General features: G+C 39.6%; 1 protein-coding gene across 5 annotated transcripts; it reads left to right on the top strand.

Annotated features, from left to right (window-relative positions):
* Positions 1-25769: 25769 nt before the first annotated feature.
* ABCB5 (ATP binding cassette subfamily B member 5) lies at positions 25770-63535 on the top strand. Of its 5 annotated transcripts, none has more exons than XM_066196057.1 (29): positions 25770-25843; positions 26584-26678; positions 27838-27925; positions 28059-28107; positions 28943-29087; positions 29533-29599; positions 29817-30008; positions 31137-31308; positions 32311-32435; positions 34774-34948; positions 35245-35358; positions 36224-36334; positions 38662-38787; positions 40063-40266; positions 41488-41658; positions 44508-44669; positions 45141-45374; positions 46897-47043; positions 47580-47684; positions 48540-48617; positions 49125-49208; positions 51130-51333; positions 52050-52150; positions 53431-53571; positions 54064-54220; positions 56663-56860; positions 57775-57981; positions 58979-59125; positions 59649-63534. In XM_066196057.1, the coding sequence occupies exons 2-29, from the start codon at positions 26630-26632 to the stop codon at positions 59844-59846; spliced, it is 3951 nt and encodes a 1316-aa protein (XP_066052154.1). In that variant the 5' UTR covers positions 25770-25843; positions 26584-26629; the 3' UTR covers positions 59847-63534. The 5 variants fall into 5 exon arrangements, with proteins under 5 accessions (XP_066052154.1, XP_066052189.1, XP_066052174.1 ...); XM_066196077.1 differs by having other exon boundaries at positions 25790-25843; positions 26612-26678; XM_066196084.1 differs by having other exon boundaries at positions 25807-25891; positions 26612-26678; positions 59649-63535.
* The last annotated feature ends 8554 nt before the right edge of the window (positions 63536-72089 follow it).

The raw sequence follows: 72089 nt of genomic DNA, 5'->3' as shown, positions 1-72089 counted from the left end.
TCGGCTGGAGGGAAAACCCGGAGCGGATTCCGGCCGGAGCCCGGAATGGACTCGGCTGGAGGGAAAACCCGGGCCGGATTCCGGCCGGAGCCCGGAATGGACTCGGCTGGAGGGAAAACCCGGAGCGGATTCCGGCCGGAGCCCGGAATGGACTCGGCTGGAGGGAAAACCCGGGCCGGATTCCGGCCGGAGCCCGGAATGGACTCGGCTGGAGGGAAAACCCGGGCCGGATTCCGGCCGGAGCCCGGAATGGACTCGGCTGGAGGGAAAACCCGGGCCGGATTCCGGCCGGAGCCCGGAATGGACTCGGCTGGAGGGAAAACCCGGAGCGGATTCCGGCCGGAGCCCGGAATGGACTCGGCTGGAGGGAAAACCCGGGCCGGATTCCGGCCGGAGCCCGGAATGGACTCGGCTGGAGGGAAAACCCGGAGCGGATTCCGGCCGGAGCCCGGAACGGACTCGGCTGGAGGGAAAACCCGGAGCGGATTCCGGCCGGAGGCCGGAACGGACTCGGCTGGGGGGAAAACCCGGACCGGATTCCGGCCGGAGTCCGGAATGGACTCGGCTGGAGGGAAAACCCGGACTGTGTTTGTCCCAGAGTCCGGAATGGACTGGGCTGGAGGGAAAACCCGGACCGGATTTCGGCCGGAGTCCGGAATGGACTCGGCTGGAGGGAAAACCCGGACCGGATTTCGGCCGGAGTCCGGAATGGACTCGGCTTGAGGGAAAACCCGGGCTGGATTTCGGCCGGAGTCCGGAATGGACTCGGCTGGAGGGATTACCCGGTGCGGATTTGGGCCGGAGGATGGAATGGACTCGGCTGGAGGGAAAACCCGGACCGGATTTCGGCCGGAGTCCGGAATGGTCTCGGCTGGAGGGAAAACCCGGACCGGATTCCGGCCGGAGTCCGGAATGGTCTCGGCTGGAGGGCAAACCCGGACCGTGTTTGGCCCGGAGTCCGGAATGGACTCGGCTGGAGGGAAAACCCGGACCGTGTTTGGCCCGGAGTCCGGAATGGACTCGGCTGGAGGGAAAACCCGGACCGTGTTTGGCCCGGAGTCCGGAATGGACTCGGCTAGAGGGCAAACCCGGACCGTGTTTGTCCCGGAGTCCGGAATGGACTCGGCTGGATGGAAAAAATGAAAGCTTTTCCTTTCAGGAAAGGGAATGAAATCTTGCCATTTCAATGAGGATTAACTGAGCAAACTTCAGTGCATTTCCCTGTAGTTCTTGTCATCCCATTCACTTTTACGGTTTTCACTTGCTTTTGCAATTTTTCCTGTTTTCATTTTTAAGATTTCATGTCTTTAAATTCTTCTCCTCTCTTGCTGTAGTCTAGATGGCCACTGCACTCGAGGTGCTTCATCAAAAATTTCAGGGGACTCTAAGTATCTTCACCATGTTATCTAAAAGTCTTTTTCTATGAAGCAATCCTATGGGCAGCTCCACACAGCTCTGGCTCTTTCTCTCCTTTGCTCTCCCCTCCGCAGTCCCAGCTCTCTGCTTTCTGTCCCTAGCACAGGCACCTGACCCTGTCTGTCCCTGGTACAGCAGCTTATCTTATCCGTCCCTCACATGACTTCCTGTCCCTTCATCCTCACAGCATAGCCAGCAGACTTCAGCTGACTCTCTACCAACTCTCTCTTTTATCACATCCAGCTGTGGGGGCAAGGTGATTCCTACTCACTGATAATTAACACAGCTGCAATATATCAGAAGCAGGATTGCCTTTTGCACTTTATCTGTCTTACCACACTCTCTCTTGATTTGCATTTCTTCCCTGATTTGAGGATTTCCATTGGGGTAGTTTTGCCAAGTTTGGGTCCTTTTCACTGCTCCTCATTTCGTCTCCAGTCATTTGCTGCTAATCCCTCTATTTCCCAAGCATTTGTTCCACTTTGTTCTCCCATTTCAAGATTTTGTTCCCTTTCTTGAAAAAGCCAATATTTATTCAGGAAAGTGAATGAAATCTTGCTATTTCAATGAGGATCATTTGGGCAAGTCATGGTGCATTTCCCTGCACTTCTTGTCATCTCGTTCACTGGTTTTGGTTTTCCCTCTCAGCATTCACTACCTTGCCGATAATGCCAAATCTCTTTTTGTTCTGTCTCTTTAGTCACGGGTAGTGAACATGTGTGTGAGTTTCAACTCTTATTCCTAAAACTTCAGGAAGGTAGGCAGCATCAAGAATGAACTACTAGGATTCAGCCATAATTTTATTTTTGTCCATGCTATTTCATGCTGCTATCTAGATCTACAGCTACTTGTAATCTGTGCTCACTCGTTATTTCTCACCATCTACAGTTAAAGTAAACAGACTTTCCCCCATTCGTAGTACTGTCATTCCACATGGCAATTTTCTCTTCTGGTTTCCAATTGACTTTTTTAAGATTCATTTTCACTTTGAGAGATATTAAGGCCTTACTTTAAAACTTTTCAATAATATTTTGGCTTAAAGACGAGGACTCAATCAGCAGTTACTCCCTGCTTTCTGTACTGATACATTCAGTGTCTTGGAGAAGCAACAGTTCACCGAATTCTTTCTAGTACTCTTGTTCTTCCAGGAATATTTCTGTTGCTGTGATTGCTGATGAATAGAATAGAATAGAATAGAATAGAATAGAACATACTGTGAAGAGAAACAGACTACATTAAGGATAGTTGTAGCTTTGAAGATGTTTGCTGCCCTTCATCTTCTATGAAGCTGGTTCTAGAGATTCACATTCACTTGGTGCCTTCTTGCACATCTGCAGCATCACAAAAATTTTTGGAAAGGGAGGAGAACGATTAAGTAGACAAGTGAGGACTGTTAAAATACTGGTTGCTGTTGAAATGTAGAAGCTTTTGACCACCACATCTGCTGCTGGCCATCTTATGGCAAGGAAAGGAGATTTTGAAGTGATTTCCTAACAATCATTCTTCTGATCCTGGCAACCTCTGGTTCAAGGTCTGGTTTTTGTACATGATTATTCTTAATCATGATGGGTCATAAATGCACATTGTGTGGTTGTCGGTAGAGCTACTAATAGGGTGAATTACTATAAATAATTATAAATGACATAAAATCTGATTGAAAGAAATAATCCTCAGTCAATGTTGATAGCAACAAGACATGGTGTAAATTACAGACCAAAGTAGCTCTAGCACTGCTGTAACTTTCATGGCTTCTAAGACAGTTTCTCCTGTTGAAAGCTCCCAGTCTTCATTTCTGTCCAATTTTGGCTGATTTGATGAAAAGCTCTTGACTTTGCTGGGTTTTAATTTTCTTCTGCTTTTCAGGAGTTTGATACCATTTCTCCTGGTTCTGCCAAGACAGGATAAATTTTTTGCCAAAGCCAGGAGCGGCATAACCAGGACCAAGAGGTTATTCTATAACACCTTATGTCACTGTGGGTGTGAGGGAAGGGGTCACTTTCAGGCCAGGTAGCATTGTGCAGTCGTTGTGGGGGGGTTGCATGTGGTGAGCATTCGCATGTGAGTCATTCGCCTCTTGTGCTCTCTGGTATCACTATTCTCACTCCTAATTTTTTTTCTTTCATTGTTGCTTCCAGTAAATTGTTCATATCTCAACCATTAATCTTTACTTTTGGTGCCTCCAATTCTCCTCTCTATCCCACTGCAGGGGAGGGAGAGGGGAGACAGGGGCACATAGTGTTTCGGTGGGAACACTAAATTGGGGAATACCATCCCTAGACCAGAATGGCATTCCATATAGCTTTTATGGCAAGGGTTTATGGAAATATCTCTGTTCTGTTTGGGCATGACTCATGACAAGGTGCCCACACTCAAACGAGTAATGTGAGGGTAGGGCTGCTATGGTCCTCCAAGAGCAGCCCAGCTGTGGGGCAGACATGTGTCAGCACATGCAGCTGTGTGAGCCAGCAGGGATGAGAGACCCTGCACACTACAAACTGTGTCATACCACATACAGAATACTAAGGCTCTGTCAAGGCAGTGGCAGAGCAATTTGCAAACTGGCCTTTTTGTACTGTAGGTATGCTTAAAGACATCAGAGTGCTTTACTTTGGATTACCTCAAAACACTGAGTGTCATACAATTATACAGTGTGAAGGTGAAGGGCAAAAAGATGAAGCTTTTCTCATGAGATCTACAGAATAGAAGGGGAAACAGGGCACAAAGAAGCAAAGTTAACAAAAAAATTAGCACACCTCATTGTAGGAATGACTAAGTGAATTATTTTTTACCAAGAATCAAGTGAATTTAAAAAATGTATTGAATAATGGTATGCATACAGTTTTGAATAAATGTCTTAAAAAAGATAAGCTATTGAATGAAAGACAGACATTGCCATCACACAGCTATGCAGTCCTCTCTCTTGCAATTCCCTTACAAATGATTGGGAGCTCCTCTGCCCAGATAGATATTTCACCCTGATGCTGTAAACTCTGACTGGTGTCAGTAAATTTCCTATACCAGGGCATCATAACATCAGTGCAGAGCAGAGCTTGAGGGCAGAGTAGCATTATGGGCTCAGTTTGTCTATGGTCCCTTGGACCTGCTGTCATGTCAATAGCACATAATGCATGTGAAGAAACAGGCTGAACAAAACTTTGCTCCCTGTAAATTTTGACTGTGCATGTTCTGAGGGAGGTTTTAATTCAAAATTCCTTTTGTAAAATAAAATAGGCATAGAACCCTTGCCAGATTTTTCTGAGATAAAACTAAAGACTTGGGAACCTGTGGTGACTTAATTGGCTATTCATTTACTTTTTTATTATCTTTTAAGGTGTGGTGTTAATTTCTTTCTAAAAAGTAGAGCAAAGGTTTTTGCTGAGTGTTTGTTGGCAGGATCTGGGAACCAGCACCATTCCTCTGCTGGGAACCAGTTTTCTTTTGCTGGGAACAATGGAATAGTGTCACTAAATTTTCTTCTGTTAAAGAGGCACAAAGATGCTCTGACCAACATGCAGGCTTTTCATGTTAGATGCAATATGTGAAGCTGTATAAAATAAATCTGTTAACACAGGGTAGAAAAAGAAAGTGATTAATTGCAGGGAGAGAAAATAAGGCAATTAGGGCAAGACAGTGATGGAGTTGTGAGAGGCAATGCCCAGGAACAAGCACTTGTCTAAGGGCAGCTGTGGGGACTTGGCTGTGCTGGCAGTGAGTAGATATGAGCCTGCCTCAGGATGGATTAAATACTGAGAGCAAGCAGATGTGCAGCGTATCCTCACACCATTTTTGCTTCTTATTGCAGATATTTCCACAGTTGAAGGTAGGTTGCTTTGTAGAAGGACTGGAAGACCTGATCTGCAAGAAGCTTTCCTTCCCTGCTGTTACTGAATTTATGAGCACTAAAGGGAAATCCAGGCATTCATACCAGTACAGTCTGCTGTGCCTGTACAAAATGCACTTGAAGGTGTCAGAGACAATGTTTAAAATGTGTCTGCTCCCAAGTACAAGGTGACATTTTAAAATGTTCATCACTTAGAAGCCATTAGTCAATGGGCATATGGGAAAAAAATCCAAACCACAACAATCTGTTTTCATTAAGAGTTCTTCTTACTTACCAGGTGCCTTAGTCAACAACAAATTGACACCCAGCCTTGCTCTCCAGAATGAGTGAACAGGTTTTTGAAAAGCTATTCTAGACTGAATGCCAGTGACGGGACTTCTTCTTTCCATTTGAACATCTTTGATCAGAAGTAGGTGTAAGATTTGCTAAAAGCTTACAGACCGGTTTGGTCAGCGGGAAGCTGCATTTTACCATGCAAGAGAATGATTGTTTTCAACCTGGAAACCCACTCCCACTTGTGGGAGCTGCCCTAGCCTCCCTTGCAAGTAAGGGGAGCGTGTGAACTACACCTCATTGCTCCTGTCCAGTACCTCTATCTCCAGCTGTGCCCTGCAAGTAGAGAAAGACACAGTCCTACAGGCTATCCTTTGCTTCCAAGGTCTGCACTTGTATTATAAATTCAACCAGCAGAGAAGAGTCCAGAGCAACAATCAGGCTCCAAGATCACCTCAGTGATCAACAGCAAGAGTCCAAACCTCAGAGAAACAACACAAGGCTTGGTCCTCTGGCTCCTCAGCTAAACAATTTGCTTTCCATCCAGCTTCATCAAAGAGAACAAGTTTTTCATGGTTGGAGGAGCTGGAAGGCTTTGGCAAAACTGCAGGCTTCAAATACAGATCAGAGATATTTATTTGAGACAGAAGCATAAGTCATCAGGATGAGTGATAAATTTGAGTTTGTAATCCCATTAATATTTTCACTTCACAGTTTCTATCTATTGCAATGGGCTTACCCATACAGCACTAGAAATTCTGATTGAAAATGTGTTTGTTTTCTATACTTTCCCCAATATTTGGACAATTTTCCCCTCTTAGAACTTCCATTTTTTTTCCATTTTATTTATCCAATAAAAGCTAGGCTATTTCTGTATATACTCTGTACTCTTTTTCATTTAATTACTTTATCAATTTTATAGGCCAGAATTCAATCAATGTGAAAAACTAGGTACTTCTGGGCTTTACTTAATACTTCATCTGCCCATCTGGAGTTGTTAACTCGATATGGAAAAATAAAGCTTCTATTTTTGCAGACCTTCTTTCTCCCTTTATGTTTCCGGGGTTCCCCTGTGAGCCTTTGAGTATTAGACAGACTACTTTGACCAAATGATTGCTTCTTTATTTACATACTTTCATACTGTAATGACAAATTAAAAGCAGGCTGTACCCCTCATTTAGTGCTGATCAGAACAGATATCATGAAGTAAATATTATCTCAAGCTAAGCAAGGTATGAGAGCCATCAGATATTTGTTTTGGTGGAGATTTTTTTGTCATTTTTATGGACTTTCAAAAGTGCTACAAAAAATCTATGAAGCGTGTACTTGGAACTGCTCAAGTTACACAAATATGAAGTGAAGCATCCCAAGCACTCTTTGCCTGCAATAGGAAATGCAAAACCTGACAAAACTACTCATTTGAAAAGGCAGCCCCAGCGGAGCTGCCACACTGACCACCAGCCATCACCCTTGACTCTCTGCAGCTCTTCTCTCTGCACGCCAGCAGTGCTCCACTCCTCTTTCCTTCAGCTCTAATGCCCACCTCTTCCTACTACTAGCTTTTTAGAGGGTTTCTGCATTATGTGGTTTGCTTTTTTGAAAACACCCTCCCCCCCAAAAAAAATCATTTACAGAGGTGTCAGTCCAAATATGAAATATGACAAAGTACTTATGAAATTTTCATGTATGCTCATTACCTAATAGAATGTTTTCCACTGGATTAATAACTTCTGCCTCATTAATTAATCACATAGAACACAGTATCCCCTAATACCTCAACTTCTGTCAGCTGGACCGCTCTGCAGGTGCACATAGGTTCAAGTAGGTTCAGTGCAGTTTTTTCTCCAGTATTGTAGGAGACATTAAGATTTGGCTGAAATGTACTATTCAATGGACTTCAGAATCTTGGATTGTTTAAATTATGAAGGAAGACCTTCTTTTTCCTAAGAATATTCTGTATTTTTCTGTTCCACTTCAATTAATATTGCCATAAGGAAAAATGTCTCTGAAATAATATTATTACTGAAATTTACCCTGAGCTGTAGTGAAAGCTGGAAACACTCATAAATGGACATCATCAGGTTGAAAACAGAGGCTACACTTCTCCAAAACAATCTTCCTTTAGAGAGTTAACTCTGCTCAGTGATTTAGAAATACTAAAAGCAAAATTTTTCCAACAGTATTTTGGCTTTTCTACTTGCAGCCCCTGCTGGGTCCTTCAGATTTGAGATAAGCAGATACGAAAAATAAACTTTGCTCAAAACAGAGCCAGCTTGAGCAAACCTCCAAAAATACTGGATACTAAGTTTGGGGTAAACCCAAACTTTTTTTTTTTTTTCATCCAGTTCCATTATCTAACATTTGATTGGTGAATCAGAAGGAAAACACCACTTCAGTAAAGGTAACGGCAGTCAATAGCTTACTTTCAGGAAAAACACTATCTGCTTTAACATTTCTTGGCCATTGGTTTTGATTTGTTTGGGGTTGGGTTCTTTCCCATTCCTTGGATATGAACATTTTTAATTAGTTTCCTGAAAAAGTGCAGTGTGTCTGCAAGTTCTCTAAATTGGCCATCTTCCCATCACATGACTTACACCCTGGAGTCTGTTTTCCACATCTTTTATCTTCTTTCAGGTATTAAACTTATAAAAAATAGAAAGTTTGAGAACTTTAAGATTTTTGCAGTGCCAGTGAGGTCTCATGTGATTAACCTGCCGAGTAGAGCATGAAATACTAAGAAACAAATTTTCCACAGGAACTGCACACAGTAAATGAAGCAAATCATGGCTTAATGCTTTGGATGAATGTTTGTTTTTGCTTTGTTTCCCTGAAGCTAAATGAGTATTTTATTCTTTTTCATTGATATCTTGAAACAGATAAATACACTGATGCTGATTACTGATAACAGCTAATAGACAAAAATTAAGTAAACTAAATATGTGGGAAAGAAAAAGGCACACAGTCCTGCTCTTCTTGAAGTCAACGACATCAGTTTCAAGCTTACCTAAAAAGCTGTGCCATTCTGTTTTATTTACATATTAAGGCCACCTCCATTAATGGAGTAAACTGGATCAGGAGGTGATTGAATTTCTAAGTAGCACTTATGTTCAGATCTGTCACGGTGCATCCAGTAACTACTGCTACAAGTTACAGCTAAAGTCACAGTTATCTGTAAGAATTTTGCTTTGCAGCATAAGATCCACCTGGAAATGGATCTTGAAGCATAACTTTCTGACCAGCAGGGAAACATTTATTCAAACTTCGTGTGATGTAAAGTCAGACTTGTGTTGTCAGTTTGCAAACCTGCTCTGTTTAGGGCAGGATAACAGTTTTGGGGAACAGCCTCTTCCACAAAGCAAAACAGATCCTGAAGAAAATTTTCACTTCAGATTAGCCTCTTTCCTTTGGACAAAGATCCATACTGATCCCTTATGCTTGGCCAGTGTTTGCTTTATAATATTTCTGCAAACTTGCTTCAGTTTTATTTGCATTTCTCCATGTAGTAAGCAAATGCACTAAGGAATGGCAGGTACACTGGAATTAATACATCTCCCTCACAGAAGATACCAATGGTCTGATCAATAAAAGTCATTCATTTTAGAAAGATCTCATTGTATTTTTTCTGCTTTCCTTTTGCCAAGGTATTTGTTGTATTCAAAGTTCATGTAACCCCAAAGTTCATGTAAAATCTAGTTCTAACAAACATTTTTCTGTGAGATTTGTGAAAACTCCTTCACAGTCTTCAGCCGTCTTCCTCTTCTTTATGCCTTTCATCATTACATGTTCAATAAAAAAGCAAATATTAAAGGACTGGTTCTTGAATGCCTCTGAAGAAAGACCTGAAATACATGTAATAAATTATTGAAATAATATGTTTTATATATATATATATATATATATATATATATATATATATATATATATATATATATATATATAAATTTGAAATGCAATAAAGAATATATCTATGGCTCATAGATGTTTTTTGAAAACATCAAAATTCTATCATGTGAAAATAATAAACTTACCCTTGTTGATATTAAATGTTTTCAGGAAGTTGCTCGCATTTCAAAAATCCTATGTCTAGAAGCCCTGTCATTTTAAAGTTGTTTTGAAACTAAAGTAAACCTTACTGCCTTAGAGATAAGATCTTGCCAACCCAGACATTGGAAATATCGAGGAAATTAGCCATGAGGATAATTTGAGATGGGAATTTAAAAAGTATAAACGTCTTTTGGAAAATTACAGATAAAGTGCCACTCTGATAGGAAAAAATGTCTCAAGTGCTATAAAGCAGATGTCAAATTTGACTGAAATCTTGTTCAGAGAAGGACAGAAGGACAAGTGGGAACTGGGTATTTTTTGTGGGTTTTTTGTTTGTTTGTTTTTTTAAGCATGAAAGACACTGACTTATGGATCTCTTCTAGAGAAACATGAAGCAATTCCTGTTTTCCTGGGCATAGTTTTCCCAGGTGCTGAGGGAAGTGATAGAAAATTCATTTTTATTATATGTTTGAGACTTTGATTTCTTAAACATAGACATGTCAGAAAATCAGTAAGGCTTGATCATAAAGTACACAATAATTCTTTTCCTCACAGATAGTAAATTGTACAACAAAAACTTTAATTCTGTGGCAGGTCTTTTTATAAGAAATTAATTTACAATCTTCATGATATTTCTGCCCAAAACAACACTCACAAACTATTAATAAAGCTGGAAATATTCCCTATTGTACAGAAATGTTTTGTTTCTGCTTTTTTTTGAAATGGGTGGCAACTTTCCAGTATGACCTTCCTGAAAAAAACATGATTTTGTTAAGAAAAAAGCTCATTCTTATTCACTGATAGTTTTAGAGTTTTTGGGTTTTTCGACAAGTTATACCACTTTCCATTTCTGTTAAAACTGAAATGCTGATCTCCCCACTCCTGAAGCATGTCCCTTTGCCTGCTGCTGGACAAGACTGTGTCTGTGACAGCTAAAACTTTGGGCTCTGATGGGCAAAAATTTAGAAAAGTGTCTAAAAGTGTCTAAAAATTCTTGGAAAGAAAACAACCGAGAGAATAGAAAAACATACACCTGTAAAATGCTCATATCCATCCATCTCCTTCTGCATCCTTACATGACCCTGTTGTGAGGTTACAGACTCCCTTCTGCTCACAGGGTGGTAACTGGACTTTCCCCAGGCTAATTTACCATACAAAAAAAATCCAACACAATGTGAAGATTGTTCTTGGAGCTCTCTGCCTGCTGGCATACATTAACCCGCTACAATAAAAGTTCTACTGAGCTGTACCCAGCAATGATTGGTTTCTAAATATTGATCTTTTGCACCAGGGCAACTCTTACCTTCTGCACAGCAAAGCAGCTGAGCAGATCTCCTTCTGCCAGTGATGTTTGTTGGAATTAACTAGCTAACAGGAGGAAGAGGTGTGTCCTACTCATCAGGGTGATGTGCATGGCGAGAGGCGGCTTTTTGATACTGAAAGGTAAGCTGAAATGAACCTCACTCCCTTTCTGTCACCTTGCATGAACATCAGGGCCGGGTTCCTGGTTCGTAACCTTTTATCTCCTTGAAAATATTAAACATAAACCACCCTCTGATAAGCCATGATAGTGCATTTTGTAAAGGAGTTGTAGAACAGATAAGGCAGTTAAGAAACTTAAATATTCCCCTCTGGCTCAAGGGAATTTCCTGCTCCCTGCATACAAAATCAGTCTGTGGGGGAGAGAACAGCAGTGACCAACTGCAGGTGTGAAGGGTACTACAGCTCTTAAATAATTACGAGTCATAAGTGATAAGAAGTAATTGGAACTGGTGTTTTTATTTCAACATTTTCTGACCCATCCAATAAATCAGTAGTGCTTTCTGTCTATTTATGGACCCTCTGGTGACTTAAGGCATTTTATCTCTCTCTGATTGTGGTTATATTCACTTTCCTACTTTCCACTGCATAAATCTCTAGTCTATTTGCTAGTCATTTGTTACCAAAAATTTTAAGTGCAATTCAATTCTGATAACATTCACATTAAATGGAGACCAGATTTAGTAGCAAAGTTCAAATTAAAATTGGTTGAATGGATCACTGATTATGACTCTTCTATTACACTCACAAGGGCCTTCCGGTGGGAGGGACATCACGTCAACGTTTCACTTGTCTTTTGGAAATTATGTAATTACCACAACATTTCAGATTTTAATACCTGGTTTTGCAGCTGGAGCTCAGTGCAAGCAGCCTGTCTTGGCTAGGTTTACTTTAGTATGATTAACTGTATTGATCGTTTACTCAAATGTGGGGTTTCTTTCTTTCTTTTTCTTTCTTTCTTGGTAGATAAAAGGTGTTGGTGTTTCACTAGGAAGTTGAAATCCAGCCAATACTGTAATATTGTTGCAAAGTATCCTTAGTCTCAGATGGCAGTCACTCTCAAACTCAAGATATTACTAATTTAGGGGGGTGTTAAGTAATATCTGCTCCAAGAATAAAACTGTTCCTGCTGTGAGGTGGTAATGGGTGAATTCTAAGCATGACGAGATATAGGAGGGAAACATCTGGATTTCGCTTTGATGCCCAGGGATTCTTCAATTTGTTCTGCAAGTTCTTACAGAGCCAGGACTGGGACTTTCTCGCCTGTACTCACTGCCAGCACGCAGAGCAGCAGCAGCAGCAGAGCACCTGTCCTTGGTGACCTTTGGGAGGCATGTGGCAGGGACGAGCACAACTGAGCCTAGCCAGGAGTGCCCAGGAGGGCTGGTGAGGCCAGTGCTGGAGGAATGCAGGAGTTATTTAAGGTCGAGGACAGAGGGGAAAAGGAACAGCCCTGGGAACTAGAACAGGAGGAATCCTGTTTGTCACATTGCTTTTCTATAGGGTTGTTTATTACCATGTAGCTTGCAACAGAGGGCACACGTGGGAGGTAAACAGGAATAGCCTCAGCACAGCATTTCAAGTTTATAATTAGATTGCCCTTCGCTTTTTTATCACGTGCTTCAGCAAGTGCCCAGCCTGCGAACGTTGGTTGAGCAGGCTTGTGCATGTGCATGACCCTGCATACTGATAATTCACCAGCTTCTTCAGCTTTTTCTCACAATCTTCCCACTGGTGTGTCCTTACTGTTTGGGTGGTTACTGACCTAAGAAACAGCTTCAGCTAATGCGATATTTTTCCTCTCTTTTAAATAAATCATGTGGGGGAGTAAATGAAAGATACAAGGTAATGTTTTCATAAAATGCAGTAGTAGATCTTCTGCAGTTTACAGCCCACACAATGCTTTACAAAACATCCAAGTTTTAAATAGAAGTTATGCCCTGCTGTGGCCTTCCAGATTTGCCAAGATTTCCTGACCAGCCTGGTACAGTTCTGTTCTTCCTTAAGAAAGGTCAACAGTTTCTTTCATGAACCATAACATTAAGCAAAATCTGAACAAGTGTGACTCATGTCAGTAAGCTCTTCCATAGAATTGAAACCTTGGCTTTAACATGTCTGCTAACGCCACAGAAATTCCTGCTCCTCTTTTGTGGGCAAATGCCATTCCCAATTGAAAACTTGTATTTCTGAGCTCTAGCCCACACAGTTCATCCTCTCAGAAGAAATAAAAGTTTATTGGATTTTGTTTTTTATCTGCTGACTGATATTTAGCACTATGTACATATCTGACTTTTCTGTCTGTAGAATTTGGGCATTTCACCCTCTCTTTGTATTCTCAGAGCACTTCTGTGGATCAGGAAAGGTCTATTTCAGAAATTCCATTTCATAAACATATAAATAATTGAAAACAAATCACCCCTATCTCATTTCTAACAATTATTTTCCTAAATGTTTAGAGCAATTTTCTCATTGCTAGAAGCCCAGGGGTGTTATATCATTACAGGAGTAAGGCACATAAAATAAGGAAAGTTTTGTGTGGAGTTCCAGTTTAATCTCCCAAATTAGTATTCTTGAATCAAGGCTCAATCAACCACTTCAATGTCTGATTTGCCTCACTTGTGAACCTTCTGGCTTCATGGTGAAAGAATCTTAATTTAATTCAGGATATACACATAAAAGAAGATGGCTGGTAATAAAATAACACTTTATAATTTACATGTTCATATATCCTCAGTACCCAAAGTACATTTTACAATGCAATCTTAAGGAAGATAGTTTGAACCTTCGTTTTGCAGTATTTTTAGGATTTTGGGATGGGGTAACTTGAATAGCACAAGAATAATCTAGCTGCTTGGAGAATATTATATTTTTTAAGAATATTGCCTTTTGTACCTATATCAAAAAATTAATTTGCCAAGAAAATAATTTTAAATACATTTTGAAAATTTCCCTGAATTCTGCATTTAGTGCAAGGTGTTCTTCTGACCGAAATTCACAGGAAGAGATTCCTTCTCCAAAAAGTGACAACCATCAGGAAATAACCTGAACACTATTCAACGCCAGAGAAATAATGAGTTCGTCATCACAGCTCCATTTTAGAAATGCTTCATGGATTCTCACTCCTACAATTCACTTGCATGGAATTTTAGAGTTACATCATGCTTTCTACTGTCCCTGTGATACTTCGAAATAAAGCAAAGAAAAGCAGGATATACCACACTCTCTGACTCTCCACTCAGCTAGTAACTCTTGCTTGACAGTAACAGTGGAAATATTATGCTATATAGGTGTAGATAAATTTCATTATTTTATTTCTTGTAGTAAATCTACCTTAATGGGTAGGATAAGTTTTGACTGTAATAGTGCAGTCTTCCTTTTTCAATGAGGATATTTTATTGAAGAGAGCAAATCTCATCCAAAACAGTAATATTTCTGGCTTCTTACAAAAGAGATCATCAAAGCAGGCAATTTAATATGTTTTTTATAAACTGTGGACTTAGGTAGCCTCTTTTTATGTCTATGACCATTCTCACAACAAGCCATGTGATTTTTCTGCATATAAATACTCAAATCACTAAATGCAAGTCCATAATATTTACCAATGCCACAAGACTTTTTTCATGTTGTTGGCTACTTTAAACTGACATTATTTTCAAAACACATGCTGGTACATGAAGTGAAAATCATCTGAAGGAAACACCCATAAGCACAGATTTTTATAATGGAAGGTTTAGCCAAGTCAGATGTTCTTTTTTTTCTGAAAGAGTGAGGTTTATGTACTGAGTCTCAGCCAGCAAGAGACAATTATCTTACGGTCAACTTAATTTTTCGCTCTCCAAGAGCACGACAGTTAAGACTACTGTGATTTCTCCAGAGTAACATTTCAAGGGGATAGTAGAGCAGGATGGATTATGGACTTGGTTTATTTGAACCAAAAAAACCCCTGCTTACTGAAAGTTTTGACCATCCTGAACCATCATCTTTCCAGGCTTTCCCCTGGGGAAAAACGCATTAACATTTGCAAAAAGAGTGATGTTCACTTACATTTAACATGGGACACCATTCCCACCTTCAGACACATCATTTTAGATGTCTACTTGTAGAGATGTCCTGCTCCCAGAGCCACACTGGTGACCCACATCCAGCAGAGCAGCAATTTAAATGCTGTGCATCCCACAGGATGCTGAGCTGCTGGTGGATAAGAGCTTCTTGCCCTCACTCTCGATTGTTTTTAGCAATTCAGTAATTTTTGGCTTTGTCTTCTTCCATGGATGAACTTTATGTGCTTTATGCCAGAGAAGGATTGTTCCCTGTTGGATTCTGGTTATGGATATGATAGGTTATTCTGGGATCTTTGGATGGAAAAGGCACAATAATAGTTTTCTTATTTAAAAAATACATAAATCTCCAAGTTCTCAGGAGAAATAGCTGGGTTCTGAGCTCATTCATTTTTGTCAAGTGTATAGCTAAGACAACATTGCAGAATGTTGTATTCCATGGCACTGGCATGGAAATCCTCTACATGCCTTGGAGGTGTAAAAGTTATGAATGTTCAGATTGTGTCTTCTTACTGGTAATAGGATAGCATCCCATATAAACAGTAAAAAAAAATCGAATGCTTTTACAGTGTTACTGGCTGAAAGTTCCTCCTCCTGTCCAAGGATTGCTCTCTTGGACATATGGTAAGAATTTACTTGTAATTCATTAAAAGCATTTGTGAATGACATTAAAAAGGGAAACACAGTGCATATTGACTTTGAGGATATTTGGTAATGGGTAGTGGGTACTGCTGGGATCTTCTAAATATTTCCATGAGTCTCAGTTCATCAGAATAGTACAACTGGGTCACAGTGAATGACACAGATTGTTATAAGGAGGAACAAGAGGAAAAAGTTTGTGGGGTTTTTTGTTTGTTTGGTTGGTTTTTTTTGTTTACTGAAACAAATTTGTATCCCTCAATAAAAAAAAGCAATATTTGAGTAGCAACCATATTAAAACTGAACTTCTTACTGTATTTCAAGTTTACTTTTGATGACACTGATGGCAAATAGTTACTTTTTAGAATGTCTATTTTACTATCATTATGCAATGCAACTAAAGATCCCTTAAAATGAGCTATTATTCCTCTGAATGTAGTTATTTTATGAGTCAATTAATTAAGTGATGTACAACCTGAATTTATACCTGTACTAAGACATTTATTAGGCAATGGTGAGACCACTTAGGATCTTCAAATAGCTTTTGGTAGTATTGCAGAGACAATTTGACATCCTTTTGAAAAGAATAAAGAGGAATTAAAACCAGTTACCATTATTTTTCAGTGTTCCTATCCTTTCTTTTATAATCATAGGCACACAAAGGAAGATCTATGTATTTCTAAACCTAGTCTTCGGTAGCCTAGTCTTTTTTGGGAGGCTGTTGCTAATTTGAAAACCATTTCCTGAATCTTTAAGAGTTATTCAGGCATGTTTTTGTGCATACCTTGGAAACATCAAATTCTGCTTGAAAGGAAATCTCTTTCATCAGACCTTTTTGTCAGCCATGTTAATTTTGGTCAAACCAGTGGTTCTTTAGAGTTCTCCTAGTCTGTTTAGAAATTGGTACAACAGAAGGAAAGTTTGGTGAGAGCCCAGACATGACTGTGCAGTGATGCATACAAAAATGTACACTCACATAACTAGTTTAATATTGCAGACACATTTAGAGCTAAAGGTTCAGTGCTGCATGAATACAGTGCAGAGTCCTAATCTAGAGTTTACATCCCAACAAAAACCAGAGTCTGTATCTCACTAGCCCCTTTAGTCACCTGAGGACTCCTCAGTCCATGTAAAGGGCTTCCTTCACTCTTGGGAGTGAAAATTGTTAAAGATACCACTGGACAAAGCATGCTCCTAAACCCTGTTCACCTGTCAGCTGAAGAACTGGGTCAGGAACTAGTGGGAAAGCGATGTAGTTTTAGATCCCAGCCTGCAGAGTATGCAGATAACCAAGGACAGTGAACACTGTCACTTCTCAAAGTGGAAGGGGGAAAAAGTAGGAAAGGGAGGTTGAAATGATAACTGAGAGCTTACCTACTCAGAAGGAAAGGAAATTTAGAAGATGCACTTTTAAGCACTGGAGTCTGACTAAGGCAACTTTGAGACACGGAGTTCCCACTCTGCCTCTCATCACAATTTATCTACCTATGTGACAGACAGGTGTGATGCATTGTTCCTCCCTTCAGCCCTGTCAGGCTTGTTACCTCTGAACCAGAACTCAGTGCCATTATAGCCAGCATCAAGATTAACCACCAGACACCACAGTCTGAAATGCAGGAACCACCAGCTGGCAGGAATCCCACTGCTTTTTTTCTGAAATGCCAAAATATTTTTCCTCAGAAGAGAATGTGGCCAAGTACATGTGTCATGGAAAAAACCTAACTACCTCAAGGCAAGATGGTATTTTGACCACATAACACAACTTTATGGGCAGAAGCAACAACTTCTCTAATCTGATTTAAGCTGTCTATAATTAGGGTTATTTATTCTGGCGATCAATTGTAATTTGCATGCAAGAAGTACAAGGCAGCTGCCTTCAGAAATTTTCACCATCTACTCTGTTCTGAGAAGATTTCTTATTAATTGTAGGATGCTCTTCCCATTCATGTTCTCAGGGACCATATACCTTGGAGGTGACTATGAGACATAATGCTAGGGAATAGCCCAGATTTTCAACACCTTAAGCATGCCAAAAGAAATGGGAACTTCTAAACAAAGGAAAAATGTGGGTTTGAAATGAGGGAAGAGGTAATACCAGCTGCACAGGCAGGTTCTGTGTCTCTCAGAAGAGGGGACAGCTAGGGTGCAAAGCTGGCTGGGGGAGCAGACAGGAAAGGTTATGATTCAGGAAAAACTGTGATCCTGAACATCACCACCAGCTCAATCCACAGAGAGTCACTCTCTCCATCTGTCAAGATTTGTCCATATATGTTATTTAAAAGCAAAATCCACTGGTATTTGCCTTAAGAGTTTTATTTTTGGTAGGGTAAAATGTTTTATGTGTGACTTCATCCCTTTTTTTCTGCCTCTGCATTTTTACTTTCTTTTTCCTAGACTAAATAGTATCAGTGGAAGGTCACTCTCTGTACATATCTTTTAATATTTTTAAAAACCTTAATTTTTATCATGGCGCTTCCTGACAAGGGAAAGATTCAGTGACATGCTCATGTGTCACAGGCACGACACGAAAGAACGACACTGTCAGGTTGAGAAGTGAGGAGCAAAAGAGGAAGTTTATTATGATTTCGGGTTTAAATAGGGTTTGGAGTTTGACCAAGGATTGGGGGGTGAAAGGACCACCTCTCTGTCCCCAGTGGTCAACTCAGAAGTCCATCACAGAGAGAAATAGGAAAACAATCTATTTTGTTTATGTTAAATGCTTGAGAAACTCCAGTCCAAGAATGCAAACAATTAGAAAACTGAAAATCAAGGTGACACTCATGAGCCATGAAGAGCATGCTCAGAGAGAAGAGATGTTTATACTGATTCCTTTAGATGAAAATTACCACATTTGCTGACCCTTGGGAGCATATAAACATTTAATCAGAACATCTTCCAGTAGTAAACTTATGCTACGTGCATGAATAACACCCATTTGATTCAGACATGTTATTTATATTATATAGATGTACAAAATGCTCTATTACTGGAGGGTAAAGTAAAAGAGAGGTCTTTGCCTTCAAGATTTGACAATTTGTTGAGAAATACAAATATTTAAAGGGAAGTAATTGTCACTTGGTAATTCCCTTTGAGGAACTTTCTCTGTGCTGCTCACATCCTGTCCAGCACTGTGCAGCACATTCAAAATGTTCTTAAGTTCAAAGAGGGGAGCTCGGCTTGTGCCATCCTTGTAGTAAAGACATCTGATATTCTCTCCACATTTTTGCATTGTGAACTGTTGATAATTCACTAACACCTAACTCTTTGATGTGAGATGAACTAGAGTGCTTGAATAACGTCTTTCAAACACAGAAAGGTTTTATTTCACACAGCTTTGTTCACCCCAGGGTTATATTCATGAAACACTATGAAATTGTGAATAAACTGTATCAGGAGTTATTTCTACATTGCTGAAAATATATCTGTTACCTGAGTTTCCTCGGCATCTTGGCAGTGATGTTATACGGAAAGAAAAAACACAGAGAAACATTTTTGTAGGCCAGAGCTAAGGATGTGCATTGCATTCTCTGGAATGTATCATGTCCATGCAGAAACAAAGTCACAAGGACGATGTTCCAGGATGGCAAGAGATGGAAAGAACCAAAAGCGTTCTACAGAAATAAGCTCTTGGGACTAAACTCAGAAATAAACTATTCCCAAAACCAAATCCCACTTTCACCTGAAAGTGAAATAACTGATGCACTCTAAAAAGAAGCCTGAAAAATTGTATTAATTTCAGTGGGCCATGACAATGACCCACCCCAGGGTACAGACTGAGTTGTGAAGTCACTGCCATTTGTCCACTTTTCCATCTTTCACCAGTGGAAACCTTCACCAAAACTGTCCCCAGCTGTTCCACAGACTCAGTTTACTGCTAAACTCGTGTCTTTAATCACAATACAAATTGTTTATGATTAAACCACTCTAGTTTCATTTTACTCTTCATTATGTTTAACAGCACAACCAAGAAAACAGAGCTCACAAAGATCTCAGAAGACAATTTCATCTTTTCCCAATCTTCAAGGAAAAATCATCTATACTAATATTTTCATTGTAGACAAAATTGCTTCACTTTAAAAGAAAAAAGAAAATAAATCAAAAGTCTAGACACCAAGAGTTTCTTCAGTTATTTGGCCCAGTGCATTCTGGTTTTTCTCTTTCTTATTGTAATTCAGTACCACAGTAAATATTGAAGAAACTGGATTATACTGGTTTTGCAACAGTCTCTCAGATTTTTCTGGAATGGATTGCATATTTTCACGATACCAAACCCAGTTCCATCTGTCTTTCCTCAAGGGTCGTATCTTTTATATGCCTTCAGTTTCACTTTCTTCCATAGCTCCTGTCACCCACATCTGTCTTGAAACAACCAAAATTAGACACAGAACTCCAGCTCAGGACTTGACAGTGCTACACAGAGAAGAGACTACTCCATATGTTCCCCGTATGACTCTTCTGTGCTTTTGTGAATTTTGCTTTTTTTCATCCCAGTTGGACAGCATTGGGTTCTATTCAGTTTTCCTTCCAGTATATCTCCCAGATGCTATTTTGCAGAAAAGCTGCCTGTAAAGTCCTTCCTAGCTTCTGCTTATTGATATATTATTCCTACAAAAGAACCTCATGCTTCTTAATGAAATATTCTTATTAGTGCTTCATGTTCATAACCAATTTCTATTAACTATGAACTCTTTTTATCCCTTTTGCCCTTACACTGCCTTTCCACGAGTAACAATATTCCTGTTGAGTAAAAAAATCCTATATTCAAACTTTCCTTTATTCTGTTATCATTCCTCTCTTTTTCTCTAAATATTCATGAACTACAGAATATCACCTTCTCTTTTATGCAAATCTCCTTCCTTGATCTCATTCCATTTCTCAGAATGAAATGTAGAAAAGTCCATCTCCAGCTACTTCTTTTGACTCCGGAAAGAAAATTCTGTTCCTGGCACTTTCCAAGAATTTAAGGGGCATTTTTTACCTCTCATCTCTTTTGCTCACTTAATACTCCTGAACTGATAGCTTAAAACTCACTGCTCTCTTTCTCCCAATGCAGGACAGAAGGCCCAAGAATTAATAACTTTCTTACATAAGGCATTTCCTCCTCCCTTTCCCTTTCTTTCCTACCTGTCTTTCTGAAATATGTGTACAACAGCATCCAGTCCCTTGAACTATCTCTATTGATCTTTACTGGTTTAAGTCGCCATTTCCATTATGTATGACATTTCCTTGTTCAAGGCATACAAAGTTTTCAGCAGAATGACTGCCTTCTTTGCTTAATATGATCTTTCTACTTAACACACTCTATTACTTAGAGGAGGAAAAAAGAATTTAAAAATTCTCTATTTTATAAAAAGCAATGAATCACATTGGCTTGACTTCTTTTTTTTTTTTTTTTTAAGGCAAGAAGATTCTTGCCTTATTGCCAAATTCTTCATGCTTAAGTGTCTCTTAAAAACAGACCTGCAAACTTCACAGGCAACAATAAAATGCATTTCCTTGTTTTCATTTGTTGAGAAAATGTGTACTAGAGAGAACCTGTAAAACTACTTCAGTGTTAATGAATTCTTGCAAGTTGTTCTGTTTAGAAACTCTTATAAATAAACAGCTATCTTTGATGTTACTGTTTAGTTAAAAGAATCAGATGTGTTCCTACTCCCCAGTTTCTGGGAAACCACAAATAATGGTTTTGCTTGCTTACAGCATTAGGACTTTTGGACAACATAGCTCAGTCTTTCTCAGGAAGTTCAAGTCTTGGGACATATTTCTTTATCTGATTTTTTCATTCTTCCAACATTCACCTCTACCCAGACCTTCTCCCTTCACTTCATCAAACCTCCAATAGCTGTGCAGTTGCCAATGTTATAGCAGAATAACTGTGAGATTGCTTCAGTTTGGAGAATTAACAACGTTTAGTTGGCCGCTTCCTTTATTAAGCCGCTCCATTCATGCCCACCAAAATCCAGTCTCCTAATTCCAGGTACTGTGCCGTGACTACAGCTACTCCCAGTGACTACCAATAGTTTTACTGTTGAGCTTCAGTACAGTACATATGTCACTGTACTGCTGTGGATATGTGGGAGGGAATTATAACTAATGCCCCCCAAACCCTACAATAGCAATTTTCAATTTTTATCCTGATTGCCAAGAAATAAATGAGAAACCAGGACACCTTAAACTGATTCTGTCAAGCCCTTTCTGGCTGAATCTCAGGTCGCATAAGCAAAAGTCACAAAGCAACCAAAACCAAAGTGCAACACGGTCTTTTACAGGTCCTCCCTGTGAATTACAAGCCAGCGTGAAATATGAAGGTAATGGAGGTAGTGGGTCAAATACAAGCCCTGACTTCCCACATGTGGTTTCTGAGTGCAGGGAGGTGTCTTGCTGGCATTCTTCTGGTCTGTTGGAGAAATCAAAAAGTCGTAAGGACCAATAATACCTGTATAATACAGTACACCTTCTTTGTATTTGACTGTCATTCTGAGGAAATGTTTCAGTAAAGCCGGGCGTCACCTGGTTTTGCATACCATGTGTTGAATTCTTTTCAAGGTTAAGTTTTCTTTGGGAAAACAAGTCTTCATTTTCAGCTCGTGTAACAGGGTGTTTCTGGTAGGATGTTTCATTTGCTTGTTTTTAAAAATGTGATAATTGATAAGGGTATTTTAAAGGAGATACATTTTCTAGTCTGTTCTGGTATATGTTAATTAATGACACTTGATTGTGTTTAATGTTGCTCTTCCTGTCAGTGACAACATCCAGACAGATGAACCAAACACATGGAGACATGGGTGTATATTGGCTCTTTGGAATAGAATAGTTTTTAGATCCATACAGTATTTTCCAAAGATAGATATTATTTTTGGATAAAGGAAGAATAGTATTTCTTCTTCAAATTGCATGATGATATTTTTATCATAATGTGCTCATCCCAAAATTACAAAGGCAAAATTGTAAACTACAATTTTTTGTGTTGTTCCTCTCCCTTATATTGATGCAAGTCTTCTCTGTTACACGTGTATTTTAGTCCATAAATTTTTGCTTCTGCAAAAATATCAGAATACACTGATTTTTTTTTTTTTACTTAAGCATAGAGTGGTTAGCTGTAACTAGACTACAAGCCCATGTTTCTCAGTAGGTTTGGTGGGGAATATTTTTACGAAAGACCATTTCTTATTCCTTCTTTTGTTCATTTTCTATTTAATCTCTTTGTTTATTGCTTGGGTGGGTTTTTTCCCCCTTTGAAGATGCCCATTAACTTGCATGGAGCATAGCATCCCTTCTAAGGGAGGGAATGGGGAGAGGAGGGAGAGAGAAGGAAACAAATTCCGGCTCAACACCCTGTGATTATTTTTTTCTGCATGAGCGGTTCTTTGCCCTGCTCTTGTCTCACACCTATTTTGGACCAACTTTTCTATGCAGGGGAACTCAGTCTCCTTCTTGCCAGGCCTGTGGAGTGTAGGGCAATGGATCTGAATTGTGATTGACACTTTGCTGTTACTGTGTGTGAATTACTGATAATGAAGCTTTGAAAAGTGAAAGTGTCTGTGTTTTGGAGGTATTAAACACTCCCTAGCTGCCAGTGATGCTGAGTATGATGTATGAGTATTTCATAGCTCTGAAATAGAGTCCTAGTGATTTTTTGGGGTTCATGCTACCTACATTCTTCTGCTTTGTTATCTATGGGCTCTTAATCCCACACCAGGAGCTTGCTTTCCAGGTGGGATGTCCCTCTGTCTAAAATTTTATATGCAAAGAGAGTTTCTTCTGAAAATAATAGTTTATGATTGGTTTAAACAAAAACCTGAGATGTGGTAACGAGACGTTCTCACTCTCATTGAGATTAGTAAGAAGAAAACCTGTTACTTTTGGTGAAGGAAATACTCCATAAAATTGTGAAGCCTGAGGCTGGGACAGAGAAGTAATTCCACCCTGCTGTTCTGTCTCTTCCAAAAATCTGTAACTTCATATTCTTCATGGCAGCAGAAACCAAAGCCCTTCTTAATTTTTTGAAACAGAGAACAGATGTGTATGCACGTAATGCAGGCTTGACACTGAGCCATAGAATCATTGAACCATTTAGGTTTGAAAAGGCCTAAAGGCTTCTATGATCATTGAGACAGACAACTAACCCAGCACTGTCAAGTCCGCCACTCAGCCATGTCCCTACGTGTCACAGCCGTGCGCGTCTTAAATGCCTTCAGGGGTGGTGATAAAACAACTTCCCTGGGCAATCTATTCCAATGCTTGACAACATTGGTGAAGATATTTGTTCATAATGCCCAAACTAAACCTCCTCTGGCACAACTGAAGGCCACTTCCTCATCCTCTCAGTTGTTATTTGGGAAAAGAAGCAGATGCACACCTTTCCACAACATCCTTTCAGGTAGTTGTAGAGAAAGACAAGGCTCCCCTGCTCTTCCTTTACTCCAGGCTAGTACAAATTACATATATGTACATATAAGTAATATAAAATATAAGTAAGTAATATAAATCCTAGGTAATACTGAGGTAAGAAAGTACTAAAAAAGTCACAGGTGTGACAAGCAGGAGTTTGATTCTACCTGAACACACAGGGTTCCAATGGGCAGGAGACAATAATGCCCAATAATGCATTTTCTTCTGAGGTTCTTTCAGAGCATCATGACCAATGAATGTACCATAAACATTATCTGAATACTGAGTGGGATGTGGACAAAGGAAGCTTAAATTAGGCCAGCTCTTGAATTTGTTACTCGGGAAAAACTTCAGCTGAGTTACTAGTTTAAATATCTGGGAGTCTTCTTTGGGGTACAGGCATTTGAGTGGATGGAAGAACAACTAGGAGTTTATATGTCACAAACCCTAGAGGCATTACTGAAAGCAAATTATATAGATTATAATACGTACCAGTGAGGGAGCTGAAAACCTGTTATTTTTAAGCTTGTGCAGAAAACCTCATTTGTTTACCTGATTTCTTCAGACAGGGGAGAAAAAACACACATCAACAAAAACAACCATCACTCTCTCAACTAACCCAAAACAAGAATGAAACAGCCTTATTTCTGGGGAAGAAAAAACAAACAAACAAACAAACAAAAAAGTATACAGATTTTGGGGAAGAGGTGAGAACGAAATGAGCAAAACATGCTGCTTAGCTTCTCTGAAAACAATTTTGAACTTAGGTGGCTTCAGTTGCCATGTCATTTAGAAGTGGAACACAAAAGCCTTTCTTTAATACCATTTCTTAGTTGAAATTCACCAGTCTTATTTGAAATTCCCCAAGTGCAATGATGCAATTTCCCAAATGTGACAGGACCTTGCAGATAACTTTCCCAAATCTGAATGTTTCCCTGGACAAGGGACTCTTCAAATACCCCTTCATCTCTGCTTAGCAGCTGAGTTTTCTAGATTTAAATTCATCTAGTTTTAGTCATGGTGAGACTGTGTCCAGTTCTGGGCTTCTCACTATAACAGAGGCATCGAGCTTCTGCAGCAGGTCCAGTGTGAGGCTATGAGGATGATGAGGGTACTGGAGCACCTCACTTATGATGGAAGGCTGGGGGAGCTGGTGCTGTTTAACCTGAGAGGGATCTCATAAATGCCTGTGAGTGTATTTGGTGTCAAGAGGACGGAACATCTCCTGTCAGTGATGCCAGGCAATAGGGCAAGGCACGATAAGCAGAAACTGGAAGGTGGAAAGTTCCACCTGAACCTGTGGAATAATTTCTGTGTTGTGCAGGTGGCCAAGCACTGCAACAGGTTTTCCAGAGGGGCTGTGGAGTCTTCCTTCGCTGGAATATTCAAAATACGTCTGTACCGATCAGCCCTAAATTACGGGCTCTAGATGACTCTGCTGGAGCAGGGAGGCCCGGCCAGATGACATCCAGTGGTCCTCTTCTAATATTAACCATTCTGTGAGACTCGGGACGGAAGCGATGCTCCGGCAAGGGGCTGATGGGCTCTCCGTGCGCGCTTTGCGGGCTCGGAAACCCTCGGGCGGCTTCCAAAGGGCGGCAGAGGGCAGGAGCCGGCCGGCATCCCGCCGCAGGCCCCTCATCCTGGGCGGCCCTGCCCGGCTGCAGCACCGACCATCATCGGCAACCCAAGCCGAAGGTGGCTCCGCCCGGCTGCGGCGCTGACCTTCATCAGGAACCCGGGCCGAGGGCGGGCGGTGCCGCCGCTATAAAGCCCGGGGCGGGCGCGGAGAGCGCCGCAGGCATCGCGGCGTGGGGGCCGCGGTAGCCCACGCGTGCGGGAGTCAGCCCGGGCTGTGAAGGTGAGCTGAAACAACGACAGGGGAAAAGCACAGCCAGCAATCGAACAGGTTGTTCGTTCTTTTTTTGGTTTCTGGGGGTGTTTGTTTGTTTTGGATTTTTTTTTTCTTTTTTTTTTTCTTTATCTGAGGTTGGTTAGGCATTTTCTTGTCTGGGTTGTTTTGGGCTTCATCAGATTCATGCGTGGCTTTTTGCTTGGGATTTTGTTGTTGCTCTTGTTTGTTGTTTTGTTTTTTGGGTTTTTTTTTTTTTTTTAACCAGTATATTTGATAGATCAAGAAGAAAAGCCTCAGGAGACTTAGAGCATCAGTCGTTTACTGCTGCTGAATGCATCCTAGAACTACGTGACATAATGAGTGCATGTCTTTATCATTGTACTCATGACATGTTATGGCTGTTCATTTAATTTTAATCAAACGTAAGGTAATGAGGGAAATCCTCAATTCTGTAATAGATTGTTTACAATAACTTTTATACAAATGATTTCAGGATTCAACATAAAAGACTACTAAAACAGGCTACTGACTGAAGTTGTCTAGTAATAGTGTGCACTGCTCTTAATAGCTCATTAATAGTAGCTCCTTTTTAATGCTCTTACCTGCTTTATTTTCTTTTTAGTCTTTCTTTTGAAGTAGAATAATATTGAGACCAAAATGTGATTGAGTCATAGATAAACTCACAGATGTGAACTCTTTAAATATTTACTAAATCAAAGTGGTTTTTTGGGGGGTGGTTATTGCAGGTTCTAATTAATGTGACTCTCTCACAAGCACACAACAAAAAGAACAATGAAGAACTATTCTGCAAATTCCATGGAACAGGACCTCTCTGATCCTGGTAAGAAGGAGCAACACATGTGTGTTTGAAGAATATGTTCCACAGGTTTGAATCTAAAGAACATTACAGAGCTCTCCTGATTGCCATAGTGGTTTTGTAGGAGATAACATGATGAGTTTCCTACACTTGAGTGAATTAAAGCCACACCTATAAAACATTTTCTGATTGAATCATTCCATCAAGTTTAGCAAAATTAATTTACATTGGTAAAACTGTTCAGGAGGATCCTAACCTGGGCATGAAAATTCTCCTGAGGTAAGCTGAGTAAGCTGGGATAACCTTATTGCTTTCAAATGGTTGTCTAAAAGGGCCGTTGTAGGCCAACCAGTATTAAAACAGTGTGTAGAAAATTCTACTGATCATGAGTCAGCAGCTAAAGTTAAGGTAAATGTAGATTGGGAGTGGCTGGTATGAGGAGCGCCTTTTCTCCTTTTGTTTTAGAGCTGGTTCCCCACTGTGGTTACTCATCTGTTTCTTTGTATATTTGTTACATCCTATTCTATGCATTTTGAACTATAAGCTTGCTGGGTAGGTTTATGCTTTCAAATATCTTCCTAAAGCCCCTGGCACAAAGGAAGTGGGACATGCAACAACTACTGCAATAGAGTAGTGAAGATGGTTATGAGAGTTAAAGACTCTTCAGTTAACTGCCATCTATTCTGTGTTACCTGCAGCAATTATAAGCTTCACTCTAAGCAATTCCACTCATTTTGTTAGGACTTCTCCTAATTTGCATTCAGTTGCACAGGTGTTTCAGGGAAGAATTAACTCTTTCTTTTAGTCTTTGATAGTCTTTCTGTATAAATATATTTGCATTATAAAAATGAAGTTGTTTCTGTCTCAGAAATGGATGTGGAAGCTTGTAGCCTTGGTTTGTGCTTGAGATGTTTGGTTTTCTGAACTTCCTTTCCCAGGAAAATATGTAAACAATTTTGCCATTACCAAAACATGTCTCTTGTTCCCTGTTCTCAAAAACAAACCAAAACTACAGAAGCTTTTTCTGGGAATAAAATAAACGGAAGAGGAAGAGCCTGATGAATTTTTCTTGGAATTTCCCCCCAAGAACATGAGAAAAAACTAGTCTTTAAATGCAAAAGAATCAGCAGTAAAAGACACAATAGATGGATTATTATGCTAAAAAAATCTTTTTATTTCACAGAATCTGGAAGCAAGGCGTGTGAGGATCCTTCTTTCCAGCATGAGGAAAATGTAGAACAAATTGACCAGTTAAAGCCCAAGAAGAAAATGTAGGTGTTTTTTTAACTTAAAGTGAACTAGGTGTATGGGGAAGTCAAATGAGCAGAGGAAGGAGAAGAAGAGATTAATGCAGGTTTGCTAAAAAAACCCTCATCGTAATCAGTCTTTCGTACTTTGCTCTAGGAAGAAAGATGAGAAGCCAGAGAGACGAACGGTTGGCTTTCTTGAATTGGTTAGTGTCCTGTTTGATGATCTGTTTTATACTTTCTTTTTTTTTGGCATTGTGAGTTGTTTATGAATTACAGTTCATAGGCAATCAAAAACCGGAAAGAAGCCTGAGGACTACTGATTCTAGACCTGCTCTCTGAGATAACCAAATCAAAACCAGTGGTACTGTTTTGTGTCAGTTTTCTATAGGATAGCTATTCCCAAACAAAGATAGCTCTTGCATGTGGACTGACTTACTCTGAAACAAGAAAAGTTTTATTCTTCTCTGGTTTATTCCATGTGTATTTACACTTGATGAGATGGTTAGGCCACTCAGGAATAAAATGCTCCAATTTCAGATGAACGACATCCCAAGATATCTACAGCAGTTTAAATTCACATCCTTCTTTAAACAAAAAGCTTCAGGGATAGACAAATCTTAAGATACAGTCTGTCTCTGCTGAAAACATTTTCTACTGGTAGGTATAAGCCAGGTGCTGGTCAATAACTCACTCTTGTTTACACTGTTGGGGCATTATCTTAGTAAATATGTAACTCAATGGAACACAAAATACAATCTATTCTACAAAGGTCATCATCACTTGCAGACATGTAGTTTTTTCCAGATTGAGAATCTGTCCTGCCAGTATTTTCTTAGCAGCCTGAGTACTGATTTAAAGATGTGTTGGACTATTACAAAATCTTTATGTACTGAGTTTACCTTCTGTTGGAGTGTTGCTGCTTAGATTATGTGGATGAAGCATGTTTTGCAAGTCTTCTGCAGTGTAGCAAATGCATGAACTGTCAGGTGTAATGTCACTTTTTTTCTTTTTTCTTCTTTCTTTTTAATGCTTACACAGTTTTGCTATGCTGATGGGGTGGATGTCCTATTGATGATAGTTGGTTTGGTTGCCGCGGCTGCAAATGGCACTGGAATGCCGCTTTTGATCATTTTCTTTGGAGAGATGACAAACAGCTTTGTGCTAAGTGGCATGCAACCCAATGGTAAAAAGTTTAAATTAAATTTCTCTACATATTGGCCGTGCTTTGTTGCTGAGGCTAAGATTCCTTTTTTGCCCCCTGACCATACACTGGTACGTAGCTAAGAAAGTATATTATGAGCTACCCACATTCTGCTGGAAATACCCCAGTCATTTCGATCCATTTTTAATGACTAGACCAGGACAAAACCAAAGCATTTCATGTGCACTTTATGAATGAATTTTGACTTTGTTGTAATAGTAGGGAGTACAAGCAACCTCAGTTACCAGGCACTATTTGCTTAAAAATAAGTATCTATTTTCCACACCATTTTGTATTTAAGTTTATATTGCAGACCCCACTCACAAAATTCAAAACATTCCCCGACTGTCAACCCCATATTGCCATTAATCAGTCGCTCTATATAACACTTCCTCAAATCTTCCTACTTTCTATTTCCCCTTCACAGATACTTCAGTAAACAGTTCTACCTGCACATCAGCTCCAGGTGTGGATATAGAAGCTGATATGACAAAGTAAGGATCTGTAGTTTTTCTCTTAATAATGTTTTGGAGGATTTTCTTTTACTGTGTTACCTGTTTGAGCAGAAGTCATGTTTGCCTTTCCAATAATGCATCACAGGCTTCAGTATTTGCTTTGGTGTGATTAAAAAAGACTTGTCGCTGCTCTGTGTGTCTAACTTCTCTCATGAGATAAAGTGGGATCACTTGGGCTTTTGTTCCCTTATCCCAGGTTTGCTTACTACTTCGTGGGAATTGGCTTTGCTGTGTTTATCCTGAGCATGATCCAAGTGTGGACTTTCTTGGTTACTGCAACAAGGCAAACTGCAAGGATCCGGCAGAAGTTCTTTTTTGCAGTGCTCCATCAGGAGATGGCCTGGTTTGATACTACCCAGATAGGAACACTCAACACCAGACTGACAGAGTGAGGGCTCTGGGTTTTTGGGGGGTTTTTTTTACACACATACACACACCCCCGAGTATGGCATTTGAAAGAAAACTGACATTTATCTCAGTAGAATAGCCTATAGAGAGTTAAAAAAACCCAAAAAATCCACCAAACCTAAAGTGTGAGATATTACAGCTTTAAGTGAGAAATTCATTATCCTTTTCAGCTTCATTTGTGCAGTTACTGATACGTGCATTGGAATGGGTTTTTTCATTAAATGCCTGATGCTGGCTTTCTGAAGTCCATGAAGTACACATCCGCCCCTGCTAAACAAACAGCTCTGCTGTTTCCACCTAATTTACAAGCACCAAGAGGTGACACTTAACTGAATGGAAATGAGCTTGTACTTGCACCCAGTCAGATCTCAGGCAGTATTCGATCTAGCCAGTTAAAGTCTTCGGAGTTTTTTCACAAACTTAAATAGATTTAGGGGTGAGGACTACTGCCCCTGTGTTATGGGATTATATCTGTGAATGCTACATTTTTTAAAATAATTTTTTTCTGGATTTTATAGTAGCTTTGGATGCAGGTCTTTTCCAAAAAAATCTATGAGAATCTTAAATGAAACCACTCTCAACTCTAATATCTGCATGTTCTGGGAAAAGAAAATAGGGAAGAAAATTTGTATGAAAAATGGAGGTTATTCCAAGTAATGATATGATGGAATGGAGGTAGCTCTTCATCTGAGTCAGTAGCCAAAATTAAGAACATAAAATGCATCAGAGAGCTGAGCAGAAGAAATCATTTAGAGATGGTCATGTTGAGTGAAGAGGCTGCTGGATAGTTTATATAGTTATATTGCTCTATTTGGATTCCAGATGAGGAAGCTAGGTCATTGGTGACCTAGTGAAATAGCATAGAAACAGCAGAGAATGTTGAGAATACAGAAGATGAGTCCTTAAAAATAGGAGGTTTTTGCTGTGTTTTGGCCACAGAAGAGCCTAATGGTATAGTTCAGTAGCCGTGGTTAGAAATTTTCTTTTGCCAGTTAGGAAATGGCAAAGCTCCTGACATGAGGCCACATGGCAGGAAATGGAGGGGGGAGGGAGTCACAATGAGAGGGATTCTAAGCTAACAAATCTTTTTCATTTTTGTTATTTAAAGTGATATCAACACCATCCGCGAAGGCATTGGAGACAAGATCAGTATATTTCTGCAGTTTTTTTCCACGTTTGTGTCAGGGCTTATTGTTGGATTCATCTATGGGTGGAAGCTGACACTGGTGGTTATGTCAGTCAGCCCACTTCTTGCTGCATCAGCTGCAATTTGGTCAACTGTAAGTGTGTGGGGACTTATAGACAAACCAGAAAAACCTTACAACTCTTATGCACAGAAAAGGGGGGAGAGAATGGGAGAAACCTCGTGTGGTTTCTAAGTTGGGGGAGGTTTGCCCCACACTTACTTTGATTTCTGCTCCTCCTGTAGCCTTTCTCTGGGTTCCCAAGCACACACTTGTAAGTTGTGTTCCTTCTGTCTGCTTATCCTGTCCTCATGCCACGTTGCAGGGGGGTAATCTGCATCAGAGCATCTCTCTGGCACAGCAGTTTCCTCATGGCAAGCACTGGGGAAACCCTCGTTTTCCCTCCTAGCACAAATACCTTTTAGCTTCTTTCCATCTGCACATGCATGTACCACACCTCTTTTGAATAATTTACTAAGTTCTATGCTGTGTACAGAATAGATCTTATAGCTATGGAGATACATGCAGCTGCTGAAAACAGAAGTTATATAAATCAGTGCAATGGCTGGAGAGGTTTCCCTTTCAGATAGGAAAACTTTTTCCCCTTGTGCACTGTGTAGCCACATTAATGTGTATGGCTCATACTCCTGAGTGGCTATTTATGTGATCCTGTGGGGTTTTTCCTACCTGAAGCATTAAAAATAAGCTAAGAAAAAGAATGCTAGAGGCTGCAATGTAACTGACTTGCTTACTTCAATAGGTGGTGGTACCCTAGTGTCTGAACACTTCAGAAACTCAGAGCAGTTATGGCACTCCCTCCTTCACCCTTCCTAGTGTGGTTGGTAGGCTGTCCTCAGCTTGGGAGGAAAGTGGATCAGTCTGAAACCTCACCTGATATTTGTGTAGCCTTTGATTGTAACGAGGAGACGATGATAAATTGGACTCTATTGGAGGGAAATTCAGGGTATGGGGAGGAGCTGACCCCCACATCGCTAAAGTCTGATCTTGTGCATCTTGTGTGATTGTTCTCATTCACCAAGACTCTGTGCATATTCTTTCAGTAGGCTGCAATAACTTTTTTTTTTTTCAACCTTTCAGCTCCTGGCATCCCTTACTGCTAAAGAGCTGTCTGCTTATGCCAAAGCAGGAGCTGTGGCAGAAGAAATTTTGTCAGCAATCAGGACTGTTGTGGCTTTCAATGGACAGCAGAAGGCATTAGAGAAGTAAGTTTAAAAATAATCATTATATTTAAAATATGGCAAGGAAATTTAGTTTTGGATTTGTTTGTGGGGATTTTTTTTTTTTTTGGAAGGGTAGAGGGCTGAGATTCTCCTTAGTATCATTTGGTCTTTCAATAAATGGACAAATCAGCTGAAAACAAAGGTGTGCAAATAGACCTAGCCAGTGAATACAGGCTACTTGGTGTTGTCACTGCAGCACAGATGAAAATTTCTCCTTGATTGAGATCTGGAGTTGATCTGAATGTGAAAGTGGTGGGAAGGTTACCTTCACCTATGAGTCAGATGCAACAAAGCATGCAATCAGTTGCTTATCTTCTAGAGCATTTGTGCTGCTGCTCTGATCTTTGATTACTGAGCTTATTTTTAAACTACACTGGATAACAGCCTTGGGTAAAATCACATTACTGACTTTTAATGACTTGCAAATAGCATGTGTAGTTGCACAGTGTTGGCCCTAGTCACACACACAAGGTGAAATTATCGTGGCTGACCACAAACTTACTGACATGCATATCAGGTAACTCAACAAACATAAGCAATAGATTTTATACAGATACAAGGCATCACTGATTCCATGCAGCTGGGAAAGGCAAAGCAGATGACCTTATCTACATGCCCCATGAAATTCTTATATCTTTTTCAACTCGTGTTTGCCTTCATCTTGTGCAAAATTTTTAAGGTGGTGTCAACCCTAGCCTAGAATCCTACCGCCTGTTCCTGCATTTGCTTCCAGGGACTGAGCTCTGACTATCTTATAGCCCTGTCTTCTGCTTACTGGAATTTGTTTTAAGGTGCAACAATATTAAGACTGTTCCTGCTTGAACAGTAAAAGCTAAAAAAGCCCTAAGATGACCTAGATAACTTGCCCCCTCTCCGCCCCACCTTCTGCAATTACCAGTGTCTTAAAATTAAATGACATGAGCTGTCAATATCATTCAAAATACCTTGCCTAAAGACAAAATAACTGATACCTGAGTCAAGTAAGGCCATTCCTTTATATGATTGACCTGCCAGACTCTTCCACAGCTCTACCTCCATTTAATCTAAAAACCCCGAACAAACATAGTGGCTCCCCTAGGAGCATCTTTTACTAGGGACAGACTCCTACCTTGGAGTGCATTTTCAGATAGTGGATTGTGACTCCTACATAGCTCCTGAATGCTGACCTCAGAGTAAGAAAAAGCATCCTTTCACTGTACAGTGCCTCCACTGACTGCAAAAGTTTACTCTTGCATGCAATATTCAGTCACCTTTAGTTTCTGGCAGTGGCTTGGCTTTTCCTCAGTATTTGATCCCATGTATTTATCACACTACTTAAAAGCAGTACCATTCCCCTGGAAGACCTATGACGCTGCTGACTCAAAGGTAGGGCCTGGTTTTAAGAACACAATCAAGCCAAAATATTTCAATATGTTTGACTAACAAATACAGCATTAGTTGCGTCTTAGAAATTTACATGGAAAAATTAATGCAGTTTTTTAAGACTGCTTTCCAGTTGGATGAATTGCATGTTTTCCTATGATGCAAATGTACTTTATTGAAGATATGTGTTGGGAAATGGTGCAAGCTACTGACCATGCTGATTACAAGTAGGAAGCTACACTATTCATAGGCTACACTTTGCATAATAAACTTGAGTAAATGAAAGCTATTTGCTTTCAGCTATTTGCTGAAAACTATAGATGAGTGAACGAATTTGAAACATCCTTAGAAGCAATAATTCTTTAGTTGAACTTGTTAGTGTTTATACTGATGTTCTTTGTCCAGTGGTTGTATAAGTTAATCAGTCAACTGACCTAAGAGAAAGATAGTTGACACCCAAAATGGCCAGTAGGAGAACAGCTTTGTGGTCAGAGGGGGCTCTCATTTATCTCCCTCCCTGTTGCCTGGGGTTGTTGGAGGATTTTGTTTTTATTTTGCTTGTTTTAAATGTGGACAACTAACCTGTACCTCTGTGGTAAACAATGTTGCTGAAACCTTTTCAAGGTTTCCTTTCAGGATAAATGAAAACAAAGAGTTCAAGAGTGCTATTGTGTCTTCCATTATGATAACAAAGTTGTGATGCTTAATTGTTTTCTGAATGTCTTCCATAACAGTACGCCAATATTGTCAGCATATGTCAGAGCTGATTTATTCAAATTAATTATGTCCCTGATAGTCCTCTGTAGAAAATAAAAAAAATCTGTATTCTCTTTGAAACCTTGTTTTTTTTTTTTTTTTTCTTCCATAAATCCTGTTAATTAAGAAAAGGGCACCGGGAAATACTGACCAGAATGGCATGTGGTACCTGTCAAATTAATGTTTCCTTAACCACTTTCAGATATGATGCTAACTTAGAGATGGCTAAACGTGTTGGAATGAAAAAATCCATTACCACTAACACATGTCTAGGTCTTTCGCAATTTTTTATCTTTGGATCCTATGCCCTTGCGTTTTGGTACGGGACCAAGCTCACTGCTGAGGATCCACATTATGACATCGGCATTGTGTTAATTGTAAGTATAGCAATGCAGCTTTGAAACATGTTCTGTATCTTCAGGGAAAGATATGCAAGTGGTGTCTCTGTTTTATGCCATGGGCTTGCTAAATTAGCTGTTAGAGACTCACTTGTAAAACAACTGAAAGGTATTCATCTTGCCTAGCTTTTAATATAACAAGTTAGATTATCTTGGACTCTATTTGTAAGGTGGGATGGATAACGTAGAGCTGGTGCTTAAGTCTTTCTAGTGCCCGTGTGGGCACTGCTGGCACTGTAATTGTTAATTGCAATGCTCCTCTCCATCTCCCACAGGTGTTCTTCTCTGTGCTTGTCGGAGCTTTCTCCCTGGGCCAGGCAGCTCCTAACCTGGAGAATGTGGCCAGTGCACGTGGGGCTGCTTATGAAGTATATAAGATTATCAATAAGGTAAACACCTAACTACGTAGAATAGAAATCTTTCAACCAACTTAGCTTCCACTCCCTCTCCTTTCTATTTTTTTTCCCTTGAGAAATGTGACAAAAGTGCTCTAGAGCCCCAAATCACCAGCTCTATAGATGTTTATTACAGAAACCCATAATATTTTCATTCATCTAAAAATCCCAGCCTTTGTTACAGTGAAAGCTGGAGAACCTGGCATGTATGTCTGAGATAGATGGTTGTGGTTTTTTCTCTAATATTAGACTTTCAGCTTCAGAGGGAAAGAAGTATGGCACTATAGTATTTTTAAAAAATGCATGTGTGCACAAATTCAGCTGAGATGGGGTTTATTGGGGAGGGGGAATTGGTGAAGACGGGATTAATAATGCTATAACCGTAATAATCTGTAATGCTGGTGTTGCCATAAAAAAGGTTTTCCATATCATTCTCTTGGTCTTTCTGTGCTACGCAGCACTTGCATATCTGTGTATATAAAATATTTTAAAGTAGGACTAAAAAGTTCATGGAGAAATGGCTACATTTTTTTTTTTTTTTTGATGTGAGTATAAAACCCTCCTGTACAGATTACTGAAGCCCATGTTTCGGCTGCAAGAGAATGCAGTTAAGTTCTGCAATTACAGGTTTTCTGCTATGGATTTTGTTGGTTTTGAAAATGTACTACATTTGTCAAAGTAGAATTCACAATTTGATGTTCCTCCATATTCAGCATTCTGCAGGTAAAATGCAGCAGTTCTGCAATGATGTACTGCAGTGCAAACCAACATCTGAGAAAGTAAAGAACAATGCATGTAGCAGAAGCAACCGTTCCAAAAGTGAAATAACGACCAATTTATTTTACAAACCTCTTTCCAGAAAAGGCTCATAGATAGCAGCTCTAAGGAAGGTTACAAGCCAGACAAACTCATAGGAGAAATTGAATTCAGAAACATCCATTTCAGTTACCCTTCCAGACCTGATGTTAAGGTAAGTGTTCTGTTTAGATTACTGTGCTGAAATTCCTCAGCCTATGTCCGTATTGTTTGTCTAATTTTGTTCTTGAATGTGAAATGCATCCCTGTTTAGGGGATGGGGCCTAATTTTCTCCCCAGTGATGCACAAAGACAAAGCTCTAGAATCTACTGCCACTGTACTTCATTCTCTTTTGCAGGACAAATCTAATATGTGTTGCTCCTAGTCTGAATTTCTATGGACAAGAGCTTTGATAAATCAAATACAATTTTGAAAAATCTTTCACTGAGACTTCTGGACTTTAGGCAGTTAAACCAGAAAGTTACTTTTTTCCAGTTTTTTGGCTCTTTGGAATTATGATATCCCTTGTGAAAAACTATTTTTAGATAGACTTTACAACAATACACTCTCAAAAAGTATCGAAACATATCATCCTAAATGTACATTTGGAAGTCAGACATTGGTCTGGGCATATGCTAAAATTGCTGTTAAACTGTTGCCCCTGTTCTTTGCTAGTTCAGTTTCCATTAGTGACCTATGTACATCATGTCATGGTGATTCCTTTCATGGTGGCACAGTTGGTTTGACCTCTTTGCGATATTTGTTTATAGTCTTTTGAACACCTTGATAAAGGTAAAAAGAAAAGGCATCTGCTGCTATTGTTTCTTCCTTGATGCAGAAAAAGGTAGAAATAGAGATTTCAAATGTCAAAAATTAAAAGCTTGATGTGCTGGTATAGTGGTGAGAATGGGAAGGTTCCTATCTCTATGGCTGTTTCTTCATGTGGCTTTACACAACCCAGTCATCTGAGGTCTGTCCTATTGTGCATCAAATCTGTTTCCAGGACACTGGGATGGCTGGAGGACAGATTCAGAGCTGGGCTTTCTCCTTGACTGAATTTTGTACAATGAATCTTCTATCCCTCTTGGCTCAGAAATCTTGAAGGGACAGAGCAGAGTCTTCATCTTTCCTGTTAAAAATCCTATTCAGGCTGCTGAGCTATGTTGTGGTTCAGCACACGAAATGGGAGAGAAATAAGAAATATTTCCCATCCTTCTCAAACCTGAGTCATCAGCTGTCCCTACTAAGAGCATCAATATTATTAAGTAGAGCCAAAAGGAATCAGCAAATCTGAATAGAAGTTACCCACAATTTCTCAAGCAATTGGTGCAACACAGTGTCATCTTTCCTGTCCAGGTTAAACCAAATCAAAGAGATCTAAGTAGGATAGTTATTGTTAGTTTTAATCTTGGCAATATGTTGTCTGATAAAAGAGTTAAAACTAGCCTAGAATGTGGTAGTGATTATTTGCATCTGGAGATACTATGGTATCTAGAATAAAGCTCATTCTTGACAATACAGGCACCAGGATATCAGCTTCCTGGAGATCAAAAATTGGGTGGATGTAATACAGGGAGAGGAGAGGAATATTGCAACTGTTTTAATCTCCCATTGCAAAAACGTGTAGGAAAACTTATAAATCAGCCTGGTATAAACAAGAGTTCCCATAGCAGCCAAATATTTTGGCAACTACACAGCATTACTTGAAATGATAGCAAAAATTATATCATTAATCTGTAACTACTCCCCAGGTTGCTCAGGCTGTCAACAATAAGGAATGGGGTTTATTAAGGACTTCCCAGCAATTACTTTGTCAAAACAACCACTTATATATTAAAAATAGAATAAAGCAGGCTTGGTTTTCAGTGATACTCTTTAGCACCTGAAAATAGTCTTCTGTGAGATTCATAATTATTATGCTCTGGAAAATGGAGGACAGCAGAAGAATTTAAGACACCAAGCCAGCTACCAGATCACACAAATTGGAGAAAATGAGCTGTGAAGTCCAGAGTAGTGTGGCTTTGTCTGTATTAGTTTATTTGAGTGTGCTGGGGAATTTTCCCAGGCAATGGAATGCAATGATCTATGCAGGGCAACTCTTAAAATGTTTCTTGGCATGAACTTTGAACTTGGCCTGTTCCAGTTATCAATCATCTCAAAAATTTCCCAGGCTTTCTTTGGTAGCCAGAAGGATCTAGTGGCCATTCCCAAAAGGCAGGTTGCGTGCAGCCACGCTGTTTCAAAGGCTAATACATTTCACACGCAAAGGCGAAACCTTTTTCCTATCAGTGCTCCAGGATATTCCCAGGTACAGTTAACTTATTCATGTTGCCATACCTTCTGACTGTGACCCTCTCTACTGCCTTGATAGCAACAGCTACAGTTACCTTGACACACTGTTCTCTAATCAAACTTGTTAAACTAAGAGATATATGCACATGTAGAGATATATATATTTTTTTTATTTTTTTTTTTTTAATTTTTTTTTTTTAAATTCGCAGATCCTCAAAGGTCTAAACTTGAAAGTTCAAACTGGGAAGACCATTGCTTTAGTTGGTGCCAGTGGCTGTGGAAAAAGCACTACTGTTCAGTTGCTGCAGAGATTCTATGATCCTGACCAGGGTGAAGTGAGTGTCTGCAAAAGAATTGTAAAAACTCAGAGCTGTTAGAACATGCATGAGTTTCCCATATTGACTGAACCTTGTGTTCTATTTTGACTGAATTTGACCATATTTCTGCATAGTTTGTATTTCCACAATTTGGATTTCAAATGAACTATCTTCTCTTGTTGGCTTGACTTCATTATTCTGCTCCTTCTTACAGTATTATGTCACAGATGGCAAATGCTGCAAGTCTTGGAATAGACTTGCAAGATCTGAATTTAAAATAATTGTTATCAACTCTTAGTTTTTAAAATTCCCTCAACTTTGTTTAAGCAAAGCATAATCCAACAGATTCCTATTGTATTTTGGTTCCTTTTCATTGAATATAAGCTAAAACCTAGAGAGTGTTTTCCTATTTAAAATGGTTGTTTCCTTGGCTTGTTTTTCACCATCTGCTAACCACAGCAGAAGTTTCCATCATTACCCATTGTACGTGTTTCACCACTGAACACTAAATTCAGTTGGTAAATGGTAAATACTTCCCATGAGAAATTTCCAAAGGAAAAAAATGAGAGAAATTAAACAGCGCATTATAAAGAAAATTTGCTTTGTATTCTTGATATTTGAAGGATGCTACTTAATAGTTGTTACTGCTAGTTGAAAGTAGGTAAACATTCTAAATATGAAAAATTGAACTGTCAGTATATATGGTATCAAGGCAGCTGTTTTCAACAATGTTCTTTCTTAAATTTAGTTTTCCTGTGGCTGTTCATTCCTGCCCCCATGCCTCATTTTGCTGTGTCAATGTCAGTGTTCGTATGACCACACTGCAAATTACCTAATTAGAAATAACTTCCCCTTTCCTTTTAGTCAACTTGAACTCTTTGATCTGATGTACAGAACAGCCACAGAGATGATTGTGTAGCCACAACTGTGAGGACAGCAAACTGGCATAGGGGCTAGAGTACCATGTGAAAACTAAAGTATGCAAGGAAGCTGTAAAATTCTTAAGCCAGCTCAGACAGGATGGTTATTGGGGAAAAAAAAGAAAGAAAAAAAAAAGAAAGAAAAAAAGCCCCTGATGTCTTCTTTGTTTATGCCACTCATCATCATTTTCCAACTTGTGTAATGGATGGAAATACTGCAGTCGTAGCTTCTCCCCCAACATAGTTTTTTATTAAAGTCAAATTTTTTTCTTGACCTTCTGGCTGATACTTCATTCAGGTAAGAGTAATTTATTGCTTTCTTATGAGCAGAGTACATTTCCTTGCTTTCTTTGACATGCTCTTTTCCTGTTAGATTACCTTAGATGGTCGGGATATTCGGACCCTTAATATCAAGTGGTTACGAGAGAATATTGGCATTGTGAGCCAAGAGCCTGTTTTGTTTGCAACCACAATAGCTGAGAACATTCGCTATGGCAGAGAAGACATTTCTGATGCTGAAATTGAGCAAGCAGCCAAGGAAGCCAATGCTTTTGACTTCATATCTAGACTGCCTGATGTAAGTTCATGAACTTACTTTGAGAGTAAGAATGAAAGGTCCATTTAGGCTGGTGTCCTGTTTCTGAGAGGCAGAGTATGGGAATCCAAGTTACACTACAGCTTCTCAAAATACACTGATTGCCTCCAGCAGCTTTCAGTTTAGAGAGTTTTTCAGCTAGATATTGTGCCTTTGGTTGTTCTAAAAGGACTTGTGCTGGAGTCTGGGAGAAAATGTCAATGCCTAAACTCGGGAGAAAGGAAACTTCACAGCTGTATTGTCATCCCTACCCATCTCATGAGGCATAGAAGAGTTGGCTTTTAAAAAGGACCAGAAATCCAAAGCTCTTTGTCAGGAGCTGTCTGTACGTTCACAGGAAATGAGGGGAGTGGGTGGAAGTAAATAAGTACGCCCTGAACCAAGACCCTTTCAGCAGCTACAAGCTTAAGCTTTTCTTCTGCCTGAGATTCACAGCTTTGAGCCCTCTCTTAGGAATAGGTGCCTTATTCCTTTTAGGATGGGGCTGAGAAGCAAGGTCAAGCATTCTAAACACATCCTCAAAAATGGATAATATGACCTTCCCTTTGCTCCTGAAATTTAAAAATGTGGTAACAGTGCCCACCTGGGATTTGATTTCAAATCCTTTTGCCACTTTAGAGAGCTTGGCCCTATCTCTCAAGCATGTGCCATTTCAAGCATCTGTTCCTAGGTTCCTTCTCAGGAAGAGTGATCATATTTTCTCTTAAGTAGCTATATAATAAAATACTACAGTGGACTTTTAGACCTGTCACTTTGCAGTAAGTGATACAGTCAGTAGGAACCAAACCATGGCTCCGAGGGGGAGTGTCTTAGATTCAGAGGAGGCACACTCTTGGTGTGTCCCGATAATTCCAACCCTTTTGGAAAGGTGGGCAATCCTCAGAAAATACAGAGATCTCTTCAACAGGTTTGTCTTGAGAAACCCCACAGCCACAGAGATGGGTATGGAAAACTGAGTGAACAATAAAGATCTTTAAAGAACCACAAGTTCAAAGTTAGGCAGACACAACGTGTGGTGGAGTAGGAGGGTTTGGCTAAGGGCCAGTTGAATGGATGTCCTTCCATATTTGCTCTGCCTGTGCTCAAGTCAACTGGAAGAAGCTACTTCTTCTAGAAGCCGAGTACTTGGGGTTGCACTGAGTACACTGAGTAGTGAGGATTTGAGATGTCTCACAGCTTCTGTTCTGTTCTTTCTTTTCTCAGAAATTTAACACCATGGTGGGTGAAAGAGGGGCTCAGCTGAGTGGAGGACAGAAGCAACGAATAGCTATTGCCCGTGCCCTAGCAAGAAATCCCAAGATTCTTCTTCTGGATGAAGCTACATCTGCATTAGATACTCAGAGTGAATCCATAGTGCAAGCAGCTCTTGATAAGGTAAGGCTCACTGAAGCTAGCTGCTGCCATGAAAGTGCAACAAGTGCTTAAGAAAAATGAATGTACAATTTTCAGTGCATAAAGTTTCCATCAGAATCGAGGACGCTGGAAAACAAGATTTGTATTTTGGGGTTTTTTTCCTTTTTTTTTCAGGGTTTTTTTTTAGGGGTTTTGGTTTTGCATATTACTAATTATGAAGACACTGTCATGTGGAAGAGTAACTTAGGTCTCCTGCATTCCCTTTCTCAAATCATATTGGCTCATTTGCTGATCAAATATTTGCCGGTATTTTATCAAGGCAAGGTATAAGGACAGAAAGGCCTTTTTCAGGTGGATTAATAGAAAAGTATATGTTACTGATATCCCTAGTATTTGTTCTTGAATAATTGTTCCATAATTTTCAGAAAGCTCTTGGGATGTAGCCTTTTTCATTCTTATCCTGCGTTTAGCAGCCCCACATCTCTAGGGTAGGTAGTACTGCAGAGCTGTCAGATCTTGTACCCATTTCTCTTATCAGCACACAATACCTTCCTCACAGCCTACCTTCATCAGCAGTTTCCATCAACATATAGTAGAACACATAAGCTTTGATTGAAAAAGAAAGTCATGGTTTGGCTTGAATGTCTTTTCTTTTGTCTAATATTTATTTTCTGAAACTCCCTGGAGTCTGAGCCCAGACAATCAGACTCCTTTTGAGTTTCCGTTGGACTCAGCCTGATGGCTACTTAATGGAGAGAGAGAGAGAGCTTTGATCTGTTGTCTGAAAATTAAATTTGATAGTACAAAAAAAAAAAAACCCCAAACAATAAGGCATCCACCGTATTGGAGAGAATCTGACCAAAGCAGTAACAAGGGGCAAAAGGCAAAATGCCAAAGGCAGGGTTTAGGGTCATACAGAGATACTGATACACCCCGCTGTGGGTGGGGAATTAAGGTGGGGTCTGAGGGAAGGGTCCAATGGGGGACAACGATTAAAAATATTAAAATTCTTGCATTAAAAATCAACCTATGATAACACAGAGAACTAAGAACTTTCTAGTAACAATTTGCATAGGGAGCATGTGAATAATCCTTTTCCTTAAGGCACTGCAAAAGGGATTTCTCAAGGCATTTTTCCAGGGTTCTCTTCTTTCCTGGGGAAACTGCAATTTTAATGTATTTTTTTAAAATGAAGTGAAAAATCCTGCCTTTCGTTTCTGTAGTTATCCAGAGAAATACCAATAACCAGTATGGCTCAAGGGATATAGAGAATTTGTCATCTTCACTTGCTAGTCAGTTTAAATCTGAAGTAAAGTGCAGCTGTTTCTTCTGTTCATATCATTCCAGTGATATTAGTATTGAGGTAACATGTAGATGCCAAAAAAATATTCATACAATATTTCTTTTTTTTTTTGTGTTTGGGGTTTTATTTGTTTTTTAATTTTGTAATCAAGTACTTAGCTTTTCCAGAAGCTTATTGCTCCATTTAGTGCATAACAGAGGGAGACCACTCAATTAAGTGGACTCTTTCTCATGCTTCCTCATGTTCTCAGAACACACCATAATGAGCCCCAAATCATAACTTAGTCATCTTTTCACAGCTTTTTGATGTCCATCAGTGTAGTCTGCTAATGAGATTTCCAAATTTCTTTTCAACATCCCTGAGTGGAAAAAGTGGTGCTATTATTCAATATTTTTACAGCTGAGGAGCAGAGATATTAACCTCAAGAACGCTCACTGTTTCTGGGCATTCATGTGCAGCTCCTTGTAGCTGTCTGTTTTTCAGATAACTTTGCATCTTATAAAGCATTTTTCTAGTTCTGATCACAGCTCCCAGCTGCAGTGCTGAAGGCGTTGTGCGTTAGGCCAGTGGTGTAAAAAGCACACTGTGACAGATTCCTGGGGGTGACCTGCACTGGGTCCGTGAGGATGGCAGGTGTAGGAAGAAGAATTCAGATCTCCATGGAAGCAGTCTTGTCCTGCAGATGGCCTCATCATCTTCATGCCTGTTCCTGTGCCCATATGATGTAAAACTTCTGTGGCAAGAAACTGCCAGCAGATTCCAGCACCACAGAACACGCTTGTTGCATGAGGTTTCCTTGGGTCTCTCCTGGTGCCAAGCTGCCATCTGCTCCTGGCATCAGGGTGGTGGGAAGCCAGACTCTCCAGCCTCGCAAGGTGGCCTGTGTTCCTTTGCTGCATGAGGGCAGTGTGTGCCACTGCTCTGTGGGAGGGAGCTGGAGGGAGTGGAACACCTAACCTACCAACTGAGGCTTCAGCAGCTCTTCCTGCCAAATCCCAGGAGCATTATTGTTAAGGAGGTTTGTTTCAGAAGGGAGCGGCTCAAACCCAGTTTTGATGCCGGTTTGCTCCTCCGTGCTTTCCTGTTAGTCTTGCCAGAAAACAGGCTGATGTTGTACTTCCAAAAATTTTCAGGGACAGTATGTAAAGAAAATATCTGCTCTTTTTATATTTGCTATCCTAGCTTTGTTTTCAGAAGGATCCAACTATTCTCAGCATTTCCCCCTCATGCTTGTGTGCACATGGAAACACTTTGTCAGCAACTTTACTTCAAAGAGTTCAAATGTTATAAAAGGTCAAATAATAAATAAACTTTAATTATGGTCTTGTTGCCTGTCTGAAAAGATTAACGTGGCTTTTTCTACCTAAATTAGTCAAACAAACCTGTCCTTGGACTGCTGACAAGGACATGAAACCAGGAAAAAATAATAATCTTTGCTTTTAAAAGAAAGAAAAGGTTTTTTTTAAGTTTTGATTTGCTATATATTTCAGGTTACTAAACTAATTTTATTTCTGTGCTGTTTTCTTGCACAGTTTAACTGTAACTGGGTTTTGTGTGTTTATGTAAGGCTCGGGCTGGACGCACCACCATTGTGATTGCTCACAGGCTGTCCACCATCAGGACTGCTGACACGATTGCTGGGTTTGAGAAAGGTGTTGTGGTGGAGCAAGGGACACACAGTGAACTGATGCTGCAGAAAGGGGTCTACTATTCCCTTGTAATGCAGCAGGTAAGGGCAAATGTATGTACTCTCTTTCTCCCTTTCACGAAGTTGTCAGATGGTGGGTGGAGCCATTTTCTCTCTCTGGTTCCTGCATGTTGTCCAGCTGGCAGCTGCTCAGTTATTCTAGTCTGGACACAGACACAGGCTTGGAACTCTTGGGGGTTTTACCCATAAGTGTTTCGTATTTACACAATCCAGTATGTCAAAAACATAAGTGAGCTGAAGGCAGAGAGTGCATAATTATGGCATAACCACAGAGGTGTTAGATTCCAGGTGGATTCCATAGACTGCTTTAAAGGAAAAGAGGGATAAAAAATCAGAATCAAATAGTCTACTGCTCTGCAATTGCAGACTGAAATTTATGTGGCCTATAGACAACTGCAGTTCCACAACTGAGATAGCAGTGTTCATGAGGAAAAAAAAAAAAAAACCACATTTCTTTCTACTCAAAATGCCTTGTAACTGAATTCTTACTAGGGTTGTAGCAGTGATGTTAAAGATGATGGCACATCAGAAGATAGTGAAGGCAACGGAGCTGATGAATATGAGGAAAACATAAATCCTGTGGAGGAGCTGATTCTTCAAGATCATTTTGAAACATCTGTGATACCAGAGAGAGGCAGCATTCGAAGAAGATCCAGCAGATATAAGAGCAAGAGGAGTTCATCTAAAAATCCCTTTGGAAAAAAGAAGAAAAAAAAGGAGGTTGAGGTTGGTATTAGAACTTCAGGTTAGAATTTTAATTACAAGTTGTAAGCATAAACAAAAAGCACATAACTGGGATTACTTTTAGATAGCTGGCTTTCATGCAACCTTTACTCTGGTGCTGTTGCAGTCAGTACACACCAGACTGAGTATCTGAGGACAATTTGTCCGAACAAAGATCTTCATTTTAACATTACTGCGTTAATGTGGAACTGGAAAAAATTGCTATTGATTTGTTACATCGCTTTGTACAATTTAAGAGTATTATTTCAGTAGTGCAAATGTTTTAATTCTATCCAATTAAATCTAGTTATGAGATTTCATTTGCAAGATTCTTTACTCGCTGGTGCTTACTGTTGCAAATACTGCTGGATAATATATTCCCTGGAGTGAGCCAAAAATTGAAGGCACTTTGGGGTATCATGCTACATTTATGTCAAGAGAAAAAAATATCAAAACCTTGACATTTTGAAGAGCATTTCTATTAAAATACCCATTACTCTCTCTCTTTTAGTATATGCTTCAGTTTTGCAGTGTTTTTACAGATAAAACTTAGTTGACATATGTCATACGTTAAAAAGAGTCAAGGAGGAAGTTTGGGATTAAGAAAAATTATTTTGTTACATCAAAATTGGAAGAAAACTTGCTCATAGTGTGAAAAAGCAGATTTCTAGTGCATTCTGGATCAGACTTGGGATGAGCAGCTGAACAGAAACCTGATTTTGTTTTCTATTTTGTAGTACAGTTTTCATGAAGTATACTGGAAGAGTGGTTTGGTATATTAAGGTTGCTTGAGTTTTTTGTTTAGTTTTGGGGTTACTTGCCTGATTTCAAGACCTTTGAAGTGAAGAACTAAAATACAAATTCCAGAGTAAAACCATTAATTCTTCTAAATCTGTGGAAGTTAGAATCTCATCTGTAATAAATAATATTTAAATAATTATTAAATTCTTAGTATAATTTTATCTATAGATTTTCCTCCTCTCTAAAATACATCTTCCAGCTAATGAATATTTCAAATAGCAAGAAGGAGCTGGACCCATTCCCGTTCTCATATAAAAAGTCATGTCGTTTCAAAAGATACTTTTTGGCTGTATATTAATACTGCTTAAGACCTTAGAGGAAGTTGTGAGTGTTCCTGCTAAAGAATACAATATTGTTCACATTCAGAAAAAAATGAAGAAGTTGAACATCCAGAAGTTGTAATTATTTCAGAAAAAATCAGCCCACTTTTATAGGTGGTGACCAGTCCTATCTGACTTTCAGTGAACTGTCCTGGCTCTTCTCCTCTCATGACTTAGCCTTTTGTTAAGTGTTTTGCCTCCAAATTACTACAGTGCAGTTGATGCTCTAGGACATGAAACAGCAAAGCAGAAATCTCCAGCATGTTTGCTTGATCTGAGTGCACAGAGAGGGCTTTCAGCACTTTACCAGGAGAGTTCACTGCTCAAGGCCTAATGAACACCCACTGTCTGGGGAATTTAATGTTCTACAACTTTCCAAGGAAAACTTACAATTTTTCCTGTAGGAAGAAAATCTTCCTGCTGTGTCTTACTTAAAAATTCTGGCTCTGAACAAACCTGAGTGGTTCTATGTACTGATGGGAGTGATTGCTGCTGCTGTCATAGGTGCAGTCCATCCTGCATTTGCTGTAATATTTGGAAAAATCATTGGGGTAAGTTTTTTGGGGTTTTTCTTTTTTTTTTTTTCTTTTTCAGGGGGTTGTTTTTTGTTTTGTTTGTGGGTTTCGTTTCTCTGGGGGTTTTTGTGGGGTGGTTTAGTGGATTTTTTGTTTTGTTTGGGTTTTTTCCTTTGCAACTGGAAGTTCCAGTCCTGAGCTGTCCTCATCCTCAACCACTCAGTTCTTTCCATGTAAATCTCTGAGTGGGATTAACTTGTATAAATCTATCCATGTAAAAATGTTGAAGTGACTCTCTAGAAGCAGAAGATGGTGGAACTGCAATCTGACTAGCAGAGCAAAGGAGCAACATTGATGGATCTGGGAGAACAAATTAGTACCATGTAGGTTAAATGGAAAGCTGGACTATCTTCTGGGTCCTCATCAGAAAGTTGACTGCAGACTGATTTTAGGATGCAGCATACTTGTTAAAAGAAATTAAAGTAGCCAAGGTTCTTGAGGTGAAGGCTGGCTTTTGTAATGGATGCTCATCTATGTACTCATTTTTGTGGGTTTTTTTTTTCTTTTCATAGGCTTTTCAAGAAAGAGATCCAGTAAAAAGGAGTAAAAACACTGTGGTACTTTCTTTAGTATTTCTTTTACTTGGAGTGATTATCTTAGCAGCATACATAATCCAAGTAAGTGTCACTGCTCTGAAATCTTAAAAGCTCTGAACTCTCCAGCAGGCTGCATGTATAACTCATATCAACACAATCTGAGAAGTAAAACACCAGTCAGAGCTTACAAAAATATGCAGAAGTGCTTTGGTCTTCCTGAGATATGTAGGTTAAATTTTAATGTTTACCTGAAGACATATATCTACATTTGCACTTCGTTTAAATAATGCACTGAAGGCAATGTTAATTCAGCATGACTGAAATAAAAGTTGAAGGTCTGGCCTTAAAAGTCAAAGTTAATACTTATATTTCTTATATTTCTGACTAGTCTGTAGGCTCTTGCCAAAGTATAAAGCAGACTTACTCTTTCCATTGCAGATGGTGGTTTTCATACCATCAAGTAAATTCCATCATTTGCTGTCCTCTTATGACTGCTTTAAAGCCTGCAGGAAACACTTAGTGCCCACTGATTTCCATACCGTAAAAATCCCTTGGTATGACTGCTGTGAGTGAATGTCTCTGGTCACAGTCAAGGTAGGGAGGCCAATCACTAGACAGGTTGATTTATCTTGTAGTGCTACTGTCTGTGTGTGCAAGGTTGACCGGAAAAGTTTCATCACCCTTTGCTTGGGTGGTTGTAGTACAAGTATGTATCATATAGATGCCTTCTTTGCCATGTTGTTTCCTTTCTGTGAGAAAATCAAGTTTTAGGTTCAGGGATGTGAATGATGCTTTTCCCAGGACATGTATTTTCACAGGGGATTGTAGGTGTGATGGCTTTTGTGGTGCTTCTTGGTGTGACTGCTTTTGTTGTGCAGATTTATAAACAGAGTTACAGCATCAGGTGAGAAAATGTGACACTTTTTCTTCCCCCAGGGATTCATGTTTGGGAAGTCTGGGGAAACCCTAACAATGAGACTGCGCTCTTTGTCCTTCAGAGCATTACTTCAGCAGGTATGAATCAGGCATTTAGGATATAGAGAGAGCAGTGGGTGTGGATAAGGACCTGTGTGTTCGTAGAAATATCTGAAAGGGACCAGAAGGCAGTAAATTGGTGATTGGAAGAAGAAAGAACTCTACCATAGCCTTTGCAAATAAAAAAGCTTCCTTTCCTTTCTGTAGGTACAAATCCTTGTGGGTCCCTTCCAGTTCAGGATATTCTATGATTCTATAACTGCTGGGATAAGTAATTTGTAAGAGAATAATTAACCTCTTCAGGACTAATGAATGACTAAGTAAATGAGGGTTATAATAAAAGTTTCTGTATAGGCATGTTCAGGAAAACAACACAGCCAAGAACACTTTATGAACAATTAGATGTCAACAAAAAAATAATATTTTTTAAGCTTTTTCATTTCATTTTCTTGGAAATGCTGACCAGATAGAGAGTATTCAGTTAGCCATCCTGTTTTGCATTTGCATGTAACTTTTTGAAACACAATTCAGTATCTTTTCTTGCAGGAGATTGGATGGTATGATGACCAGAAAAATGCTGTTGGTGTTCTGCTAACTCGCCTTGCTACAGATGCTTCCCAAGTTAAAGGCGTATGTTGATTCTTCTATGGGTATTTTTTAAATATATTTTTCCTTACAAATATTAATTGCAATTGGCAAGGAACTCCAAGATTATTTCAGAAAATGAAATAGGAAATCTACCCCACAGACTGGCAGATGCATTTACATATCACGCTACAGACACATTAGAAATGGTTTCCCATCTGATAATTTACAACTATCAAAAATCCAGCAGATGTTGATGTACCTTTCATGTACCTCCCTGCAAGTCTTTAAGCTAAATGTATAATAGTTGTAGACCGTTTCACCATGCAAAGTGAACTCTGCATATATGCTTGGACCACAGTCACTGGAACCCAGGTTTTTACACCCTGTTATGGGTGTCACTTGAATGCCTCTTTGAGGTTGCATTTGCAGAGGATACAAACCCTTACTGACCTCAGTGAAGAGAATTTTTCTTCCCATTGCCACGAAATATACTTCACAAACAGTAAGAAATAGACCAGCATAATTAAAAAGCACCATGGGGAGCAATGGCCAAGGAAGGGAACCACTCAAGTAGCTGCTGTAGGAGAGGTGGCCACTGGACCCTGGTTAGAGAATATGGCAAATTCTGCACAGCTCCTTCAACTGCTCACCTCATCAGCAGAACTTGACAATCTACCAAATGTCTTTTTCTTTCTGTCTCTTTGTGGGGAAAAAAAATTCACTGCAGGACTTGTGGGGAAAAGTTTACTAGTGTCTTTATTTTTCCCTTTGTATTTATACATCACTAATCCTTTAATCCCTACGTTTTTCAGTCTCCATAGGTTTTTGTTTCTCTCCAGCCCTCCTTCATTTTGGGCTTGCAGGGATAAAATAGTCTTTGAGAAAATTTACTCATCTCCATCTTTTAAAGTTTGTTTGCTTCAGTGGCAATGGAGTCTGTCACCCTTTCAGGGCAGTAAAAATACGCGTGCACACACAGTTCCCTAACTACAAAAAGCAACTGAGGGTATGAATGGGTCTCCAGAGCTATTGTGTTAATCAGACATCAGTAAGTCAGTACCATGCCTCATGCCGCACTGGTTGAAGTTTCCAAATCCATCTTTATGTGTAACCCCTAGAAGACAAGGCGACAATTCACCTTGACATCGGTTAAATTATTAATATTTTAAATTAATTGAACAAGAAAAGTCTTTTCAGGGCAGGAAAGCCTTTGGCAAAAGAAAGAGGAATATGTGCTTCCCACCCAAGAGTTTTTGTTTTTGTCATCACGCCAAGCTCTAGAAGATGAACTTTTTCCACAGGGCTATTTGCAGAAGTTCTTTCTGCAGATCAGAGCCCACCCAGATGCTGGATGCTAATCAACTCTCATTTTAAAAAGTTTTGATGAAAAGGTTATGTAGGCTGGGAGGAGGTGAGAATTCTTCAGTCACAGATAATCTTTGTTACTCATTATCCCACTGAGATAAAGCATTTCTGCAGGGTGGCCGAATTCAGATTTCTTTTCTCTAAGAACACAATCTCAAGTGCAGCAATATAAGAAGCTGAGGATGAATATTTTTCACCACTATTAGTGTAGAAGGTCTCAGTGGATGACTGTTGTTAGAACCAAGACCCTCTTGCCTAATGTTGGGCATCTGACTGCCAATTTGCCCTATTATCACGGTGGTCACAATTTTCTCTAACTTGGGTAGTGTGTGAAGTCCCAGATACATTTCATTAAACAACTGTCACATCCAACTCTCTAGACAACATTAAGACCTCTTGAAGGCCTGAATGCTGGCAAGTGTGAGGAATCTCTAGGAATGGTTACAGAAGTTGGTGCATAATGTCCACACAGGTGACGATGGCACATGGTTTCATTTTCCAAACCTTTTGCCTTGGCTGCAGCAACTTGAAGTGGTAATTTAAGTAAAAAAGAAAAATCTATTGATGTATATTTGGGGGGTTTCTGGGGTTTTCTTAGGCAACTGGAAGCCGACTTGCCCTGATGACTATGACTGTCTTTACTCTTGTGACTGCCATCATTATTGCATTTGTATATGGCTGGCAGCTAACTTTGCTTATTCTGGCCTGCATTCCTTATATTGTTGGTGCAAATGCTGTGAATGCCAGCTCCATGTCTGGTCATGCTGCAGAAGATCAAAAAGCTTTGGAAGAGGCGGGAAGAGTAAGTTCTTCAATTTTAACTATAGACTTCTGGTGTGAGATCATTTTTAGGGACAACATTGTAGTCATGTTATCACTGACTCAATTGTCCAATATAAATGAAGGGTGTTGAGGGGAATGTTTCTATGTCTTCAAGAAAAGTGAAACACAGGTAACACAAACCAGCTGCAAATTAGAATATAAAAATGCATTTGAAAGCCTCCATAGTGGATTTCTGGGCAGTGGCAGCTGCAGCAGAAGCAACCCCAGCACTGGTGCACCTTGTGCCTGGGGTAAGCGACATGGTTCTGTGCTGCTCTGCTGCAGCCAGAAGTGTTGCAACATTGATACCTTTTTATTCTGTCATAAAGGCAAGCCATTAATGTGCTCAAGAGTTTCAGGGTATTGCCTGAAACTCTTGCGCACGTTGCACCTGATAGTGCTCTTCCAGGAGACAGAAGTAGCCCGTGCAAAAAAAACAAGCTGTGTCCAGATTACTAGTGTTTGTCCTCATTTTATTAAATTTGGTTTAATTCATGAGGGCCACAGCCCACGGGTTAGGGAAGACACTGCTGATGAATAATTTCATTACTCAGGACTTTTCTTCACCTTGATTCCCTACTCTTAACCAAGCACATTCTGATATAAATGCTAGAGCAGAAATCAAGTGTTCAGAAGATATCTTGTGGATAGCAGTTGTGAGAAATTACCTCTTATTTCTTTAATCTCTTTGTTTAGATTTCAACAGAATCAGTTGAAAACATAAGAACTGTAGCTTCACTGACCAAGGAAGAAGCATTTTATGAAAGATATGTTGCTAGTTTGGATCTTACATACAGGTGGGTTTTTTTCTTTACAGTGCACTTTAGTCTTTCAGATTTACTGTAAATACCTTTCTTGGAACCTAACCAATACCCAAAACACTAGGAAGAGTATCAATAGCTGTTTATTCAGCTTTGAAATTTGTATAGTCTCTATATCTTAATATACATTCTTAAGTGCAGAGTGAAAAAAAAAAATTGCAGGATTTGTCTTTTATTATGCAAACGTTTTATAAACTGTATTCTCTGCATATGTGTTACAGAATATTGTGTTTGCCTACAATATAGGATATATATTCACTCCATGTCAGTGTATTGCACTAATACTACTTGACTGAGGAACTGACAAAACCACCACATACTTAATAACATAAACAAGTTTTATTCCCCTCATATGACTTTCAAACCTTGAAAAGAACTTAGTATGTTTCCCTTGTTTGATCCACTGCATCCCACTGACTTTTCTCCACTGAAATGCATTTGAATCACCACAGTTGCCTGATTTTTCTAGTTTCATTTTATTAAATAAAATAGCCCAGAATCTAAATTGCTTCTAATGTAGAAGAAGAAATTGAAAATTATGTATTGCACGATCTGTCCTCACCCAAAATAGTGTTAAAATTCAATGTCTGGTGAACTGCTAAGAGTCAAGATTTGGGCAGGATGCTTGCTTGGACTATCACAGCTCTGATTTACAGCTCAGATGAAAAAGGAGATTTCCTCTTCCTCAGAGAGCATCCTAAACAATAAGGACAGAGAGTTCACCAAATTCTTATTCCATATGTATTCAATTAGCTATACAAAATGAAACCTTTCCAGAGGGATAGATTGAGAAATAGAAGCATAGTCTGAATTTTTGTGGGGATACCCACAATGTGTCCCTGCTCTGCTCAGATGGGATGAGCTGCAGGCAGCTCTTAGGCCAGGCTGGTGCCTGCTTGTTTTCTTAATAAAACGGGTCATATAGGGTAATTATTAACTTATTTCATTTTAACTAACTTCTCTAGTGACCTGCCCTGCTATAAAAGCAAAGGAAGGGGATTCAATTTAACATAACTGAGGATGAAAGATTTCATTGCTTTCTGTCCTAAGGGTGGTTCTGTGTCATGAAGCCGAGGGCTCTTAGGGTCTGGTAAGGATTGTTTGTGAGTGTGTGTGTGTTGTGGGCTGATTTGTTGTGTTTTTGGGGATGATCTGGATTGCTTGAAAATTTTATTTCAGATGTCTGGCTATCCCCTAGCCAGTGTCTGTTGTTTCTCTTTTGCAAGTCATTAATGGAAAGTCTCTTCTTTTTTCAGAAAATCTCTGAAAAAAGCCCCTTTCTATGGATTTACCTATGGAATATCTCAGTCTTCAGAGTACTTTATTAATGCAGCAGTCTTCAGATTTGGAGCATGGCTCATTGCTAATTGTCTGACCAACTTTGAAGATGTATTTATGTGAGTATAGTTTATAAAATGTAAAAAAAGATCAAAACCAGTATAGGGTGTAGTGATTTCAATGCATGCAAATTATTTTATCAAATTACAGAGGTAATGGGGCATGGGAATCCAGGCATTCAGTCTGGATGGGAGTGTTCTTTGGGCATAAGGGCTGTTTTGGGGAAAGGTGCATATTTGGGCAGTGAAACAGCCAGAGTAAGCAGCAAGCTCAGCACACGTACTCTGGAGAAGCCTTTGCCCTTTGATGTCCCTTCTAGGCAGAGGGTGTTAAAAAGAGAAGTGGTGTGATACCACTGTTCAGCTGTAAAGTAACTATCGGAACAAGCTGACCTTCCTAATTCTGGATGACATCTTGGAGTGTGAGGAGCTCCAGAAATATCATCACCAAAAAATGCTTAAAAACTTTATTCTGAAGGTATGTTTTACACAGTAGGAAAAGAATGCATTGTTCTACCTGGAATGAATCACGCTTTGTCCTTTGCTTTTTAGAGTCTTCTCTTCTGTCATGTTTGCAGCTATGAACGTTGGTCAGTCTGCTTCCATGGCACCAGACTATGGCAAAGCTCTAACATCAGCCCAAAGAATCTTTCAGCTTTTGGACAGAAAACCTCTAATTGACAGTTACAGTGAACAAGGTGAAAAATTGGTAAGAGTTGCATTTTGCATGGGGGCTTGGGGGTATATTTGAGATCTGTTTCTTTGAGCTTTTGGGTTTTGGGTATATTTTTTTTTGGAAGGAGTGTTCTTTTTTCTCAGGAAAAAATGTTGTAACAAACTAAATTAGTAATTATCTATTATCAGCAATTGTATTCAGAGGTGCCTATTTCTTAGGGTGTCACAAAAAGATGCTGAATTAGGATGACCTAATTGCAACCTGAAGGAAGCCTACAAGAAAGATGGAGAGGGACTTGTTACAAGAGCATGTAGTTATGGGACAAGGGGAAATGCCTTTGAACTGAAGGAGAGTAGACTTAGATGAGATACTAGAAAAAAAAATTCTTTACTGGGAGGGTGGAATAGGTTGCCCAGAGAAGTTGTGGATATCCCATCCCTGGATGTGTTCAGGTCCAGGTTGGATGGATCTCTGAGCAGCTTGGTCTAGTGAAAGATGTCCCTGCCCATGGCAGAGGGATTGGAACTAGGTGTTCTTTAAGGCCCCAACAAATCCGAACCATTCTATGGTTCTGTCAAAAGACAGACACTGTATAAATAGTGCTACTGACTTATTTAGGGGCCGTACTATTTCTGGATTTCAGACAAAAGTGTATGGCCTTTAAGGTGTTTTTTCTCTAAATGATTAAAAAAAATACTTCTTGTTCTACTGACTCATAGTGTAAATGGCTTCAGGAAAACACTGAAAATGTCAGTTCCAATAAAAGCTTTCTAAGGGTTTATGGAAAAATAAAATACTAATGCATTCTTATAATTATTTTGTAAATAAGGGAGATAGCTCCTTCAAAGACAGCCACTTTGCCAAAAGCCATCCTATTCCAGTTGTGGAAACTTTTACCATTAAAAATGTGCTCTTGTGAAGTCAAGACAACCTTAATGAATAATTTAGTTTGCTCTAAAGATGAGGGAGGAAAGACACACCAAGCAAAAAAACAATAAAAAGTGAAAACCAAAAAAGACCCAAAAAGTCCCCAAAGAGCCTCGCTTTTAAACCAAAATTGTCATTAAGGAGGCTGACCTCGAACTGCTATTCCTATTTCCCAAATCTTTGCCTAAGAGCCTCTGATTGTAAATCTATAATTGAAAAAGAAAAAAAGGGGTGGAGGGGGGGGGTTTACACTCTTCATTCCAAAAGAAACTCCAGTTGTTTTTTTTTTTATTACCTGGCAGATACCTGTCTTCCCAAAGCAAGACACCTCAGCACATGTCAATTTTCTGCACGTAATGCTTTCAATTTACAGGTTCTGGAAAGATCACAAGGGCACATCCAGGTTCATCTAAATTTAAAATTTAATTCCCATGTAGGTTTAGATAGTGGCTCCTACTCAGGAAGCCATAATCCAGTTTTCTATAAGTTCAAGCTTATATACAGAATTGTCAGCCTTTAAAGTTCTGAGCATGCTTGCATATTTTCTTGAACCAGGGTTCTCTGGCACAGACATTGAAAGTCTTGGCAGAAGGTCTCTAATAAAATAAAACTTAAGTGAAACATTTTTCGTGTAGAGTGGACTTAACTTCCAGTGATGCCTGTGACTTAGCAAAGCAAAGCTTTGAGTCCATCAAATTAGGTTATTACGTGCTATGAGAGCATCCTATTAGTGGTGCTGTTGGCTGGTACAGGGGGCTGGCTCATACCCCAAAGAACAGGGCAAGAAGTAGCCTTGGCTATTCTTTTTTCCACTTGTTCTTATATATCAGCCTGGCTAGCAGAGCTAATTAACAATTATCACTGCTTTTTAAAACACAGCTTGTCCTTTCTGCCTATGAATCACTTGCTGAAGATTTTAGCTCTGCTGTGTTAATCTCTGATTTTGACCTTGTGTTACGTTTGTTCAAAATGTGCTACTTTCAGGGTAAGATTGGGAAAACAAATGATACCATTTATATCACAAGTAGAAGGCTCTCAATTTATGTGTATTGGAAATGAAAAGTCTGGATATTGCCGATTTTTCTTAAGAGGGTGGTTGGGCACTGGAACAGGCTCCCCAGGAAAGTGGTCACAGCACCAAGCCTGTCAGAGTTCAAGAAGTGTTTGGACAGTGCTCTCAGGCACATGGTGTGACGCTTCGACATGGTGCTGTGCAGGACCAGGAGTTGGACTCTGATCCTGGAGAGTGCCTTCCACCTCAGCTTATTCTGTGCTTCTGTGGTATTCTTTTCAAAGATGAAGTGAAAACCAGATACAGGAGATGTAGAAGACTTCTCCAGAAGGATGTAATGACTTACGGATCATCCTATAACTAGTGATACTATGCTCAGTCCAATATATCATTTAAAAGAATTTCAAAAGCACTTTTGAAAAGACCGTCCCAAACTTTCTTGGATCTCTCACTTTAATAAACAAGTCTTAACAAGTGGTGTTATGGTTGAGGCCAATAGATGTTAATATGAGCATGTGAACTCTACTGCTTTTCAGAGACATTTTGAAGGCAACATTGAATTCAGAAACATCCATTTTGTATATCCAACAAGGCCAGAAGTTCAGGTTTTGCAAGGACTCAATGTGAAGGTTAACAAGGGACAGACTCTGGCATTAGTAGGAAGCAGCGGCTGTGGCAAAAGCACATCCATTCAGCTCTTGGAGAGATTTTATGACCCTGTGGAAGGACAAGTGGTAAGAATAGACTTGTGTGGCTGTTAATAGTAATTGAATCTACAGAACTCTTTATCTGCCAAGGTTTCAGAGGCTTTTGACAAGCCTGGCAGTCCCTCTGTTGAGACACCTTTTTTAGAGGTGTGAGTTACCAAGCCTGTGCCTCCAGTGGATCTGTAGACAATCCCCAAACCCCTGTCATTGCCTGTTTTGTGCATTTGCCCACATGTACCAGCAGTGGCATCCATGCTGGCACAGTGTGCTTCTTCAGGTCACAGATCCTGCTTGGGAAAGGAATGACCGTGTCTGACTGCATTTCCTCCCCAAGGCTCCTCACACCCTGGTCAGACAAGGGCATAACACTAATGTATCTTGCTTGTCAATTTGGAAATTTTCTTGCTGATGTGAATTAACACACTAGGGGCATGCTTCATATAACACAAATGTAATCTCACATAGAAGTGACTGTATCACCATCAGGAGGTCCCAATGGGCTTTTTGATGAAACCCCTGTTAATGGGTATAAAAAGTCAGAAGAAACCTCTTCGGAGGTTGTAAGATCAAAAGGCCTACAGCTGAGAATACTTATTGTTGTGTTCAGTTTCTTAAGGGACAGGCTTTCCCATCAGCTTCCTGGTGCTCCTTGTGGTCAGTAAGGCTGGAAGGACCACATAAACAACCTGATAACTACATGTTGTTTCTGCTTGCTAGCAGATGGAAGCAAAACAACACAAAATTAAAAACTAATGCATGAAAATATTTCATTTATTCTGCTGGTTCTTTTCCACTTAGCATGCAAAAAATTTACTTGATTACATCTGGTAAAATAACATATAATGGGCTTTCTCTTAGACTTCATGTTTCCTGTTTACAGCAGGTACGTGTGGATGAGCTCAGCAGCCAGCTTGATATCACATTTCTGTTGCTTTTTCTAGCTAGCAGATGGACTTGATACCAAATCTCTGCATTTACAATGGCTGAGGTCCAGGCTGGGCCTGGTGTCACAGGAGCCCATTTTGTTTGACTGCAGCATTGCTGAAAATATCCAGTATGGAGACAACAGTAGGGTGGTTAGTCAGGAGGAAATTGAAGCAGCAGCTAAAGCAGCAAATATTCATGCCTTCATTGAAAAACTGCCGGAGGTAAGAGACAGTGATGTTCTCTTCACACTGAGATCATATATTTAGAATGATATAGAGATATCAAGGTAGTACTCACTTGCATAGATCAAATTAAAGATAAACACTTTTGTTTCCCTTAATATAATCGCCTTTCTGTTTTAAAATGTCAGTGTGTTTCAAGCTTAAAATCCTTTTTAATCTGTTAAAAAAAAGGCCAGTGTTTCTGTTACTACAGTGGTAGGCAACCCAGTTTATTTGGGGGGTGAGGGGTGAGAGGGAGGTGGAAAGAGGGAAATGAAAGGATGTTCTATGTATAAGTAAGTAATTATAAAAATTTTTAAAATATTTTTCCTTTGACAGCAGAAATTCTTCAAGTTACTCTGATAAAGACATTTCATTTTTCTAAAGAAATTTAGTACAACAAAGTAGTCCATTTCTAATAGAATGGATAGGCACAGGGAGTGGTTCTTAATAAATACAAAGGGGCAGTCAATCAAAAGTGAAAGGCGTGGCATCTGACCTCCATGCCTGACAAGAATTTGGTTCTGACAAGGAAAAACAGTTTGATAGCTTGTTTTCACTGTAGTTCTGGGTACCTGAAACTCAGGTAATAATGCTGAAAAATATTTCATTTTCAGCACTACTATTAATGTCTGAGATTCTTAATTCACGAGCAATGCAGCATCAAATTCTTTGTGTATATGTCAATAGGCATTAAATTGTTAGTTAATCTCATGATCATATGATCTGCGGACACTTCACTGCTGGTACCATCCAAGACCTGTTTCAGCCTTTGAAGGAGTAAATTTTTAGACTGGGTATGAATATGTGTGGCTGTAAATATAACTGCTTGTACTAGAGATGTTTATAGAGACTTAGCTTTTTTAAAACCATTTCTACTATTCTTTCTTTCAAGATGAACATGCTTAACTTTTATAGCCATGAATAAATTTTACTTTTCCAATCTTCCTTCTCTAAAAGTATTCAGTGGTGATCTTTTTTATTTTTTAACATCCAGAAATATAATACCCGGGTGGGTGAGAAAGGAACACAACTTTCTGGAGGTCAAAAACAAAGAATAGCAATTGCCCGTGCTCTGGTTCGTAATCCTGCTGTTCTGCTTCTGGACGAAGCTACCTCTGCTCTTGACACGGAAAGTGAAAAGGTGAATAATGATAATTATGTGACATACTTATGGCTATGTACATGGCTAGTTGCTTTCTGTAGAATAAAATTAAAGCAAATGTGCTACAAACGCTCAGTTGTCAAACAAGTCAGGTGTATCACAGTAGCTTTTCCACCTGAAAGGTTTGACTTGAACTGTACTAGAAAACTGTTTATATTTACTGAATGAAAAGTAGAAAAACCCTGAAACTTTAAGTATAAACCTCCGCATTGATCTGATACTCCTCAGTTATCTTCCTGTCAGATGTATTTGATAGTAAATACCTTATTTTTATTCTGACCCAAGCTGGATGCCCAAGAACCCACTTCTCCATGTCTCAAATTTGTTTGATCAGGCTCACTGACCTCAGTGAGAAATCCTGTGGAATAAAAGTCTCCTGTGTGCACTGACTTGTATATCTGTGGGACACATATTCAGGTGATAAGAGAGTGAGAATTGTAGTTCCTAGGACCAGGGAAGCCTTTTCAGGTGCTAACAGCATTGTCATGTTGTCTGTGTGCAGATTGTCCAGAAAGCTCTGGATAACGCCCGGCAGGGTCGGACCTGCATCGTCATTGCTCATCGCCTGTCCACCGTGCAGACAGCCGACATCATCGTGGTGATCCAGAACGGCAGGGTGGTCGAGCAGGGCACCCACAGCCAGCTGCTGGCAAAGGAAGGACACTACTATGCCCTTGTAAACGCACAAGTCTCTAATTAGTACTACTTGCTGAGCTGTTTCTTTTTTATTTTGTTTTGGTTTTTTTATGGGAAGACATGAAAAGCTCTACAGAGGGTTACTGTTGGCTCTGTCTGTGCTGACCCAGCATGGAACTGTGTTGCAGCCTGGTTGCTGTATCCAGTGTAGCCCTCGGCCCACACATCCATGGGGATGGGAAGTGCCTGCCTGGTACTGGGTCACAGAAGGTGCACAGAGGAGTCCTAGGGACTGAATGTGTTGAGCAGTTTGGTGTGTCACATGTTCTGGAGGGTGTCAGACCTGCTGTAGCCTCACCCACAGCTCAGGTGCGTACCCTGCTCTCCCTGTTCCCCTAAACCCTGGCCCACAACAGCTGCCATAGACCAAGCTGATAAAAGATTATGACAGCAGTTAAGCATCATGGATAAACAACAAGCTGGTGCTTGTGGTCACTCTTTGGGTTTCTTCATCAGCCAGATGAAGACACAAATTTTTCTTTAGTTAAAGATGATTATCAATGCTTACTGAAAACTGAGATTCAAAAAAAAAAAAAAAAATTGAGTTAAAGAGAAAGATGTTGATGCATGGGTTTGGTTTTTTCCCCTACTTTATGCCACATTTCTCATATTACTGTGCTTCACACATTTCTTGGATATTCAATACTCTATTTCAGACAATAATTGTAATAGTTACAACCTTTCCATATCAAGATAAACTGCATAAAAAATAACATTGTTTTGTTTAGTATTTTTCAAATGCTTACAGAGTTTAGTAATTCTTTGTGTCCATCAAGATAAGTTCAGAAGTTTCGTGAAAGCTAGGATGGCATCTATTGGAGTGGACTCCTGTCAGCCATGTAAACAGCTTTTCTTTAAAATAAACAGAAAAGGACAAGTTGTTTTCAATATAAGTTCCTTCCTTTTTAATAGGCATGGTACCTAGGGTCATGGTTTAGTAGCAGACCTGATAGTGTTAGGTTAAAATTTGGACTTGATACTGTGAAGGGTCTTTGCCATTCTAAATGATTCTGTTATTCTATGGATACTTCCAAAGATTTTTTTCAAGTGTTGGCAAAGCTTGTTTATGCGTGTGCTTTATTAATTTGTTATTCCTCTGATACATTCCTCAGGGTGCTGCAATACATCCTTTAACTGTTGAAGAATATATACTCTGTGGTCAGAGTGACTCAGCAGCTGGGAGTTTTTGGCTGGTTAAACCCAATTGCAGCATTTTAATTTTGCAAGGCTTTGCACGTGGGTCTGGGTTAGGATTTATAGCCTGGAGCAACCTGCAGTACTTTATAATTTACAGATTGTAGCAGACAAACTTACAATAATTACCATCTCCTTTACTCATTTCAATTATTTTCCAGCATCAGGATCTGCAAAGGGAATAAAACACAAAAAACAAAATCTGATATCAGGTTTGCCAAAATAAGTACTGCTGCTCTCCCGCATAGTTTTTCTCAGAGACTGTTTCATGAGGAATTTTTACTCATTCAGGCACCCCTCTTGTGTGACCTCTTCCTTTTCTTGTGATAGGCACATACTACAGAAGTACTGCCCTTATTATATTCCAAATTATCTAATGTGGGCTCCAATTAATTCCCTGTTTTGTTTCTGCCCTGGAGTTAAAATTACAAGTACTAAATTTTGATTCTCAGTTTTGAAAATAAAAAAGGGAAGTAACTCCAGCATGCACTGTCTCTACTGCTTTTCTTAGTAGTGGGTAATTTTTGCCCTATTCCGTTTCCCATTACAAGTCTCCATTTTGTTTTGGAGCTTTCCAGTAATGGAGGTTGGAAATGGCTCCCCACTCTGAGGATCTTACCAGGCCTCAACCTCTGTGTGTTACAGCCAGCCTGATCCTCAGGGGTCTGAGGATGCTGCATCCATGGTCAAGGTGCTGAGGTGTAAACAGCTTTTCTTAGTTCTCTTACTCTGCTATGGGGTCACCACGAGCAGAGAACAGCCATTGTGCTCTACAAGGGAACCCTGTCCCTGGTGCAGGACCAGTGCAGGCACTGGGCCCTCGACACTGCTGTGCCTGTCTACCAGCACACAGAGTGGGCTTGATGACTGTACTGACTCCATGAGATATAAAGAGAAAAATATGATCAGCTTGTAGGCACTACTAGTAAACTCTATGCTCTGATAGTTTGTTTCAGACCATCCAAGTCACCTTCCTCGTATGCCCACAGCACTTGCAAACTGGCTATGCTTTGATTAAAAGCAGACCTAAAGCAAGAGAGAAATGTGTGTCAAAAGCACTTATTTCAGCACCAAGCCCTATATGATATAGAAATCAAAAGAATCAACCATGATAAAGGACTTGTTTGCTCCATCAAGTAAACATTAATTTTTTTCTTCAAAATGCTTTCTGAATGGCTTCTCTGAAGTCTTCACTCTCTTCTCTGGGAAGTCATGTCTTAATAATTCCACAGGAGACTTAGACCAGTGCTGCATTAAGCAAGTGTCTGAGCCAAGTGCTCCTCTTCTAGTCATCAGTGAGGCCTTTGGTGTTCCCTGACAAGGGTAGGCCAGTGTGTTCCCTTCACCCCTATCCCTGTGGCAGTTATTTTAGGGGTGAGGTCCCCAGTGACACCAGATGTGACTCACCATATTCTGGGCACGTTCGGAGAACACCAGCACTTGTGCAGGGTTAGGGGAGACTTTTAACTCGGACACCTGGGATATAAAGCAGCAGAGAGCAGACATTTCTGAAAAAAAATGTAATTACAAACATGTCCTGGTTCTGGCCAGGACAGGATTAGTTTTTGCAGTAGCAAGAAGGGGGCTTGGCCAAGACCTGAAGGTTATTCTATACCACCTCGTCATTGCTGGGGGTGGGGCAAATGGAGTTTTTTCTAGGAAGAAAGTGTGGTTTTGTTATAGCAATGCTGTAGTTTGGTCCCCATTTAGGGCTCACTCTGCTCAGGAAACTCAACTTCCGAGAAGAAACAAACAGCTTACCTAAGGGAGACTGACAAGAAAGCTGGAGACGGACTTTTTACAAGGATGTGCAGTGGTAGGCCAAGGGGTGATGGCTTTAAACTGAGAGTAGATTAAGAGCAGATATTAGGAAGAAATTCTTTACTATGGAGGTGGAAAGCACTGACATGGGCTGCCCAGAGAAGGATGGATGCCCCATCCCTGGAAGTGTTCAAGGCCAGCGTGGATGGGGCTGTGAAAAAAGGTGTTCACCTGGGTAAGGTGTTCCTGCCCATGGCAAGGAGGCTGGGACTAGATGATCTTCCATGTCCCTTCCAACCCTAACCAACCTGTGATTCCACGGAGACCAGAAAGGTCCATGCAGTTTATCTGGAGTTGTGGCTGTGTCTTGCTGAAGCAGGAAATACAATCGCAGCTTTTCCAAGGTATTTCCAAACTCTTCTGTTTCTTAATGGATTTAGATAATGTTAGAGGAATGTGGTCTGGCAATCACTAGCATTATATCCAAATAAACTGGACAAAACATTGGGTGAAACCCTGTACTTTACCTCTTTCTGTGTATCCCTACTGCTGTATGCAGACAAACCAGACTTCTGTAAAACACATCTTCTCCATGTCTGAGCCGTTGAAGTGTTTCTAAGATCATCAATGTAGTAAAGAAGAGAAATAGCTGGGCCAGCCACAAGGTCACAAAGAGCATCTGTGTAGTTTCTTCTTACAAAATGTGCTTGAATAGCTTATTTTGTTTAGTCCTGATTATTAGGTACTTGTAAATGACTGGTAGTTCTAGATGCAAAGGTAGAAGAATCCAGTTGCCTTATCATTCATCACCTTCCAGCTGCCCTATATATAAGCTGCACCACAGATTGACCAGTGCCCTGACATTTTCCAGGTTTATGGCTCTCCCTGACTGTTCTCTTCCAGTTGCCTGGACTGCTTCTCCTCCTCAAGCACCTTGGCTGGCACACACAACAGATGCTGCACCATGTGATCTGGTGCAAAACGCAGACAGAGATGAGAGGAGAAGTGAAAAAGCCAACAGCAAATCTAAAAGATTACTTTCTAAAATTGACGAAAATTTCTCAGCAGAAAACTGGTCACTGTATTCAGTAAATTAATCATTTACACTGGATTGCTTTCATCTACCTCTGTGCTGTGCTTTGTGATCCAGTGTGCAGGCAGCTCCTACCTGCCTGAAACCCTAGCAATCATCTTACTTTATCATTTTATTGCCTACCTGCTTCATCAGCAGTTAAGTCCAGAAACTCTTTTCTGAAGCAGATCTTTCCATTTGGAAATAATAATTTGTTTTGCCCTTAGGGAAGCTCACACATCTGCTGGAGTAATCCCCGGCCTGCTCAGTGACATCAGTATCACATGCTCTGAAGCAAACTTGCTAAGCCTTCCTGTAATTCTCCTGAAGATGCCAGTCTTTACTGAATGCTTTCACAGAAAGATGTTTTAAAGTCATGTTAGCTCCACAAACGGATTTTGTGGACTTGTTTAAATTGACCAATGTACTTTTCATTGCACTGCTCTTTCCATAGGAGTAACATTCTCATTTCTTTCTAATCCTTATGAACAGAATGCGTTTTTACTGCCCTCTCTCCCCTGTGTTGTCCAAAGCAAAACCACCTTGCAGTCAATCACCCCTGGAATAGCCCCTTTTGCTATGGTCCTTGAAGTCTGAAAGAACAACTATATGAATATGGCTATTTTTGTGGAAATACTTGTTCAAGTTCACCCCAATGAGAAAAGGATATCCTCAGTATTTGATCCACTGCTAGCAGCATTCATGGAGAATGCACAAGTTATTCTATCAAAAAGGTAACAAGGGGGAAGAGGCACAGCTGTGGGGCACTTACCACTTAACTGCAGACATTTGGGTCTGAAGCGACCAATCAGATTGCTTTTAAAGTGCTCTAGGACATGACTCTTCTGTTTCCAAATGTCTGCCTGAGCAGACAGTGAAGTACATCAGGGAAGTGCCTATTTCTTACCATAAATTGAAATGAAGAATATTAGTTTTTAGTCAGTGTGTGCATTTACATTCACATCAGGTGAAGGGAGTTCAACTCTGAATGTTTTATCTTTCTTAACGGAATCACTAGGTTAGTTTATCAGTCCCACAAATAATTTTTGGAGATCCTTACCTGGGATCTCCCGGCATCTCCAGACAGGCACTAGGGAGCCCAGTCTTCCAGCCAAGTGGTTTGAGGAAGTAGAAGGGTCTATGCAGTAAACAAGGGCCAGTTTTCTTCATCTAGATATTAGCAGTGCAAGAGGCTTTGTAGTGAAGGAAAAATATCCAGGAAACAGGAAATATTTATGCTGAATGTGCAAAAATGGAAAGGAAATATAGAGGTTGTGGAAGAACCCAGATCAGCTTTTAACCATGACTGAAATAGAAGAATCTGCATTTTCTTCCATCTTGGCTGGCATATGGAAAATTTTAAACAAGGAGTTAACATTTTCAGGAATCAAAATAGTTGATGTTTCTGACATCTACATATAATGCCTTTTATGAAATCACACTAAAAATTATGAGTTCCCATTTTCACATCTGTTACCCATATAAACATATGCCTGACAATGCAGTGTGTGTGTTTCTTCAAAGCAAACTCAGCCAAAAAACTATCACTTCATACAGCACTAATAGGTTTTGTTATAAACGCACCGTATGTGTTTACTACAAATGAAGCGTTTTTCAGCAACACTGAATATGGAAACAAAATTATAATGGGTGACTTTTATTATTCTAGAGCAATATGAAGAGAGATCTGTAATGTGTTTTACTTTTCAGTATTCAGTAATGTAGTTTTAGTTGGAATAAATAGGATTCCCAATACAGACTTACACTATTTTCTTCAATTTCTTATTTCACACATACTTTGAGACCTGGGACAACTCTTTCCATGAATTGATGCCAATTATTTTGGGACTCTTCCAGTGTCATGTTCTAATGCTTTCTTTCTCTCTCTCTCAATCTTTTTTTTTGTTGTTGTTGGTTTTTTTTTGGGGGGGGGGGGGGGTTTGTGGGTTTTTTTGTTTGTTTGTTTTGTTTTGTTGTTTTATTTTGTTTTTGAGGGGGTATATCTCAGGGCCTCACTGTAATTGTTTTACACTCATAAATTTAGATGCACACTGTGAGAGTGTATTTTGATTCTGACAAATTTGTCTGTATTCACCACCATCATTTAATCTTTGGATCTATCACATCAGAATTGTTTTTAACAAATGAACACAGTTATGAATGTGCTTTTTCGAAGAGGGAAATGTCTAATCTGCCCCATTTATAGAAAAGAGAAAACATACATTTTTCAATGTATATGTGGGAGCATGCTTAAATGGTTATATAGTTGTATATTTATAAAATCTATACTAATGTATATATATATATATACATTGTAGATTGTTTTATGACAAGAAGTTTGAAAGTAATCCAAGAAAAAATTCAAATTAATCATGGGAAAATTCCACTTGCTGTCAGCATTTTGGTTCAATTTTGCAGAGTCAAAACTAGCTTTTTCTCCTGAAAATCTCTCTCTCTAAAAGCTTTGATGATTCAATTTCTCTTTTCAGCTTAGTCAGACTCTTAAGTTCTCCCTTGACTCACATACTGCACCTGCCCAAGTGATGCCAGTGACTCACACATATTTATTCAATTTTTCAGTAGATAAACCATTGTTAGTCTTATGTCTAGGTCTTTTAGCAATTTCTCCTGAGAAAGCAATTAAACTCCTTGCACTTAAAAAGCCCAGACAGCTCAGGCTATGAAAGCAGCAGAGGGTCTGTCCAGCTGCCCCTGGCTTTCATGAGAGACGGTATTATGAAAAAACTGCAGAACTCAAAACAGCTTCTCTGAAAATACTTACAGCAAAATTAAACCTTTCCTCATCTCTCTCCAGAGGCTTCCTTTCTTCCAGAAAGCATATTTTTCCTATGAAGGCTTCATATTTCAGTCTTCTCCCATCTGCCTTACAGTTGAACATCACTCTTGAACATCATCTTATCATTTTTCATGTTAAGTACACTCAGTCATAATGCCACCAGGAGTGGCATATTCATATAAACATCCACAGGTGCTTATAATAGACTTGTGCTAGCACTAGTCATGTCTTGTCTGAATATTAGGTTTTTAATAAAAAACACAAAAGCACGAGAACAGACATTGATTTTTTTAAAATGTTGCACATAAAAGGTTGTGTTCTTTGATTACCAGTGATTTGAAAATAGCAGAACATTGCTAAAAACTACATACTGCATTATATACATATGTTTTGGGGTTTTTAATACCAGTACCTCTATTTATTTTCCCCAGAATCTGTTGGAATTTCCTTTATCTCCACTATTTCTTTTCAGATTGCTCCATGTTTTAGTCAATGCTTCAGTGGCAAAAGCTGCCACACTGAAAGGAACTAAGGTATCCTGGTAGCTCCATCCTTCACTGAGACTGGCAAGGTCCCATTTAGTGAGACATTACTTGAAATAATGTTTCTCTGGAAACAGAGGCACACAAAAATGGATTGCTGTGTTTTATCTACTGTGCAGGGAGATAAAGATGTCCTGATCAACTGTTAGAACTGGAAATGTCTGGGAACTTGCAACACTGAGATGCAGTTACTGCATGTAAACCTAGTTTGATAGCTAGTCGGAGTCAAATGGGACTTTACTATAATTGTTATCATATTTATTATTTGGACAACTGCTTCTAAAATGTGCCAGCCTTGTTCTGATGAGGCGAGGAAAATCCTGTGCCAAATAAGATCAAGCTAACAAAAAATAAAACAGGAAAAAAACCCCAAACCTTAAACACTTGAAGTACATGGATAGGTAAATACACACAAACAGGAGTGTCTCTAAATCTTTCTCAGGACTCTGGACTATTTTAATCTTTCAAATAACTTGGCAACCATTCAAGGCTGAATTGAATGATAGTCAGATGTGGGTGTTTTCTGGAAATATTTTGTAAGGCTGGAGGTGTAAATTATGTTCTACAAGGACATTAACCATCCCTCTTTCGCGTGGCCTTCCTTCTTTCAGCTCTTCATATTCTCTTGTCCTGTCTTGCTTCAGAATAAATGGCAAGCATGTCAAGAGAGGGGGAGGAATTTCACCAAGTTGCTTATGCAATGACTGGCATCATCCAGCTTCAGTCCCATGGGAATACTTTCAAGCACAAGAAACACAATAATAACCCTCAGTGTGCCTCTCCCAGTGCTTGCCATACAACACCTGGTTTTGTCATGATGAGGATGTCTGTGCCACTCTGAACCTGCCCAGCACAGCCACCACCTGCACTGTCCCAAGGAACCCTTGCAGTGCTGTCCAACGTGGGACACTCCTTCCTTGCCCTTCTCCCATGGGAGACTGCTGGGGTCTGGGGCTGCTGCTGCTGGCAGTGCCCTGCATGGGCCTTCTGAGCAAGCCTTGCCCCCTGGTCTGGAGGAGAAAATGTGTCATCTGTGTTTTCATCCTGATTTAATTTGATTATCTGATTTTAACACTTTTACTATTAAAAAAGCCCAACACCCAACTTCCTCATATTGATAAAGTGCCACCATTCCTCCTTCCTTAACACAGACCCAAAAATTCTCAGGGCCTTTTAATGCTTCAACAGATAGTCAAATGCTTTTTAAGTTGCCATAAATCAAGGTTTTTAGCCAAAACAGGTATTGAGCTACGTTTTCATGAGAAATTCTCTGGATCCTCAATGCAGGATATATCTGCGATTCCTGAAGAAGTATCAACAGAGCAAGGTGATGATACTCAGTCTCCACCACCAGCTTTTGCTATTAGGATGAGAAAGGTTTCAAGGCAGCTTAAGCACTTTAAGGAATTCTGGCTTCTAATGTAAGTTTAGTAGCTCACATGATCCAAGGATTAAATTCTAATAATTTTTCAGAAAGGTTTTTTAACTTGGACAGAGAAAAGGAGAATTGGAAATAATAGCTGACTTAAATTCTCATCTATTTTTCTCCTTTTTTAATTTTTAAGTGTATTTCCTGTGAATTTCATGACATACAATATGACTGGGGGACGAAAGCAAAGGAAAACAAACAAAAAATTCAGGAGGACAAAACCTCTCACCCATTGGGCATTTTTGTGTAATTTACAAGGCAAATTCTTCAGGTCAGAGTCTCATCTTTGGGGATTTTCAGCTTCCCCACTCTTGAGGAGAGCAGAGGCTATTGCACATCAGCACACACTGACCCCCCACAGAGAAGTGAACTGTCAGATAAGAGATTGCTTTCATTCCCTCCAAGTTCCCAGGAAGGTACACAGTGCACACAGCAGTGTTTGCATTACTGCTGAAGGGAAGGATTTTGGCCAAAAGAAGTTGCCAGCCCTGGCTTTTTAATGAACCGTGGGCTGACAGGCCTGGTTGTGAATTGTTACAGATGTGCACCGGACAGTCTAATGAGACACAGGAAATTCAGGAGGCCAAAAAATCTCTCTGGATTTTCTGCTGTGGTGGTGGTATCAAAACTGCTTGTGTTCTACCTGGCATTGCCAAGCAAGGGGTATGCTAGCTGTCCTTAATCAAAACATTTCCATTTGGGGTAAAGGCACTGATGTGTGCTGGTTGCCATAAGGGGGAATAAAAGAAGGGCTGAGTCATTAGTCAAGAATGAGAGCACAGGCAGAACAGGGTCCTTCAGTGGCACATTAATTATAGTAACATTTTCTGTGATTCCCCTGCTACGCAACCACAGATGCAGGAGTATGAGGGGGAGCTGCAGTGGAAAAGGAATTGGCCCGGATGAATGATGTGGCAAGTAAGGGAAAGCAAACCCTTGGTGAGAGAACAAAAAACCCCTGAAAATTTCTCCTTTCTGCATAGTGGAGTCTTTCGCTGATGTGTCCTCTGTGGAAGAAGTACCTTTTCCCAGTGCTTTAGCAGAGGAGTGCTCTGGTATTTCTCTTAGAGCATGACTCACACCCAGGGGTTGCCAAAAATACGTGCCGAGTCCTGCTCTCAGTTACGTGTGCCCGCAACAACTCAGCACATGAGCAGAGAGTATCAGCACCACCAGAGCCATCGGCGCAGCTGTGGGCTGCTCTGTACAGCTCTGCAGCTCCTCCATTTCACTTCTATTCTCTCTCTGATTAGCAACTGGATTGCAGATGGTATTGCTAATTGTCTGGCCTGCACATTTAATCAGATCAGTGAAAAAAGTCTGCTTTTACTGTTGACAGAAAAAACTTATAAATAACTCTCTAACTGATGAAGAACTAGCCAGCAGATGCCCCATCTTACTTGCTCTTTTTCATATGGACAGGCTTAGGTACAAAAAAAAGCCCATGAAAACAAAAGCCTATGAAACAAATCAGGGCACATACACAGATCTTTCCCAGCAGAGCTGGTCTTTTCCAGAGCCGTGAATCTACATAAGATATGCAACACTGACATCTGTTGGCACGGAAAGTGTGTGCTGATCTCTGCTCGTTTATCCTGGGGCAATATGCTCAGCCACGTTGGCAGTGCTGTGAGTGTGTGCCCCACGCTGTTGCAATAGCACGCTGCCACTCCAGGGCACAGCCCCACAAGCTGGCAGAGCTACCCTGTAAAGAGCTTCTGGAATAACTTACCAGTAGGACACTGAAAAATTCAGTCTGGACTGTGAATGGCCTATTCCCTTTGCACAATATGAACTGCAGATTCCATGATTCTGCAATCCCCCAAGCTTATTTTTATGGTGTATGGTTATGAATTTTTTATTCACTTTTGTCAGCATGGGAATGGTTATTTCCATCAGAATTTTCTTGTAAATTCACTAATCCAGAAAAAAAAAAAAGGGGGGGGGGGGGGGGAGGGGGGAAGAAAAAATAGAAAAAAAAAAAAAAAGAAAAAAGAAAAAAATAAGTTTTAATCCAGAAAAGCTTCTGTATAAAATTGAGAAGATATCCCACTGAACTTACATTTTGGCTGACTATTGATTATATGCTCAGGTTCAAATGACTCACCAAGAAACATGGATAGGATACTAAAAAGAAAACCTTTTCAGTATATTAGTTGGAAAGTTGGCAGAATTGCTCTAGGAGTCAAGAGTATTAATCTTGGGGAAAGAACAGGAAAGGTCTGTTTGGAATCTGTTCAGAAAATAAATACAATTTGCTGGTATTTTAAAGGAAAAGTGCAAAAAGACAACAATGCTCATTAGTCAAAAGCAAGCCTGTCAGCACAACATTAAAAAATAGATCACAGCTCTTCTTTCAAACAAGTTATATTCTAAAATCAAGAATTATTATGATTTCATTCATGAAGAAAATACCATATCCTAACCCAAATCTCTGTACTCTTTCTGGAGAAACACATGTACATGTATCTCCAGACAGAAAAAAATATTGATTTTGTAACACATACATATTGTATAAATATATATCGTATGCAATAATGCATTTAGTACATTTAATATATTACATGTCATAAAAGTATATCATAAATATGTGGTAGTATTTAATTTTAAATGTGTAGAAGTCTGTAAGTAGGTTCATCATTTCAAATACAAAAAAATAATTAAAGTAATTTACAGATTTTTCATAGAATCATAGAATCATTAAGGTTGGAAAAGCCTTTTAAGATCATCAGGTCTAACTGTCAATCTAGTGTTGCTACCATGTTCACCATTAAACTATGTCCTCTAGTGCCATTTCCATATGTTTTTTGAACACTTGAGGATGGTAATTCCACCACTTCAAATAGAAACATTTTTCAGAAGAGTGTATTTATAACCATAGTTCTTTGTAAATCAGGTTGTGTTCTCTACACCTCGTGTGAGTTGTGTCATTTTTGATGTTATATTTATATATGTGTAATTTATAAATTAGCAGCCCTAGAGGTGCTCTAATGCCAGATAAAGGCACCAATGAAATAATAATTTCTGGTCTGAGCATCTGTTTTATATCCAAGATTAGTGGTATGAATCACTAGCCTTAAACAGGAACTTCACATACTATAATACACTATCTGAATTTGAAGGAGTTACAGATTTCATTTTGTCATTTCTTATAAAAGGGATATGCTGGTGTTGGTGACCAGTCTTTACTTTACACCAGTAAAAAGCGATTTTTTTCGGGATTTATGGGTCATAATCATCATTGGTCTAACACAGAAAAGTTGCACAACAAATCCTGCTACGTATTGGAAGGTTCTCTTTATTTAACCTGATGATTTAAAATTCAATTTTTGCTGATGTGGAAAGAGTTCATTAAATTAAATTACTGGTCATCAATTTGAATACAAATTACACTTTCCCTTGATTTGTCTTACACATACTTTTTATTCAGTAAAATAAATTTAGCCTAACTA

The sequence above is a fragment of the Chamaea fasciata genome, unplaced genomic scaffold, assembly GCF_029207755.1.
Source record: "Chamaea fasciata isolate MVZ Bird 193981 ecotype frontalis unplaced genomic scaffold, bChaFas1.0.hap1 SCAF_1, whole genome shotgun sequence".
In the NCBI taxonomy this organism is placed as follows: Eukaryota; Metazoa; Chordata; class Aves; order Passeriformes; family Sylviidae; genus Chamaea; species Chamaea fasciata.
The sequence above is the reverse complement of the archived record's forward strand: the minus strand, read 5'-3'. Positions and strand labels throughout refer to the sequence as shown.

Coding starts and splice junctions, on each gene's coding strand:
- ABCB5 (XM_066196084.1), top strand. CDS start 26,630: ATGAAGAACTATTCTGCAAATTCCATGGAACAGGACCTCTCTGATCCT. Junction 30,009..31,136: donor CTCAACACCAGACTGACAGA/GTGAGGGCTCTG, acceptor TGTTATTTAAAG/TGATATCAACACCATCCGCG. Junction 34,949..35,244: donor ACATCGGCATTGTGTTAATT/GTAAGTATAGCA, acceptor CATCTCCCACAG/GTGTTCTTCTCTGTGCTTGT.